General features: G+C 37.0%; 1 protein-coding gene across 2 annotated transcripts; it reads right to left on the bottom strand.

The window, feature by feature from the left end:
• Positions 1 to 15,002: 15,002 nt before the first annotated feature.
• On the bottom strand, positions 15,003 to 28,747 carry LOC106026829 (zinc finger protein OZF-like). 2 transcript variants are annotated; one of them, XM_063233798.1, is made up of 4 exons: positions 28,389 to 28,747; positions 21,554 to 21,680; positions 21,298 to 21,358; positions 15,003 to 19,770 (listed from the first exon to the last, which is right to left on the bottom strand). In XM_063233798.1, the coding sequence occupies exons 2-4, from the start codon at positions 21,585 to 21,587 to the stop codon at positions 18,282 to 18,284; spliced, it is 1,584 nt and encodes a 527-aa protein (XP_063089868.1). In that variant the 5' UTR covers positions 21,588 to 21,680; positions 28,389 to 28,747; the 3' UTR covers positions 15,003 to 18,281. The 2 variants fall into 2 exon arrangements, with proteins under 2 accessions (XP_063089868.1, XP_063089867.1); XM_063233797.1 differs by having other exon boundaries at positions 28,613 to 28,744.
• Between the last annotated feature and the right edge of the window lie 43,342 nt (positions 28,748 to 72,089).

A 72,089-nucleotide genomic window follows, 5' to 3' on the forward strand; every position in this document is an offset into this window, starting at 1 on the left:
TATATTTAAATGACAGTAATAGTCCATAAGAGAGTAAACATGAAAGAAATGCAAACATCAATTCTCCAAGACAAGCTTGCTACTCATTCAGACTCATAAAAATTCTGAATTCTGAAATTGATCATATTGCCAAGCATGGGGGGCACAATTATTGCTGAAATGGAGTCAAATTCCTCATCCAATTAAACATTTCCTTCTGATGATGTAGGGACACCTGAGAACATCAAACTCTAAGTTCCCCTTGCCCTATAGATCCCTTGTCAAAAAGTATCACTCTGTTCCTCAGGATTTTAATATGCCTAGAGGGCATATATTCCCTAAAGCCATGTGATCCACTTGTTAACAACTTGTTTGGCGTCAGAGATGTGTAGGAGATTTGTATAATCACTTCTATCTGTATATATTGCAGCCATGTCATTTGGAACCCATGAACCAAATCTGGTCCCTGGATCCTTCCTCTCCGGCTCCTTCACTCTTCTCTGGCTCCTTGACTTGTAAAAAAATAGTTATCTTTTTCTTTTCACTTCTATTTTCCAAGATATTTCTGTATTGGAAACAGTCAAGAGCAAACTTCGTCACAGAAACAATGACATAAATGAATATATTTTAAAAAATTTTTTAGGTCAGATATTTTGTACCTGAATAAAAGTAAAGAAATAATTATCTAATCTAATTCATCTCAGTGTATGTCCTAAATAAATCTTCCAAATGGATCAACTTATTCAACTAATTATGTAAATCAATTTTTAATCTATGAATACCCTGACAGGTTTTTAGCATGTACCTATTTCAGTTTGACTCCAGCATTTCTTTGCAGATGAAAACCACTAATTTCCTGTAGAAACCATTCTCTGCTAAGCAGGCAGAACAGGCCTCTGATGATGCAGTCATGGTTGAAACAAATCAACTGCTAGTAACACCTAGACTCATGTTACATACTACTTAACAAATTAATGGATTCCTACTTTATCATTTACCAATTTCACTTGTAATAACTGACTTAGAAAAATTTTTGCAGAATACTCACAATGATGTGAACAGTTGTACGATCATGCCCTCTGAGAAATCAATATAATACTCCTCAATATTTTAATAAGAGAATATATGTTGATATGGTAGCAATATATTGATAAGGTAGAAATATATTTTGTTGTTAGGTAGCATAACACTTCCATCTACAGGTACAGAAAAGTTTACATACAGTAATCTTTTCAGGAAACTTACAGCTATCCTATCTGAAAGTTAATTTTCTGTTGGGGCCGATGTCTAAATCTTGAGTACCCAAAAAAGTGCACAGCAAAGGACCAAAGGAATGACACAAGTGACATTCTCTTGAGGGTAGCAAGAAGAGTGAAATCCTCTTCAGAGCTCATAACGCTGCTACCCAGCCAGCCAACTAACACCAGGCAGCATGTATTTAATCAGAACAAGCAAGGAATTGAGTGGACAATAGAGGAAACCTGAACGGGCTCCTGGGAGAAGATCCAGGGACCCTCAGAACAAGAGATGATGCTAATTAAGGAAAACTATATAGGAAGTCTCCAGGTGGTCTCAGCAGTGGCCTATCTTATTCCTTGAGATGTCTCCTCATTCTCAATTCAATCAAGCCAAAGCCACACCACAGCCCTGCACATGTATTCAGCTTCAACCCTTTCCAACATCTCTTTATTTGTTTTGTTGTCTCCCAGGATGGGTGGCCAGCTCAAGGTGGGAAAGCTTTGAGGAGAACTCCAACATAAACTCATCTTAGTTGATCAGTTCATAATAGTATTCAGTTACCAGCATAGACAGCAATTGTCAGAGGATGTTAGTGATCTGAGATTCTCCCACAACCAACATTTTACATTGCACTGTATCTCCAAAGGCCAGCCTTTTCTGCAAGAGGTTCAAGACCAAGCTAACATGAGACCTGCATTAACTACAATCAGTTCCTTAGTTCCTATAAAGTAACGTAGTTCTTCTCAGGAGTTATCTTAGAACTATGCATAGCACCTCACGGCTCTTCTGTCAGTGTCAGCACCCAAAAGTGTCACAGCCATTGCTTGACCACGTTGCTCTCTGTGAAAGCTTGGGTGATTTTTCTCCTGGTCAATCTCCATAGGCACACCTTGCACTGAAGATGAATTTCCTCTGTGGTCTCATCATCTTCTTAATGATACAACCAGGGACACACATAGTATTCTAGGATGATGAAACCAGTGGTTTTTTATATCCTGGGTCTACACCAACCTTGAAGTGCTAGGGCCAAAATATTGGCTATCGGTTTAGTCCATCTGTTCCTCTAAGTTTTGGCTTCTAAACCTTAGCTGTTGAACATCCAGAAGTTTTTGCTAACAATAGAGTATATTAGAGGCAGTAAGGTTAACATTACCATTTTATCTAAACATGAAGCAACTTCAAACACTAAAGGAACCCTATTTCCTTCTATCCATGGACATTTTAGGATTTGAATACCTACAGTGTTATACTATTTTACATAGTATATCAGGAATCAGAACCATACATAGTATTGCATCATGACAATGATGAAATTCTTGCAATAATCTAAATTCCTGTTTTGACATAAAATATTGCTTTAGTCAATCACCCTTATCTAATACACAAGAAGTTTTTTGTGTATTATTGACCAACTTATTAATCTTTAGCTGAATGTGAATCTCACAAGTCTTTGGTATCAGCAGACGTGTGCACGTGACACAAAAATCTGTTACCACAAGTAATCCCCATTTTACAATCACGGAGTCTTATGCATAGAGAAATATGAACATATGCAATTCATCATGAAGTTGATTACAGTCAACTGTCATAACCATGAGAAAGTACAGGCATCTTCAAACCAAAAATATGTATTACTTTTTTTCATAATTTGAACACTTAGGAATACATTTCATAAATTTATTTGAGGTGTCTCCTATAATACTCTGGAGATCATTGAGGTCTCTACTCAATGAACAAGTACTGGTTAAAAATGTTACCAGGCAGCTGTTTTCTTATTTATCAACAGAGCTTGGTACAGCAATCTCATTGCTAAGGGAGTTTGTTTATTTGTTTATGTTTTTAAATTTATTTTTATTTAAAGAAAGACAAAACAAAACAGAAAACAGGTAGAAAGAGTACATACTTTCAAAGAACATGTTAAACAGTAATAAGTCACTCATTTGTGTTTACATATTGTCCTCTTACAAGTAATTGTTCAAGATACAAAAGTGGAACATATAAATGAGAATTCAAACAGGGAGTCTGCACACAGTTCTGTTCACCTGTCTAATAAAAACTAAGTAATGTGGCTATCAATTCTACACACTTAAACATGTCCGCATTTATCCATATCTTCATTTATGTTGAGTTTAACAAACCAAGCAGATTAAAATCACTCTGATTGAAGATTAATAGTATTTTTGGATTTCACATCATGACACTATGGAATCTGCACTGGGTACTGTAGTCCTTTTTTCCCTTCAAAGTATTTGTTCATTTCATCATGTGTCATAAGGTCAGTTCTTGTAAACTGTTGATAGGTTTTATGGAACCATGTGTCTTAACATGTATTTCTATCTTTTCTATATTAGAATGAGAAACAGAACAAAGCAGGACAGAGCAAAACATAATCCTAGAAATACATAAAACTAAAAAGAAATATAAAAGTGCTGTACAAGGAGTTGTACCATGGTTACTGTGTTGTCTCTTGTTATCATCAATAGAAATGGCTATATCATCAGATACAATATAATTGAATATATCAGTGCATAACAGTATTAACAGAAATACAACTTTGTAGATAGTGTAGAGCTACAAAAATAGGTATTAATCAAATCAGAATGGGTATTGTGTGAATCACTGTTATTTTCAGTATACTTGTCTATACTCTCTGATGATACAATCAACCTAACTGTTTTGAATAAAATCTATCAATAACAAGAAGAAATAAAACAAATCAGATTTAAGTAATATTGGTCGTAATATAACAGTGTAAGTTATAGAGGGATTTGGTTTAAGTTAACAGGAAATTAAAGATGATTACTGTGATATCCCGGTATATTTGGGATATCTGTCTGTGCCCTCAGATCTAGTGCTTGTATAAAAACTGGGATGGAATAACTTCTATCTAAGCAGAGTGGTGCAAATAATATACATTTTAATTCCTGATACACTAATAGCAATATCTTCTTTTGTCTTTTTAAAGACTATTCTTCCCCTTTCACTGCCCCCGGATGTACTGTTTATATTTGGGTCTCCCCAGCACCCTTGGTTTTATATTGCTGGGTTAGCCTGCTATTTACCTTTTCTCAACCTTTTCACTCCTGGACTTGATCTCTAGTTGTATTTCTTTAAAGTCTGTCTTTTGAACCTATCCATAAATACTGGTCCAGTTGTCCCTATTACTCTCTCATCCGCTATCACATCGAGTTCTATTTTCTCATATTTGATTTTGTTCCAAATACCTTCTTCAGGTTTTTTATAGTTCCTATAAAGAGCATCTCGGTGGGCCCTACTTTTTTATCGACTCTGCCTGAGATTATCTCTTTTTCCTTAATTTAGTGTATATAGGCCATCTATATTAGAAATTATATCTAACCATCTCTGCCTCATTTCTGTTGTGCTCTTTTTCTGTCATTAGTTGTCTGCTTGTCTTTTTCATTTCACTTTTTGCTCCATTCATTGTGGCCTCTCTTGCAGTGTTCCTGTAATCTTGGTGCTTTTCTCTCTCTTTAGAATGTCCTGTAGTATTCTCTATAGGGTTGGATTGGTGATTGTGAGTTCCCCCAGTTCCTCTTTATCTTGGAAGCATCTTGTTTCTCCATTAATTTCTAGGGAAATTTTTCAGTATACATCAATCTGGGTTGGACATGATTTTCTTTCAGGACTTGGAATGATTTGCTCCATTCTCTTCTTGATCTGATGGTTTGTGCTGAGAAGTATGATGTAATTCTGATGGGATTTCCCTTACAAACAATCTGTTTCTTTGACAGCTATTAATGTTCTGTTCTTATATTGGATTTCTGGGATCTTGATTATTATATGCCTATATGTAGTTCTGTTCTGGTTTAGGCAGTTGTAGTTCTGTGTGCCTCATACACCTGAGAATCTTTTCCTTTTCCTATGCTTGGGAAGTTTTCCTTAATTATTTTTGTGAATAGCCTTTGCAGTTCCTTTGTTTGTAGACCTGCTTCTACATTCATTTTCATTTTTCTTAAGTTATACATTCTATTGTCATCTTCTAGCCATTGTATTTTATTGCTTGTTTTCTAGTTATTTTAAAGAAATTTTTCCTTTCATGACCCCACGGTGCAAACCAGTCCTCTGGTTTGGATAACCTATCCTTAGGTCCTGTCAAGCATTTTTACCAACTTTCAATGGAATTTTAAAATTCCTCTTTGAACCAGCTCCCTTTATTCTATCTTTTCTCTATTTTCCTCATGAAACAATTCTCCCCTTTTTGTGTTTTTCTCTTCTTCCATGTTTTTTCTTGAGAGGTGCTTAGCATTTTTTAAATATTCTATTTATATCTTGCTTTACTTTGTTAAATACTTCACCTTTGAAATTTTTTATGAGTTCCTGAAGATATTGCTTTATGTCTACTGGTGCCATGTCTGATATTGCACATTTGCTGTCCTCATTGTCCTTTGTATTTACCTTTCCTGGTTCAATTTTCTCAGGATTGGGGCATGGGAACCATTTCTTTTTGCTTCCTCTTTTCATATTTTTGTTCCTTCCATACAGGTGTATATAGGAGGCCCATTCTTTCTTTGTTGGTTACAGTTTGTCTGAAGTGCTGACTACATGTTCTTGCCCAGTGCAGTGTACTATGGAAATACAGACCAGGGCAGCCTATGCTGGGCCTGTCCGTCTGGGTTAGTCAACCTGCTGAAGGCTTCACTGCATTAGGGTGTACTTACAGGCATCAGAACTGGTATGGGCTAGCCTATTGCTCTCAGTCTGAGGTGTGACCCAGGTCAGTTGCTCTCCACCAATCCCACTTGAGAAGGGAGAAACTGACAGAAGTCACTGCAGCCTCTTTTTCTGGTCAATTTGCCTTGTCCCAGAATGTCATCTGTTGGAGCTCCTTTTTCTCTATGGAAGGGTTTGAATTCCCGTCACTCACTGCTGGACGATGCAGGGTTCCCTTCCAGCTCAGCTCTCGGTCAGATCACCGACTCCCATCCTCAGTGCGAATGCATCTCCAGTGAGTTGAAAGTGGTGAGCTTTGGTGTAGTTCCATAAATGCTGGTGCATGAGATCAACTGTAGCAGTGGCAGCATGTTCTTATGGCAGCACTGAGACTGTAGCTTTTCCAATTGTAGCACTGAGCCTGTTTTTTTATGGGTTTTTCTCAGTGTAGTTTGTGCCAGGGTTGGGAGGGTCTATCTCCCATTGTTTGGGACTCATTATGCTATATTATTTTTGGAATTTAAGTTCACTATCTCAGAGAGTCTCTGTAGCCTGTTGTTATCTATCCACCACCATCTTTTCTCCCCTGGGACTTTGTTTATTCATTCTAATAATATAATTTCTAAATAATGAGACTGTAAACTCAGTGATGAGTAGCAACATATTACATTTATATACCCAGTCTTTGTGACATTTTGAGCAGCTGTCAACCAATGTGAAACCATGCATTGTAAATTCACAACCACAACACATCTTTGATCAAACAATGCAAACATGGAAAAAGAGAAAAGTTACTGAGCTTAAAATTAAAGGAACAGCTGTTCACAGAGTGGACAAATGGACAGACAGATGATCTGTGTGGATTCAAACAAACACAGAAATCATCACACAACTTGTCTGGGGTCTGTGAAAACATTTAAGTTCCCCAAGGTCATTGATGTAGTTGTACCATGCCCCTTTGTTAAACTAGCTGCCCTTTTATACCCCTAGCCCACAGTGCTGGGACACCTCTTCATTTCAAGCCCTCCATACCTTAGGGTGTGTCCCAGATGTTCTGTGCCACTTGATCACTGCTGTGTGGCCATTTTTGCTTTCTGCTTTACAGGTATGAACAATCTCTAGCCCAGCAACTCCCAGCAACTGCTTAACAACAGACTGGACAAAGAGGTAACTGATATATGGATAGACTGACAAACATCTTACAAAATCAGAGTGCATATCAAGCATATTCTTAATCAAGCCAAATTACAGTACCTTCTTACAAATTTAAAATCTACAACTATAAATCAAACAGTTGGATTTGTTTTAGACCAGCTAGCAGAGATCTTGTATAAAAGGATCCAAGGCTTGATTCAGGGATAGGTGAAATGTTGGAATTACTTTGTTTGGCCAGTGATACCAACTCATTCCATGCAGGGCAAACACAATGAGCAGGAATCCACACAAGGCCTTAGCAAAAACACAGAGGATCCCCCTTCCCCAGATGAGCAGAGGCATCAGCCCCAGGCCACATGGGTCTTGGGGAGTTTTCAATAATAGAAAAGGGTTTGTCAGAGGTATATATTAGTAAGAATGTGTTTGAATCACGGAAAAAGACAGCCTCATTGGGACAGACTACTGACTTAAAGTACATAGCACCATAAAGAGAATAGTAAAAACCTGTGCAGGAAGCACATTTTTCTTTAATTGTTTAAAGAGAAGAGATATTCTTTTCTTATTTTTAAATTAAAACGGACTACACAAAACAAAAAACAGGTAGAAAAGATATATGCTTTCAAAAAAAACCTAAACTGTTAGAAATCACTGGTTGATGTTTACATATTGTCCTCTTACAAATAAGTGTTCAAGATACAAGAATGGATTATATGAAGTGGAGATTCAAAGAGCAATGGATCAAAATTATGACTATGCACTCATAATGCAGGCATTTATGCCACTGAGCTAAATCCACACCACTATGTTTGCAGAGGAACACCCGAGGACGGTCAAAAAGGAAAAATGAGCCTTGGTAAGTGGTAAGATAGTATTGATTAAATAAATTCTAAGGACTACAGGTGTTCCAGTACATCTCAAGAGATTAGAGGGATTAGCATTGACAATGGCAAATAAAGTATCATCATGTGAGTGAAGTAAAAGAGAAACTTCAGCTCCAGTGTGTAGCAAACCTGAAAAGGAAAGGTTGTCAACAGTAAAAGAGAGGCTTTGGCATGCATCTCCTAGGAGAATAGCAGTAGACGCCACAGTGCAGCCAAAGCCTTGATTTTCACAAATAACATGACAAGCTTTAGACAACACATAAGGCAAGACACTTAATTGAGCTACAGTTTCAAAAACATTTAGTTGAATGGGTAAGAGATCACAAGTGAATCAACAATATGCCCATTTAATCAGCATCAATGACACCAGGAATCACAAAAGTGCCTGTTTTTGATGCATGTGAACAGGAAAGTACCAGGCCAGCTGTCCCAGGATGTAAAGTATCATGAAAAGTAGTAGGGACCTTATAAAACTTACCAGGGATTTCCAAGGTAGTTTCAGGTTTCATAGATACATCTTTTAAAGCATTTTACTAGTCTACAATACTGTAGCATGGTTTGCATTTTGTATATTAATTGCTTTAACAAGATAGACGCTGCTGCCATGTTGTCCATATGGCATTCACTAGCTTAATTTATCATTCTATATCGGTAAGGCATGCTTCAGTGGCTTCCTTATTATTTTATTTTTATTTTTTTGTCTGTTTCTTTTTTAATGATACCAGGGATCGAACTAATGACTGCCTGTTTGCAAGGCAGGTGCTTATGATGCTGAGCCAAATCCCCAGCCCCATGGCTTCCTTTTTAATAGTGCTAAAGGTACCCTGGGTTTGCACAGCTTCATGGATTCTTTTTCAAGCTTTTAAAGCAATATAATCCATTTGAGGGTAATAGCCTGAGGGTGGCAATGAATTTGTTGGCAAATTTCTGTAAAAGCTCTCTCTCCCCATAATTCAGTAGCTCCTATACTAGTATTACAATCTAACTTATTTATAGCTTGCTTGTCCACAGCATCAGTATATTCTTAGAGCCACTCTTGATGTTGGGTTTGAGTGACAATAGTATGCACTAAGGCTTTCCAATCCAAAGGGGTCATTTCATAACCATGACTGCCACCCTCTATAATGCCAATTAGAAAAGTACTTCTAAGTCCATATTCATGGACATCCTTTTTATTTATTTGTTTTTTGACATCCTTTTTAAAATTATATATATATATATATATTTTGTTTTTATCTTTTGGAAGAGGGGATTGAATTTATAATCTTGCAAATGACAGGCAGGTGTTTATGCCACTGGTCTTAATCCCCATCCCCTTTAAAGTCTATAAACAGTTTACTGGAAACATTCAAAGTGTGGCTCTTGTCACTGATGCAAAATAAGACAAGCAGTTAATTCCCCATGTTGTTTAGCTTCTTGAGTCACATTTTGCATGGGAGTTATAACAGGTAAAGTTTTGCCCAGAGGTTTTTCAAGGTTTGCATCTTGTGGAGACACTGGCAAGAGGAGGTGGTGAAGCACCAGAAGTGGTCAACCCATGAAAACTGGAAATCCAACTATGGAATGTTCCATGTGCCTGCCTGCCAAATGTCACCTCAGCAAAGATATCATTTGCACAAGACACAGATTGTAGTTCGAGGCTCCTCAATGCAGCAGTTTACCTACTTTTTCCCAGCCTCTCACAATGACCACACCCAACTGAAGGGCAATGATCATGAATTTCCCACAAGAGCTGCCCCAAAATATCGTTGGAGGTAACAGGGCTCACCTTCCTAAAGAAAATAAATTCTGTGTTATTTTTCTGTTGCATTTCAGATATAGGATTCATCATGACTTTACTGATGATGGGATTTTTTTTCTTTTTTCTTTTTTTCTTTTTACCAGTACCGGGATCTAACTCATGACCCCCTGCTTACAAGGCAGGTGCTTATGCCGCGGAGCTTAATCCCCAGCCCCAAGGGATTTTTTTTAAATAAACTGAAGAGATTTTCCAAACAAAATGAAATAGACATGCTTTTGGGGCCATTTTCTATCCCAGGAACACAACAAAGGAAAGTCACCATCCACAGCAGCCATCTTCACTTTAGATTTTCTGTTTAGGTATGAAGCTGTTGGGATGCATGCCTAGATCTTCAACCCCTCAAGTAGGTGAAAGGTGAAGCCCCAAAAGAATGAAAGAAGTGACACAATCTTTAGGGATGCAGGAGGATTAAATCCTTGGCAGAGGTCATAACTTTTCTAGCCCACTGGCTGACTGATGCTGAGCAGCACATATTTAATCAGAACAAGCAAAGAGCTGAGTGCACAATGGAGGAAACCTGAGCAGGCTCTTGGGGGGATTTCAAGGAACTTTCAGAGCAACAAATGACTCAAATTAAGGAACATAATCCAGAAAGTCTCCAGGTGGCCTCAGCTATGACCTATCATGCACACTGAGTGTCTCCTCATTCTCAGATCAATGGTGCTCAGGCTATGCCAGAACCCTGCATGTGTACTCAGCTTGAATGGCTCCAACAAGTTTCCAAATAACTTTAATGAATCACAAGTGCACACCACTCAAGTCTCATTCAAAAACTGTCACTTTGTCTCAATCCCAGACACAGCCTTTCTATTTTACTGAATAGTGATAGACATTTGCCTTGTCTCATCATATTCATGCTTAGTCACCATGCTCAATGGTAGAGAATATATCAGTCTCAGCCATGAAATGCTGAAGCCACAGTAAAACTTTGTTTTTGGTCAATAATCTTTCTCAGCATGCATAATATTTTGACACCAAATGAGTATGAAACTCACCATGGTGATAACAACTAAAAATTAAAAGTACAAGATGATGTAAGACAATGAGAAAAGGCAATGTGAAACTCTTTAGCTTAATTGAAGAGATGACATTTTACCTAGAGTTGTTTGAATAACATAAGGCGGTTAGTCCCACAATGCTAAAATTGCACTGATGGAAGAAGTAGTAGTTTGAAGCAAAGACATGAGGCTCTACTGAGCACACAGACAGGCCATTGTTATACATTGTCTAAATATGAACCCAAAAGGAGGATTGAGGCCTTGAGAAACTTGTCCCTCTTGTGCTTGTAGAACTCTAGTAAAGTGTGGCAAAACCACTTAGGTTCAAGGCAAATTCTCGATGGAATAAGGGCAGCCAATAGCTGCATTTTCATGAGTTTGGATAGGTGTATACTGCTATCCTAATTATTTTTGGGAATTCAGGTTGTGCATCCTACATTTTTCTTCACATCAGAACATCAGTAAAAGACCTGAGAGACTTGCAAATTATTTGTCAATATAAAATGCCTGCATCTGTGTGTGCATCATTTAGTGACAATTTAGGTAGACAGAGGCCAGACAACATAGGCTGCAAAGGCTCATGTTCAGGTGACTGGCAGCACCACGCAGGTTCCTAACACACCTACTCCTTGCCCATGCAACACACAATGTAATGACTTGATTGTGGTCAAGAATCTATCAACAGTCTTCTAAACCAAGCTATTGATATAGCCGGGCTTTGTTCCAAGAGAAAAATGACATATAACATTACGTAACTAAAGAACTTTATCATGTCTCAAAAATGTCACATCTTATCCTTTCCAATCTGTTGTAGTCAGGGTTTGCAAAGAAAGAGACTTAATATGGAACTTATAATTGATAAGATAATTTTAAAATATTTACCCCAAAAAGTTAGATTTAGAGAGATGTAGAGCTATTCAGATTCTAAAGACCAAAAAATCTAGCTGAGTACTTGAACGCTATGACAATATACAGCACAAGTACAGCTGAAGAATCAGAGTCCATGGCAAGGGCCATCAAAAGTTTACCTGGAGACCTAGAGTCACTTACAATGGCTCATGCAAATCTCTTAAAGTTGTACACTAGGAAGGCTCCAAGCTCAGTGTTGGAAGCTAGAAACTCTGTTCCCTTGGTCATAGGATCTGTGCCACCAGGTTGAGTGATCAGTACTGGAGCCAAGACATAAAGCTCATGCTAAGGGCCAGAGATCTGCAAATGAGAACAGTAGCCATGCACAGCAATAATGAGGACCTGAGTTCCTCTAATGATGATGATGGCTGAGTTCATATCTGGAAAACCAGTGCTACCGACTTCTCCTTGAGAATCAACAACCCAGCTCCCTTCCCTACAGTTCTGCTTTAATGCTGTTTTAAAAAATGCTTCAATGGGTGTTCTGCCCCAAAACCATGATGACTTCATTCACTGGGTGATCCAAGTTGACCATTACTAATAGGGCCACACCACCAGAGCAGTTCTTTAGATACTTAAAATCAAAACCAGACTTTATATCACTTCATGTATTAAAGTTGTCATCTGGTCTGCTTCACATAAACAACAGTGACAAAACCTGAGGCTCATTTTAATGAAATAATCAGGAACATAAAACCTCACAAAGTAGTCTTCACATCTGCTTTAAGAAATCTCTCACAGGAACAATGTGATAGGTTTCTATGTGTGTGTCCTACCTAACTGTGGGCACTTGAATGAAACTACAGAAAGTGTTATTGACCCTCTGATTATCCCAGGAAATTTAAAAAATCTTTTCTAAGAAAAGTAGAAAAAGAAACAGTTATGTACACCTGTGTTTCACTGCACTACTCTGACAGCACTGAACCCAGGAGAGAATGTCACGAGCCTGGTGTTATGCACATTACCACCTCAACAAGGCCAAGGTTTCTACAGATGCTGGAGGTAAAAAGTGGAAATACTTTAGCAACTAAAATAGTTTAAATAAAATATACTGAATATGCACTTAATATACCAAATGTAAACTAGGCCTGGGGGCTCTTGCATGGAGCCTGGTATTTTAGACACTAAGGAAGGAGAATTGTTTGAGACCACTCTGGGTTTTAAAGCGATCTGAAAGCCAGGCTGAACTTCATAGCAACATGCTTCCTCATAAAAATAAATATATCAAATCTAATGAACCTAATAGTGTACTAGTGATGGCCTTATGACATTACCATGACTATCATGCTTATACTGACCTGTAGTCTACTAGGAAAACCTAACTTACAGCCCATTTCACAATAAAATATCACACCATTTGACAAATGGAGTACACTGGTGAGTTTTTATTGTTCATCATTGACATTTGGTGGTGATGGAGCAGTGCTTGCTACTGCTCTCCACAGAAAAATGACTATTGCTGCAGTAACAGGAATCTGCATGAATCACGGCAATATGTCCTTAACTCTGTGGAAGAGACACCCTAAAGGAAGCACTGCACTAATGAGAATTACTAATTTTACTCTTTTGAATACTTTACAAACTGATGTCTGTAGTAGTTGAACTACTTACTTACATTTCCACCAACAAGGTTAAATAGTTGCTTTTCTCCTGTAGTCTCATGAACGTTCCTTAGATCTTGTGGTGATTTGTTCTCTCTGCAATGAAATGATGTCCCTATTGGCATTTCTCTATTGTGCAAAAATGCTCAATAATTCTTCAGGTATTTCTTGGCAAGTTGTACATATTCTGAAAAATGTGTTTTCCTTTCATGTTCCTATTGGTTTTCCATGTTAGCTGTCAGGTAGTAACATGCAAAATTTCTCATTCTGTAGTTTATTTCTTCATCCTTTTGGTTTGACTTTTTTGTGGCTTCTATGTTTATGCACATGGATTAAAATCTTACAAAGCCCTTTTTGCTTGTGTTGTTACTCTGTCTTATTTTCTACACAAAACAGCAGCAATGCCATTAAAAATGTTTTTTAATACCTCTACTTTCAGAACATGGAATGCCTGGCTCTTTCATGTTTCACTATGTTTTACTCTAATAGAGTCACATTTGAAAGTGCTGCACAAATTACCATAAAAAGTACATTTCCTGAGTGAAAGTAAAATCAGAATTTGCAGTACTGATTCTTTTGTCCTATCGTACATTTGTATTCTTGACCTCAATTTACCTGTTTCTTTTAACTTTAAACTCAGGGGTAAATACAACTGCTTCACATTCTGCTAACTCATCTAGCAGTTGCCTCCTAAAGTCAGCTTCAAAACCATTATCCTCTCATCTCATTTTCTCCTCATGCTGGGACTAAAGAAATCACCTTTATCCTAATCTTTACAGGTAACTCCTTACCAATGCAATTATTTAAATACATAAAATGAACAAAAATTGCATACTTTTTGTTAGGTTTTATAAAATAAAAAGGAACATAAAAGTGACAATTCTACTGTATTCAATACAAGAATGAATGGGTTAAATTGACAATGGCCCAAAGATGCTCAGGATGGTCACTGCATAAACAAATCTGTTTCCCAACTGATGCTCGGGGATAACTGTTGGTGGCCAAGTGATAAAAGGACAACTACAGATGTGTAATTGTGAGTATTAAAAAATGTTGACGCGGGGAACGAAAGGGAGGAGTACTAAACCATTAAGCTACATTTGCAGAACTTGAAGATATATTTGAGACAGGGTCACCCTAATTGTGTAGATTGGACTCAACTTCCTCTTCCATCATTTTAAGCCCACTGATGTGCTAGGATTATAAGCATGCATCAACAGGACCAGCAATATTTACTTTTATGGTAAAATGAGAAAGTGCATGTACTCAGGATATATGTCTTGTAGATTCAGTATTGTATTATTAGCTCTAACACAAATTCAAAATTTTCCTGTTGATGGTAAGCAGAAATGTGCTGCAGGGAATCTGGCCACATGCTATAGTGCATAGAGCCTGCCAATGTACTTCACAGCATCTTTTACTTTGTGAAGTATATCAGGTACTTAAGGTACAAAATAGATATAGTTTGATTGGTGATTACACAACAGGTAAGTAATTTGTTTTTCCAAGGATAATTGAGACTTGGGCAAGCTATCTTCAGTGGATTAGGGGTATTTAATGCGATGCTCACTTGTGTTTTCATGACACCACAGTTTATAATAACAGAATTCCATTGGAACCTAAGCAGATTTTGTATTCAACAACACTGCATTAAACACTTTACAAATTTAATCAATGTTAAAATGGAAGTGTCAACCATAGGCCACAGGAAACCAACTGGCACTCATGGCCCAGTGTATGTATTTAAAGATAATCATCACACACCACATACATCAGCCACAAGTTTTTATAAACGAAGAGATATGATATTGTATAAACTCACAATTCAGTAAAACAGAACACAATCTGAATCTTAATTTAGCAAATTTACTTCTTATTGTGTTGACAGCTCAAAATTTAGGTTTCCCTTCATGCCATTACTTCAGTGTCTGAGGAAAAAGCAGTAATAATTACAAAATATATAGTTCATTCACAGCATGAAGGAATAAGATAAAGGCATTTGCATGATATATCCAATAACAATCTTTTCCCCCCAAACAACTCCACATTTACGGAAAATTCATTTCAAAGTGGTTACCCATAAATCATGCCAAATTTTATAATTTCTGGAGACATTAACATATTTTGTGATGTGCTATTGGAAACATGTTATGGTGCTGCCAGAATGGGGCAACCAGAAATTCACAGTACTATGGTTTACTATTGGTACATGTGGGGAAACCCTACTAGCAAAGTAAAGATGCAATATAAACATGACAGGTCAAATTGTGATGATTAGAAAAACAAAGGTTTACATAAATGACAAATATTGGTACCCCTGAGAAAGAAAATCAGGCAACATAATGAACATGGTGTGATATCCAGTGATGTTAGCAGATCAGCAGGTTTTGTATCTCTTCACAACGTAGAAAACATAACATTCATTAATGTACAAGTTATGTGAAAAGAACACATCTTTGTCAAAAACACATGCTCCAAGCCTCTATAAATGTATATCTTAATGCCAAATATTGCATCAACTTCAGAAACATGAATTATGACACAGAAAATGAAGCATGTGTATCAAAAGACTAAAGCAGATGCTGTGTTAACATTACAATTCACTAAAAATTAAGAGACTAGACTAATATCACTCTGAAGAGTGAATAATAGTATTGCTAGAGTTTATATCATAATGCTACAGAATTAGCATTGGGTTTCTTAGTGTCTCTTCTTCTTCAGAATATCTGTTCATTACCTCATGTATTATATAATTTGTTCCTATAAATATGTTAGAAAGTCTTCTCCTGTGTCAATCTCTATGTAAATATCTATCCTTTATGTATTATGGGGATAAACAAATCAAAACAAGACAACGAAACAAATTCCGAGAAAACCATGATATGAAAAAGACAGATAGGTGATGTGCAGTACTTACTATGCTTTCTCTTATTATTTTCAACAGAATTGTCTGCATCATCAGGCATTTTATAGTTAAGCATAACATTACATAGCCATTTTTATAAAAACACAACATTGAAACATTATAGGACGTGAAAGCAGTTAATAATCAAACCTGGAATGGATACCTATTATTTATTTATTTTTTTGGTACTGGGGATCAACCTCACGATCTCACACTTGTCAGGCAGGTTCTTAAGCCACTGATCTAAATCCCCAGCCCCCCAATGGATATCTTTTACATCTTGTCATCTTCAGAGTTGTTGCCTCTACTCTTAGACTTGATACCAGCAAGCATGTGGATGCGAATAAAATCAGTCAAGGCCAAATAGCATTCAAACAAACCAGCTTCAAATAAGATTTCATAGTAAGACAATGTAAGTAATATAGTCTTTTGTTTTAAGTTAATAGGAAATTAAGAATAGTTGCCATGGTATAACCTGCTATTTTTGGGTTATCAGTCTATGCTCTCAAATCTAATATGAGTAGACAGACTGGAACAAAATGTTATCAAACTAAACAGAGCAACAAGGCAACTGTAGATTTTAAATCCTGATACACTTTTAACAATGTCCTCTGCCTTCTTTTTTTAGGCAATTCCTCACCTTTCTCCTTCTCAGGATACTATTATTCACTGTTCAGAGTGATATTTGTCTGGTCTCTTATGTTCAATTTCAGCATATGTAAAGATAAAGACAGCTACCACAATTAGAATGAGAGACATTATTGTAGTCATTATTGACTTCCCCAAAATCAGGTTTTGAAGACATAAAAAGCCTTCATCATCCTGTAATTATTTGATTAGTTCTATAATGTTCAGTATATATTCAATGCACGAGAAGATGAGAACAACTATTTGGAAGGATAGGCAGTGAACATCTCCAGTGGACTTGCTTTGAAATGTGTGTTTCCTTATCTTGTTTTCTTATGAACTGTTCTGTTCTGTTTTGTCATATTTAATCTTACCCTCTTTAAGATAAAAAATAAGTGTGTAGGACAGATAAGCATATTATTAACTTTTTATTGGATCATTTAGGTGAACTGTTCACAGTGTCATTATTTGAATGTCACTTTGTGCGCTTTAATTTTGTAACTTGAACAACTACTACGATAACAATATGTAACTTATGAACTAGTGATTTCTTATTATTTTTCTGAAATTTTGCATTATTTCTACAAATTTTAGTTTTTTTCTCTTTAAATAAACATTACAATTCACCAAAAAATATAAAAATAAATTTTTAAAGACAAAACATTGAGTACATAGACACTATCCATACTTCAAAGTGAAAAGCACATTTCCATTTACCATGTTTAATTACAGGATTGCATGTTGAAGAACAAAGACACTATTAAAAATCTAGAGAGGTACAAGTGATTAACTGAAAACCATAAAACATGTGCATTTGAGGAAATCTCCACCTCAGATTTGTCATTTCTGGAAAATTTGTGAAGAAATATAGACATCAAATTTCTGTACTGATGATTTCTTCAGGTCTCCTTGGAATTTTAAAGTAGACTTAGGTCTAAACAGTCTGACCAGTAGGGCTTTTTCTGTGTTTTTAACAACAAATATGGAATGCCATATTTCTCACATTGCAAAACCACATAGGATGTCTGCCCAGTGAGCTCTTTCAGATATGTAACAATCATCATGTGTGCTGAGAATAATCCCGTAACACATAGGTTTTATTGAAAGTGTGAGTTTCTTCATGTATTTCACTTTCACTCTGGCTGCTGAAAGTTTCTATATTGCTTACATAGCCAATGGTTCTTCCCAGTGGGAGTTCATTCATGTGTTTTGCAATGAATGTACGCAGTAAATGCTTTGCCACATTGTTATATACATAGGGTTTCTCACCAGTGTGAAGTCATTAATGTATTTTACAATATCCATGTGTGGTGAAAGCTTTCCCACATCCTTCACATACATTAGGGTTTCTTAACAGTGTGAATTATTTCATGTATTGGACAATGAGCATTTCTGCTGAAACCTTTCCCACATTCCTTACATATATAAGTTTTCTGCTCAGTGTGAAGGTTTTCATGCATTATGCAAAATGTACATGTGCTGAAATGATTCTCATGATGCTTATATATACTGGTTTTATCTTGAGTGTGAACTTTCATGTTTCTTACAATTTCCATGTTGGGTAAAACCTTTCCCACACTGCATACATACATAGGGTTTCTCTCCAGTGTGAATTATTTCATGTCGCTTACAATCTCCATGTGTGTTAAAAGCTTTTTCACATTGTTTGCATACATAGGGTTTCTCTCCAGTGTGAATTCTTTCATGTTGCTTGAAATGAGCATGTTGGCTAAAAGCTTTCCCACATTGCTTACATATATAGGGTTTCTCTCCAGTGTGAATTCTTTCATGTTGCTTACAATATCCATATCTGTTAAAAGCTTTCCCACATTGCTTACATACATAGCGTTTCTCTCCAGTGTGAATTATTTCATGTTGCTTGCAAAGAGAATGTTGGCTAAAAGCTTTCCCACATTGCTTACATACATATGGTTTTTCTCCATTGTGAATTCTTTCATGATTCTTACAATTTAGTGACTGGGTGAAACATTTTCCACAGTGCTTACATACATAGGGTTTCACTCCAGTGTGAATTCTTTCATGTTTTTTACAATCTGCACGTGTGGTAAAAGATTTTCCACAGTCCTTACATACATAGGGTTTCTCTCCAGTGTGAATTCTTTCATGTCGATTAGAACCTCCACGAGTGGCAAAAGCTTTCCCACATTGCTTACACACATAGGGTTTCTCTCTAGTGTGAATTCTTTCATGATTCTTACAGTTTACACTTTGGGTGAAACCTTTTCCACAGTGCTTACATACATAGGGTTTCTCTCCAGTGTGAATTCTTTCATGTTTTTTACAATCTCCACTTTTCCTAAAGGATTTCCCACAGGCCTTACATACATAGGGTTTCTCTCCAGTGTGAATTCTTTCATGTTGCTTACACTGTCCAGATGTGGTAAAAGCTTTCTCACATTCCTTACATACATAGGGTTTCCCTCCAGTGTGAATTCTTTCATGTTTCTTACAATTTCCTCGTTGGGTGAAACCTTTTCCACATTGCTTACATACATAGGGTTTCTCTCCAGTGTGAAGATTTTTATGTATTTGACAATGAATGTTATTGCTAAAAGCTTTCCCACATTTCTTACATATATACAATTTCTTCCCAGTGTGAATCTTTTCATGGATTACACAATAAGTACCTGTACTGAATGCTTTCTCATAGTGCTTACATAAATAATGTTTTTCTCCAGAGTGAAGACTTTCATATACTGGACAATATGTATGAGTTGTAAAAGCTTTCCCACATTGCTTACATGTGTAGGGTTGCTCTTCTCTGTGAATTCTTTCATGTTTCTTACAAATTCCAAGTGTGATAAAACCTTTCCCGCATTGGTTAAATAAATTGTGTTGCCCTCCATTGCAATATTTTTCATGGATCTGAACATCGTGTTGTGTTTCTGTTTCTTTCACACCCACATTACCTTCTGAAGTAAAAAGAAATTCTTTACACTGATTCCAAGATGTTTGTCCATAGAATTTTCCTAGCTTGTCATTTCTGTAAGGAAAAAAATCACATTTAGGATTGATAACCCTACTACTAACTTTTTGTTGGAGAGTTAAACAAAACTGTTTGTAATCTCGCCGTTCGAATCCCCACTTCATATGTTTCACTTTTGTATCTTGATTATCTCTTTCTATGAGCACTATATGTAATCATCAACTTGTGATTACTCACTGTTTATTTTCACTTTGAAAGTAGTATTATTTCAACTGATTTTGTTTTCTTTCATCTTCCTTTAAATAAAATTTAGAAAAACAAAAAAATCACAGTGAATTGGGTCTGTGTTAATGACTACATTGATGTCAAGTTCTGTTTTTAATGCCTGCTAGGAAATTCTGACAATCAAGCAACAGAATGCCTTGTAAGATATCTTGAAAACAACCATTCCAAAAAGACTGGTACACATTTGGGAATCTTAAAAGTTGGTACCTTTTGAAATGCAGAATATTTAGCTTCACTTTGGGCATGGGTACATATGTGTATGACATGCAGATCATTCTGATATGTTTCCCCATCACATTCTCCCTTCTGTCCTTAATCTGCCATTCCCTTCTCCTAATTGTGAAACTTACCTTTGTTTATCAACTCTCTGTTTTTTCATTGTATGATTTATATTTTGGTTTCACATCTAAAATAAACCCTCTGACCTTTTAGGTTTTATAGCTGAGCTATTTCAATGAATTGATGGGATAAAGGCCCACCTAATTCTTGTGGCAAATGACAGTATGTTATTTATTTTTTTGACATTATATAACACATTTTTTTTCTTTTCCATGCTGGGAATCAACAACAGGTATTGGCACAAAATCTTTAGCTTTTTTATTTTAAGAGATATGCACTCATCATTAAGCTTTGAAGTTTGAACTTGAATTTGGCATTCTGCAAAATCTGATTCCTAGGGTGCTGGGTTTATAAGAATGCAGAATCACACAGAGTCTATTAAAATTTTACTTCACAAATCCAGTGATAGATAGCTAAGCAGTTTCAAGCCCTGATCTATTATAACATGATCTGCTTTGTATATGAGAAATTATCTATCTGCATTTAATGTGGATTTTGAGTTTTTAAAAATATATCAAGGAGAAGTATGAGGGAATCACCGTCTAGAGACAACTGCATACTGATATTTAGAATGAGTGCACTTACGATTTCACAAGCCTACTAAGAATTATAATCAGAACAGCTGATTCTCTAGAGCATGGCTTGGAAACCCGAGCACTCAGTTTTATTTCATATTCTACTGCAACCTTAGCAATTTTTAGATAATGAATGAGTTTCATTAACATGTATGTATAGGTATGTATACTGAAGGCAGGATGTCATCATAACTCAAAGTGTATCCCTTTCATACACATCTATATGCAATGTCATCATTTTCCCTCATTATACATGCCCAGCTTATACATCTTTCAAGAATATTACTGACATTAAATTGAATGGTGCCTCATTTCTTTGGCAGTAATTTTTCTGCTGACTCACTAATTACTCAGAAGAATCCTTCTCCTTGTGAGTGTGAATTACCTTAAGTATCTCCAGTAAATTTTGTATTCTTTTTCAGCTTGCTGTTTATCCCCAAGTCCTCCTGAATTATAGAAATAGAAATACCAGGCTCATTAGAGTAATATATACAAATTAATAGATTTTGATTAGATTTATAATATAATATGACCAGGTCTGAGCTATTTTTCAATCTTTCACATTCCTATTAATGAAACAGCACTGATGAGAAACAAACAATATTCTGATAGCATGAGTGACAATAAGAAGTCATCCTTACCTATTTCAGCCACGTTCCTAAAGGTTTCCCCCATCACATCTCTGTAGAGGTTCTTTTGGGATGGACTCAGCAAAGTCCACTCCTCATTGCTGAAATTCACAGCCACATCCTCAAAGGTCACCGCCTCCTAAAGGATCATACATATATTTCTCAAAGAAGGTTGAGACCCCAGGTCTGGGATATCATGAAATCTCTCACACAAATCTGAATGAAAAGCAAAGTGTGGTGGTGCATAGCTATAATCCCAGCACTCAAAAGGCTGAGACAGGCGGGTTTCTGTGAGGTCAGGGTAATTCTAGCCTCCATAGGGCATTCAAATCTGGCTGATATACAGACAGAAAACTTGTCTCAATAAAACAAAACTAAACTAAATGAACAAAACCAAACAAAACAGCTGAATGGAGACTGATTTCTTCAAATCTTAAATCCATGTCTTGGTCATTAATTTTATGTATATACACATTTTTGGATACAGCAAATTTGATGCTGTATTGCAACTCACTGCTAATGTAACAGCCAAACTGGAGCACTGATTCTTGTGTTGAATGATGGCAAGAGTCCCTGTGTACTGTTTCTAAAGCAGTGCTCACAGTGAGAAGCCTGCAGGACCTGCATCCATAAAGCACAAAGGCAGATAGATATATCATCAATCCCTTTGATAGACTACAGATGATGTCTCTTCAAATCTCATTTAGGCCACTGAGTCCTTTGTTCTCAATATACTTAAGCAGCATTTTGAAATATGAATGTGGTTTCATAGAACAAAACATAAATAACATCAAATATGGTACATAAATAATAACTGTAATGTTGGTGGAAAACAGATTTATTTTTAAAAAAATGTATATAAAATGAAACCAGGCCCAAGCTGCAAATTATAGTTCAGTGTCACCAAGAGATCACTTTCCATTCAGATATAAGAAATATATCTTGGGAGGCTGGTGCAGGACTACTTCCTTGTATTTGGGGCCATCCTAAGTTACAGAGCTGTTTAAAATAGAGAAACCCTGACTGAGACAAACCACAGAGAAAGTCAAACTTGAAAAGGACTGCAAGAGACATCTTTTGTTTGTTTTAAAAAATTGTACCCATACTATATAGAAAAATTCCAACAATATTAAACACTTTCTGAGGAACAATGTTGATATCTTCCATACTATACACAAAACATTTTCACATTTGGGCATTAAGCTCAGCGGCATGAATGCCTGCGTGGCAAGCATAGGTCATGAGTTCGACCTCTAGTACAAAAAAATTTTCAAATTTTACCTTCATGATACTGGGGCATAATTAGAGATAATCAAAATTACATCTCAAGTATGGAACATTAAATTTGGGGGTTGACCGGGATGTGGAATACTGACTGTTACCAAAGCTGGTGTTATTCACCTCAAGGAAGCAATCAGAACCCAATTTTAACTTCATACCTACTGTAAGAACTACCTGACTTTCAGTGAAGAACCTCTGATTTACAAATGCTGCTATTGGCACCCTGCATCATGCCAATCACTTCCACATCCTTTCCACACTCCTCTGATCCATCCTAAGCACCAAACCCTTCATGCCTAACTATTGATATCCCAGCACAATTTCTATTTAGGTCTTTTCCTTTACACCACTTAGTAAAGTCCACTGCAGAACATTTCCTTATTTAAACTGTCTATGATAAACCAAGCTATTAAATTAGCTCTTAATTCTGAGAAGTCAGCTCTATTTCTTTCCATTCTGCAGGATGTCACATGTATATTTCCATGTAAAGGCCTAAATTTAGGCATTTTCCAATGAGGATTTAACAGGTAGCCCTTACAGGAATTTGTCCTTAGCAAATGTTTACCCTGTTCTTGCTAACACTTTCATACTTGCTTCATTTTTCTCAGAATTCAAAACTCTATGGATGTTCTCACAAACATAGTCTGTGAGCAGGGGTGCCACCTAAATAATTAAATATGTTCAGAAATTATTTTGCATTGTTCTGTATAATTACAGGAGTTCACCAGGTGTTTGGGAAGCCTTTCTCCATTGAGGCACATCACTACACATCTCTGAATTCTCAGGACCTTTGCCAAAACCTGTCATGAGGATGGAAATATGAGCACATACTACAAATCTAGGTGATCACTATAAATACAAAAAAGCCCAAGTTTAAAGAGAGCTGTTGTGGCTATGAGGCCCTGCATTACAGACATTCATAAACTTAGACATACCCAATCTGCCACTGTGAGGAATGAGAGCAGAGACCTAGCTCATTAGTGCTCTACCAGCTATAAAAAGCATCAGAGTAAGTGTCTACCCAATCTCCTTCCATGCCTAAGATGGTGGAGTTACCAGGGCAGCAGTGAATTTCAAAGATGATACTCAAAGGTGATACTGCTGCTGTCATAGTGAAGCCAGGGTTCTGAGGGAATCAAAATCACCCTTGCCAACAGCAAGAGGCAAAAGGGACAGTGCATGACCCACGGCCAATGTTGGAGGACCTCAGGAGATGAAGCTAATTAAATACCCGAGGCTCCAGACACTGGAACTCCTCCTAAACATCTGTAACTGGTTTTACCCAATCCACCCTATTTCTGGGCTGCCATCCACAACCTCACCATTCCATGGCTCCAGTGTCTCTCAGATTCTTTGCTAATCAGGCCACAGGACTTTGAAACCACTAAATGAGATCCAGTAAGTGTTTTGCTACCAGTATTGTACTCAGAACGGGTAAATCATGCTGAGACACTGGAAGAGACAGAAGTCACAGGCAGCAATGGCCTGCCTGATCGGACAGTTCATATAGCCCGCCTCTTCCTCACTGATTGACTCCTGCACTATTGCACTCCTTCTGAGGCAAGAATAAAGAAGCAAAGGAACCCCTCCCTGCAAGAGAGGATCCCAAATGATAGACTGCAGTGCAGAGACTTATGGAGCTGCCATTCTTTTACAACAGTGAACCCAGGTCAACAGAGGAGTGTTTGTACTGAAGAGCTTCACCTCAGACTTGTTAATAGAACTAATTCTTGTGTACCTATGAATCTAATTTACCTCCTCAGTAACCTCAGTAAGCTAACTCACCTTAAACCCATCTCACACCATGATTTTATTCTATAAAGTCCCTAGAAAAGACAGAGTCCTTTACAACAGGCTCAGAACCCTTCCTGTTTCTCTCAGACAGAAGCTTTTTGAAAGGATTTTTGGTGTAGTAAAGAAGAGAATATGAAGTCAAAATAGCCTTTATTGTAAGACCATGGAGAGAAGCCCACGACCACTGGGGGTCTGGCTTTTTCTGGTGGAAATGTGTGGGGGCATACATTTAGATTTTGACTTGAGTGGTGCTTAAATGTGGCATTGATGATATGCCAGTAGCTGGTTGAGACTCTTTTCTGGCCAAGGTAAGCTGCATAGGGGAGGGGATAGTGACCTCCAGGTAAAAGTTCCCTGGTTCCAATTTCCACTGCAAAAGTATCTTATTTAGGGCAAAATACTTTAACTTTCTTTCTCTGAATAAATATATTCTGCTCTTATACTGTTGCTCCTAAAATTCAATCTTCCTTTTTACAAAACACAAACTCATATCAGACATAGAAGGTCAGGAGTTTCATTCCACTATATCACTGTGTGGTTGCCTGTATTTCTAACTAAACTCATCTGCCTGTAATATTAAGAACTGTTTATCAATTTCACTTGGCATAATTGTAGCACAATAATATGTTCTTAATGGATATAGGGAAATATGCCATTAAATTGAAAAAATGGTTATCACAGTTTTCTACCTAGCTTCAGCCAACATTTTCACCTTCAAGTTATTTGGGAAAAGAAAAAGTAAAAACTTAGAAAACAGCAACCATATAGGGGAGAGTATATCATTCACTGTAATAGCCATGTTATCTGTAGGTGTTTCATAGACCACAAAAGAAACATTGAGCCCTATAATTAACAAGTATCAATTTCAATAATTGTGCCCATAGCACTGCAACGTTGACAGCTGTCGATTTTTTTCTATGAGGGATTGAAGTCATGACCTGGTGCTTGACAGACAGCTCCTTATTCCATGGAGCTCAATCCCCAGCCCCAACAAATTTAGATAATAAATATGACAATTACTAATGCTTAATTTTCCATTGACATAGTTATAAATCTTGTCAACCTACATTTTCACAAATGAAACTACTTTCTTTCCTTGCAGTTGAAATTACTTTTATTTTTTGCCTGGCTACCTAGCACTTGCCAGGCTGGTGATTCTGCCTGCTGAACTACATCCCTGTCCTTTATTAAAGAATATTTTTAAATGTATAAGTATCACTTTATCCATTGAAACAGTATTTTGATTTTAGCAAAGAGGTCAATGTAGAAAGAAATAGATATACAATCAGAGGGGAACTGCAACCTGAAAGAGTAAATGCAAAAACTAAGTACAACAATCACCACTAGAGGCACAGCTGAAGAAAGCCAGACGTGAAGAAGATGAAGTGACCATGTCTACATGCCTCCTGAAGAGAAAAATGATAGCTTGAAATGTACTACAGTTACCACCACCTCCTCCAGGAAGTACAGATAGGCATCAGTTACCATACTCAATGACCAGAACAACTGGACTATTGTTCCCACAAAATGCCTTGGCTTTTTCCACATACCTTTTTTGGCTGACTTGTTCCCCTGCTGAATAATATTAGTTAAGCATCTATAACCTTATAGGTTGATTGTAGTTTGATACCCACACTGTACCCACATTGGGACTTTGCTGTATAAATGACCCCTGAAAATAGGTCTGTGGCCAAAACACTGAAGACCACTCCTGAAAATTCAGGGCTATTCGTCTCTCTTTTTTCTAAGAAAATTTTTGACCTTTTTTTGGTTTGTGACTTCATTCCTCAATGTCGTGAGGCAACGAACAACAGCAAACAGGGCAGGATTATATTTCTCCTATTTCAAATTGAATATGAAATGTCTGCTAAAGGCCAAGTTTCAAAGCCTGGATTTCAAGCTGCTTGTTTGCCATGAGATTAACATTTCCATGAGCTTTTAGAAGTCCTCAGTCTAGTGAATTGTAGATGTCTTGGAGGAAGGAGGTCACTGTTGTGCTTTAGCACAAGAGGTGCCATTCCTAAGTCTGTTTTTGTCACTGCCTCCTGGATGCCACTACAAGGCCTTGTTTCCTCGGCAGCATCATTCAATAATTCCCATTTTAGATAAGTCAACTTTCACTCAGCTCTATGATTGTTTTTTTTTAAAATAGTCTTTCTCTCTCATTGGTTGTTTATTTTTTTCATTTTAGGTTTTTGATTTAAAGACATAGTTTCACTTTGGTGTTCTGGCCAGCCTTGCACTCACTGTGTACGTTAGGCTGTCCTTGAGTATATGGCTATTTTCCTGTTTCAGCCTCTTCATTGATGGGGAAAAGAGGTGGGCATTATAACCCATGGTGTTTTGTCTTTTTTCTCCTCTCCTTTTCACTATTATTCTTTCATTTCAGTGGCACTGGCATTTTATCCTGGTGTTTGCTTGTGTCAGTAAAGGTTTCTGCAGCTTGAGTTGAGTTTGTGAACAACAATATAGGAATCCAAGCAACCCAATTGAGAAATGTGGAATTTCATTAGCTGGCCTCAGGACCACATGTATACAGAACCCCAACCCCCATTTCAGGATCTAAATGAGAGGCTCTGAACTGGAAAGTTACAGATGTTTTATAAGATACAATCACAAAAAGATCCTGTTGGAAATCATGTAGCTAGTGTCTTATAATAACTTTTGGATGACAACTGTATTCTGCTCCTTTTGTTGAGCAGGTTAATTTTTTCTTTGGGTACAGCTCATTTTGCTTTTCTTGTGGTACTTCAACCCAGAGTGATTTTTCCATTTTTCTGGGTGAAATACAGGGCATGAGTTAAATGCAAAGCTGAAGATGGAATCTGTTATGCCAAGCTACAGTACAGTTAAGTTACAGTGCCAAGCCTCAATATTTTGTAGGGTTAAAAAACACATATCTATAACCCCCGCACTCAAGAGGCTGAGACAGGAGGGATGCTGTGAAGTCAGGGCAATTGTAGGCTCCATAAGGGGTTCAAAACCAGCTGATATACATAAAAAAAAGGCTGTCTCAATAAAACTAACCTAAACTAATTCAAAACAGATGAATGGAGACAGAATTCTTCAAATTTTAATTCCATGTCTTGGTCATTAATTTTGTGAATATACACATTTTTGGAGACAGCAATTTTGATGCTATATTGCAACTCACTGCTAATGTAACAGACAAACAGGAGCACTGATTCTTGTACTGAGTCACTGCAAGAGTCTATGTGCACTGTGTCTAAAGCAGCACTTATAGTAGGAGTCTACAGGACCAGCATCCACAAAGCACACGGGCAGACAAATATCTCATCAATCACTTTGATAGACTACATATGATATCTCTTAAAATCTCATTTAGGCCACTGAGTCCTTTGTTCTTCAATATTAGGCAGCATTTTGATGTTTGAATTTGGTCTCAGGGAACAAAACATAAATAACATCAAATTGATACATAAATAATGACTCAAATATTACTGAAAAACATTTTATGTAAAAATGTATAAACAATGAAACCAGGTCCAATCAGCAAATTATAGCTCAGGGTCACAAAGTGATCACTTTCCATTCAGATATAAGAAATATATCTTGGGAGGCTGTTGCAGGAGAACTGCCTCGAGTTTGGGGCTAGCTTAAGTTACAGAGCTGTCTGAAATACTGAAACCCTGACTGAGACACCCCTCAGACAAAGTGAAACTTGAAAAGTCACTGCATAAGACACCTTTGGTTTGTTTTACAATTTATAGGCATACAATACAGAAAAACTGCAACAATATTCAACACTTACTAAGGAACAATGTTACTGTCTTCCATACTACACAGAAAACACGTTCAGTGCTCTGTATTTAGCTCAGCAGCATGAATGCCTGCCTGGCAAGCATGAGGCCTTGGAGGACCTCAGGGTCTGAAGCTAAGCAAGCAGGCTCTAGACAGCACAGCTCCTTCTCACCACTTCTAACTGGTCTCAACCTGCTTCCACCCCATTTCACTGCTGCCATCCCATAACGTCACCATTTCAGAGCTCGGAGGTCTCCCAGGTTCTTTCTAAGCAGTACACAGCAAATTAAAGCCACGAATCGCAGTCTAGCAAGAATCTAGATCTCCGCGTTTTGCTCGGGACACGCAACAGATACCATGACACCGGAAGAGACCGCCTACCTAGGCCCGCCTGATTGGACAGTTCATACAGCCCGCCTCTTCAGCACTGATTGGCTCTTGCTCTCCTGCCCGCCTTCCCCACCAAGAATAATTACAGGAAAAAAAAACCCCAGCCTGTAACTGTGGATCCCTATTGAAAGATTGTGGAACTTCTAAATCTGGCTGTCTTCTGCAGTGTTGATGTCAGCTCCTCCGATGGGTATTTGCACTAAAGGACTTTACCTCAGCCCTTGTTTTTTCCCCCCAAAAGGATTTTATTTCAAAGATAAAAAGTAAAAAATGTGGATAAGGTTTTTAGCTCAGCAGCATAAGCCCCTGACTGGGAAGCTAGAGGTCATGCATTGGATCCAAGATCTGGCTACCGCAAACTGTGCTGCTATAAACATGGGTGCACATACATCACTGTGATATGATGTTTTTAAATCTTTGGGGCAGATATCCAGAAGGGGCAGTGCTGATTTGGTGGGACCTGTAGACCTAGTTTGTGTGGAATCTCCACACTGATTTCCACAGTGGTTGCATTACCACCAGCAATGGAGAAGTGATCCTCCCCACCCCCTCCACGCTTCCAGCATTCCTTATTGATTCATTTCTTGTCAGTAGGCATGTTTTCTGAGGCAAGGTGAAATCTCAGTGTTGTTTTACTTGCATCTGTGGAATGACCAGTGAAGTAGAACATTTTGTCACATTTTAATTGGTTGTTTCCTTTTCTTCATCTGAGAACTGTGTATTTCTTCTCAGATGCACATTTTTGGATTGGGTCTTTAAATCTGGGAAGACTGAATTTTTTGAGTTTTCCTATGCTCTCAATAGTAATCCTTTGTCTGAGGAACAGCTGACAAACATTTTCTCCCCCTTGTGGTTTGTCTCTTCACTCTGCCAGTGGTTTCTCTTGCTGTTAAAAAGCTTTTCAGTAGGGTGACATCTCAGTTGATTCTGGGTGATTGTTCCTGTTTAATCCATGTTATCTTCATATAGTTTTTACTTTCATTAATGTCTTCTAGAGTTTTACTTACTCTATCTACCAGCAGACTTAATATTTCTGTTGTAATATACGATCTTTGATCTATTCTGATCTTAGCTTAATACACGTTGAAAGATATGGGTCCAATTTTAATGTTCAGCATGTGTAGAGCCAGTTTTTCCAGCACCATTTATTAAACAGGCTGTCTTTCCTCCAGTGAATGTGTTTGGCATGTTTGTCAAAGATAAGATGGTTTAGTGTGTCTGGGGCTGTTTCTCCATCTTCTAATCTATTCTTTGATCTTTTGTCTGGTTTTGTTTTGTTTTGTTTATTGTCAGTACCACAGCTTTTTAAAAAAATCACAGTAGCTTTATAGTATAATTCCAAGTCTGGGATTGTGATGAACCCTGTCTTTTCTTTGTTGCCTATGAGCACATTTGCTATTCTAGGTCTCTTCTGGTTCCAGATGAATTTTAGGATTTATTTTGTGTAATTCTGTGAGATATGCTATTGGGGTTTTGACTGGGATTGCACTGAATCTGTACCATAGTTTTGGAAGTATGGCCATTTTCACTATATTGAATTTTCCTAGGCAAGTGTACGAGATATCTCTCCATTTTATAATGTCTTCTTCAATCTCCTTTTTGAGAGTACTGGAGTTTTCATTGTAGAGGTTGTTTACATCATTTGTTAGATTGATTCCTAAATATTTCATTTTTTGGCTGTCAGTATAAAAGGTATTGTTTCCTTGATTTCTCTTTCCAGGAGTTTGCTATTTGTGTATAAGAAGACCATTGATTTTTGAGTGTTGACCTTGTAAAAAGCTATGTTATTGAATTTGCTAATTAAACTAGAAATCTTTGGTTGGAATATTTAGGGTCTTCTAAGTAGAGTGTTCTGTCTTCTGCAAATAATGATAGTTTAACATTTTCCTTTCATATCTTTATTTCTTTTATTTCTTTCTCTTGTCTAATGGCTCCAGCTAGTTTCCAGGACTATATTAAATAAGGGTGGAGACAGTGGATATCTTTGTTTTATTCCTGATTTTAGAGTGAAAGCTTTCAGTTTTTGTCCACTTAGTATGAGTTTGACTGTTGGTTTGTCATAAAAGGCTTTTGTCAGATTGAGATAAAGATCATCTCTCCCAATTTTTGTATGGTTTTTATTATGAATAGGTGCTGGACATTGTCAAAATCTTTTTTCTGCATCTATTGAAGTGATCAAATGATTTTTGCCTCTGGATTTGTCAGTACGGTGTTTTATATGTATGGATTTATGTATGTTGAACCACCTCTGCATCCCAGGGAAGAATTCCACTTAATCATGGAGTACAATCTTCTTGATGATATTCTGCAGTCTATTTGCCAGTATCTTATTGAGCATTTTTGCTTCAATGTTCATTAGGCAGATTGGCACATAATTCTGTTTCTTATTTGGGTTCTTCTTTGGTTTTGGTATCAGGGTAATACTTGCTTCCAGGAATGAATTTGGAAGTACCACTTCCCATTCAATTTCATTAAAATGTTTGAGAAGTAGTGGTGTTAGGTTTTCTACAAATGTCATGTTTAACCTCGCCATTTCATGGCTACATTTGATTTCTTTCAGTGACTTAGTGCAGCCTTTCCATAATTGGCTGCAAATGTTTTCAGGATTCAGGTTCAATCCTCCAGGGATGAATAATTCCCCTGATGTTAGAAAATATTCTGTGCCCAGGCCAAGGTGCCACACAACAGGATAGAGTGGGAAGGTTGTTTGAGACACAGCAGACTTCATTTTCAACTATTGTCTGTATTAATTTTCCACCTAGAAACCCAGTATGTGAACACAAAATGAGCTGTTACTGTGTAAAGTGAAAACATTATATTTAAATGATAGTAATAGTCTGCAAGAGAGTAAACATGAAAGAAATGCAAACATCAATTCTCCAGGACAAGCTTGCTACTCATTCAGACTCATAAAAATCCTGAATTCTAAAAGCGATCATATTGCCAAGCATGGGGGGCACAATTATTGCTGAAATGGAATGAAATTCCTAATCCAATTAAACGTTTACTTCTGATGCAGCAGGGACACTTAAGAACTTCAAACTCTAAGTTCCTCTTTCCCTATAGTTTCCTTGTTACAAATTGTCACTCTGGTCTTCAGGATTTTAATATCCCTAGAGGCCATATATTCCCTAAAGCCATGTGATCCATTTGTTAACAACTTGTTTGGCATCAGAGAAGTGTAGGAGATTAGTATAATCACTTCTATGTGTATATATTGCAGCCATGTGAATTGGAACCCATGAACCAAATCTAGTCCCTGGATCCTTCCTCTCAGGCTCTCTCACTCTTCTCTGGCTCCTTGCCCTCATAAAAAAGTTACCTTTTTCTTTTCACTTCTATTTTCCAAGATATTTCTATATTGAAATCAGTCAAAACCAAACCTCCCTCATAGAAACAATCACATAAAAGTATATATTTTTATTAAATTCTGTAGGTCAGATATTTTCTTCCTGTATAAAATAAAGAAATAAATATCTAATATAATTCAGCTAGATGTGTGTCTTAAATAATCTTCCAAATGTATCAACTCATTCAACTATTTATGTAATTAGTTTTTAATCTGTGAAACCTTGACAGTTTTTTATCATGTACGTATTTCAGTTTGACTCCAGCAATTTGCAGATGAAAACCACTAATCTCCTATACAACCCATTCTCTGACAAGCTGGCAGAACAGGGATCTGGTGATGCATTCATGGTTGAAACAAATGAACTGCTAGAAACACCTAGACTCATGTTACATAGTACTTAACAAATTCATGGATGCCTGCTTCATCATCTACCAATTTCACTTGTAAGTACTGACTTGGAAAAATTTATGTAGAGCACTCACAATGATGTGAAGCATTGTATGATCATGCCATCTAAGAAATCAGGATAATACCCCTCAATATGTTAATAAGAGAATATATGTTGAAATGGTAGCAATATGTTGATAAGATATTAATATGTTTTGTTGATAGGTAGCATAACACTTCTATCTACAGGTACAGAAAATTTTACATGCAGTAATCTTTTCAGGAAACTTACAGTTATCCTATTTGAAAGTTATTTTTTTCTGTTGGGGCCTATGCCTAAATCTCGAGTCCCCAAAAAAGTGCGCAGCAAAGGACCAAAAGCATGAGACAAGTGGCATTCTCTTGAGGGCAGCAGGAAAAGTGAAATCCTCTTCAGAGCTCATAATGCTGCTAGTGGGCCAGCCAATTATCAAGAGGGAGCATGTATTTAATCAAAACAAGAAAGGAATTGAGTGGACAATGGAGGAGACCTGAGCAGGCTCCTGGGAGAGTATCAAGGAAGCCTCATTACAACAGATGATGCTAATTAAGGAAAACTATCTAGGAAGTCTGCAGGTGGCCTCAGCAGTAACCTATCTTATGCTTTGAGATGTATCCTCTTTCTCAATTCAGTCATGCCCAGGCCATACCACGGTCCTGAACACGTATTCAGCTTCAAAGCTTTCCAACGTCTATATCTTTTTTTGTTTTTTGGCTCCCAGGATAGGTGGCCAGCTCAAGGTGGGGAAGATTTGAGGAGAACACCAATTGAAACTCATTATAATCCATCAGTTCATAACAGCAGTCAGTTACCAGCATAGACAGCAGTTGTCAGAGGATGTTAGTGATCCGAGATTCCCCACAGCCAATATTTTGTATTGCACTGTATCTCCAGAGGCCAGACATTTTGCAGGAGGTTCAAGACCAAACTGACATGAGATCTGCATTGACTACAATCAGTTCCTTAGTTCCTATAGAGGTCACTTAGGTCTTCTCAGGAGTTATCTTAGAACTATGCATAGCACCTCATGGCTCTTCTGTCAGCGTCACCTAACCACAAGTGTCACAGCCATTGCTTGACCACATTGCTCTCTTGAAAACTTGGGAGATTTTTCTCTTGGTCACTCGCCCTAGGCACACCTTGCACTGAAGATGACTATCTTCTGTGGTCTCATCATGTTCTTAATGATGCAACAAGGGACACCCGGAGTATCTTAGGCTGATCCAATCAGAGGTTATTTTATATCCTGTGTCTCCACTAACCTTGAAGCGCTGGGTCCAAAATATTGGCTATCTGTTTAGTACATCTGTCTCTCTAAATTTTGTCTTCTAAACATTAGCAGTGGAACAACCAGAAGTTTTTGGTAACAATATAGTATATTATAGGCAATAAGCTTAACATTACTATTTTATCTAAACATGAAGCAACTTAGAACATTAAATTAACCCTGTTTTCTTCTATCCGTGGACATTTTAGGATTTGAATACCTACAGTGTTAACATTTGCATGTTTTCATAGTATATCAGGAATCAGAACCATACATAGTATTGCATCATGACAATCATGAGATTCTTGCAATAATCTAAATTCTTCTTTCGACATGAAATATTTCTTAGTCAATCACCCTTATCTAATACACAAGAAGTTTTTTTGTGTATTATTGACCAATTTATTGATCTTTAGTTGAATGTGAATTTCACTAGCCTTTGGTATCAGCAGAGGTGTGAACATGACACAAAAATCTGTTACCCCAATAATCCTTATTTCACAATCACGGAGTCTTATGCATCCAGAAATATGAATATATGCAATACATCATGAAGCTGATTGCAATCAGCTGTCATAACCATGTGAAACTTTATATAGGCATCTTCAAACCAAAATACATATTACTTCTTTTCATAATAACCAATGTGTGCATTTAGGAATACATTTCATAAATTTGTTTGAGGTGTCTCCTATAATGCTCTGGAGATCACTGAGGTCTCTAATCAATGAATAAGAACTGGTTAAAAATGTTACCAGGCAGCTGCTTTCTTATTTATCAATCAGAGCTCGGTCCAGCAATCTCATTGCTAAGTGAGTTTGTTAATTTATTTATCTTTTAAAATTTATTTTTATTTAAAGAAAAACAAAACAAAACAGAAAACAGGTAGAAATAATACATACTTTCAAAGTAAATATTAAACAGTAATAAATCACTAGTTTGTGTTTACATATTCTCCTCTTACAAATAATTGCTCAAGATACAAAAGTGGAACATATAAATGGGAATTCAAACAGGGAGACTGCAAATAGTTCTGTTCAACTATCTGATAAAAACTAAGTAATATGGCTATCAATCCTATACACTTAAACTTGTATGCATTTATCCATATGTTCATTTATGTTGAGTTTAAACAAACCAAAGCAGATTAAAATCACTCTGATCAAAGATTAATTGTATTGCTGGATTTCACATCATGACACTATGGAATCAGCCCTGAGTACTTTAGTGCCTTTTTCCCCTTCAAAGTATTTGTTCATTTCATCATGTGTCATAAGACCAGTTCTCGTACACTGTTGATAGGTTTTATGAAAGCATGTATCTTAACATGTATGTCTATCCTTTCTATATTAGAGGGAGAAACAGAACAAAGCAGGACAGAGCAAAAAATAATCCTAGAGACACATAAGACTAAAAAGGCATATAAAAGTGCTGTACAAGGAGTTCTACCATAGTTACTATGTTATCTCTTGTTATCTTCAATAGAAGTGGCTGTATCATCAGAGAAAATGTAATTGAATATATCAGTGCATAACAGTATTAATAGAAATACAACTTTGTAGATAGTGTAGAGCTACAAAAACAGGTATTAATCAAATCAGAATGGGTATTGTAGTGAATCATTGTTATTTTCAGTATACTTGTATATATAAGCTCTAACGATACTATCAACCTAACAGTTTTGAATAAAATCTATCAATAACAAGTAGCAATCAAACAAATCAGATTTAAGTAAGATCACTCATGATATAACAGTATAAGTTATAGATGGATCTGGTTTAAGTTAGCAGGAAATTAAAGATGATTACTGTGCTATATCCTAATATTTTTGGGATAGTTGTCTGTGCCCTCAGACCTAGTTCTTGTATAAAAACTGGGATGGAATAACTTCTATTTAAGCAGAGTGGTGCAAATAATATATGTTTTAATTCCTGATACACTAATAGCAATATCTTCTTCTGTCTTTTTAAAGACTATTCTTCCCCTTTCACTCCCCCAGGGTGTACTGTGAATTTTTGGGTCTCCCCAACACCTTTGGTTTTATATGGCAGGTTCAACCTGCTATATAACTAACTGTTTCTGAACTTTCTCACTCCTGGACTTGATCTCTACTTGAATTTCTTTAAAGCCTGTCTTTCCAACATATCCATAAATACTGGTCCAGTTGCCCCTATTACTTTCTGGTTCCCTATCACATGGAGTTCTATTTTCTCATATTCAATTTTGGTCCAAATACCCCTCTTCAGGTTAATTATAGTTCCTAGAAAGAGCATCTTAGTGGGCCCTACTTTTTGATCGACTGTGCTTGTGGTTATCTCTTTTTTTCCTTAATTTAGTGTATATAGGCCATACATATTAGAAATTATATCCAACCTTCTCTGTCTCCTTTCTGTTGTTCTCATTTTCTGCCATTAGTTGTCTATTTGTCTTCTTCATTTCACTCTTCGCTCCATTCATTGTGGCCTCTGTACCATTGTTCTTGAAATCCTGGTGCTTTTCTCTCTCTTTAGAATGTCCTGTAGTATTCTCTGTAGGGTTGGATTGGTGGTTGTTAATTCCAACGAATTCATCTTTATCTTGGAAGCATCTTGTTCTCTATTAAGTTCTAGGGAAATTTTTCAGTATACATCAATCTGGGTTGGAGTTTATTTTCTTTCAGGACTTGGAATGATTGAAATCCATTCTCTTCTGATTTGATGGTTTGTGCTGAGAAGTCTGATGCAATTCGGATGGGCTTTCTCTTATAAATGATCTGTATCTTGTCTCTGAAAGGTTTTGATATTCTATTCTTATATTGAATTTCTGGGATCTTGATTATTATATGCTTATATGTAGTTTTGTTATGGTTTAGGTGGCTGGAGTTCTGTATGCCTCATACACCTGAGTATCTTTTCCTTTTCCTATGCTTGGGAAGTTTTCCTTAATTATTTTTGTGAATAGCCTTTGTAGTTCCTTTGTTTGTACCCTGCTTCTTCATTCACATTCATTATTCTTAAGTTATACATCCTATTGTCATCGTCTAGCCTTTGTATTATTTCTGTTGTTTTCTTGTTATTTTTTAAGAAATTTTTCCTTTCATGATCCCACAGTGCAAAGCTGCCCTCTAATTTGGATAACCTATGCTTAGGTTCTTTCCAGCAGTTCTGCCAACTTTCAATGGGGTTTTAAAATTCCTGGTGTCTCTTTGAGCCAGCTTCCTTTATTCTATCTTTTTTCTATTTTCCTCATGAAACAATTCTCCCCTTTTTGTGTTCTTCCCTCCTTCCATGTTTTTTCTTAATAGGTGCTTAGCATTTCTTTAATTATTCTATTTATATCTTGCTTTACTTTTTAAAATACTTCATCTTTGAAATTGTCTATGATTTCCTGAAGATATTGCTTTATGTCTGCTGGTGCCATGTCTGATATTGCATGTTTGCTGTCCTCATTCTCCTTTGCATTTACCTTTCCTGGATTAATGTTCTTAGGATTGAGGAGTGGGAACCCTTTTTTGTTGCCTCCTCTTTTCATAGTTTTTGTTCCTTCCATACAGGTGTATATAGGAGGCCCATCTTCTTTCTTTGTTGGTTACACTATGTCTGAAATGCTGACTTCATGTTCTTGCCCAGTGCAGTGTACTATGGAGATACAGACCAGGGCAGCCAATGCTGGGCCTGCCCTTCTGGATTAGTCAACCTGCTGAAGGCTTCACTGCATTAGGGTGCACCTACTGGCATCACGACAGGTATGGGCTAGCCTATTGCTCTCAGTCAGAGGTGTGAGCCAGGTCAGGTGCTCTCCACCAATCCTACTTGAGAAGGGAGAAACTGACTGCAGTCACAGCAGCCCCTTGTTCTGGCTCTCATTCTGTAGTTTATTTCTTCATCATTTTGGTTTGAATTTTTTTGTGGCTTCTATGTTTATGCATGAGGATTAAAATCTTATGAAGTCCTTTTTGCTTATTTTGTCACCCTATCTTATTTTTTACACAAAACAGCAGCAATAGCATTAAGAAAAAAATATTTTTTAATACCTCTAGGTTGAGAACATGAAATGCCTGGCTCTTTCATGTTTCACTGTGTTTTACTCTAATAGAGTGATATTTGAAAGTGCTGCACAAATTACTATAAAAGTATATTTCCTAAGTGAAAGAAAAATCACAATGTATAGTAGTGATTATTTCATACTATCATACATTTATATTCTTGACCTTAACTTACTTCTTTCCTTAAACTTCAAATGCGGGTATAAAAACAACTGGTATACACTCTGCTAAGTCACCCAACTGTTGTCTTCCAAAGTCAGATTTAAAGCCATGATTGCCCCATCTCATCCTTTCCTGATGCTGGGTCTAAAGAAATCACATTTACCCTCCTCTTTATAGGTAGCTCCTTACCAATGCAATTATTTAAATACAAGCTGATCAAAGATTGCATGCTTTTTCATAGTTTTTATATAATAACAAGGAATATCAAAATGAAAATTCTACTGTATTCAATACAAGAATGAATGGATTAAAATGACACCTGCCCCAGTGATGCTCAGGATGGTCCTTTCATAAACAAATATGCTCCCCAATGATGCTTAGGAATAACTGCTAGGTAGCCAATTGATAAAGGACAAATACTGATGTATAATTGTGACTATTAAGAAATGTTGACGCTGGGGAGGAAAGGGAGGATTAAACTACATCTGCAGAACTGGAAGATAACATTTTGATACAGCATCACACTAATTGTGTAGGTTGGACACAACTTCCTCTTCCACTAATTTAAGCCCGCTGAGGTGCTAGAATTACAAGCATGCATCAATACGACCATCGAGATTTACTTTCATAGTAAAATGAGAATGTGCATGTACTCAGGATATGTGTCTTATAGATTCAGTATTCTATTATTATCTGTAATACAAACTCCAAATTTATCCATTGATGGTAAGCAGAAATGTGCTGCAGGGAATCTGGCCACATGCTGTAGTGCACTCAGGCTGACAATGTACTTCACAGTGTCTTTTACTTTGTGAAGTATATCAGGTACTTAAAGTACAAAATAGGTATAGCTTTAGTGGTGATTATACAACAGGTGAGTAATTTATTTTCCCAAGGATAATTGAGACATGGGCAAGCTATCTTCACTGGATTAGGGGTATTTAATGCAATGCTCACTTTTGTTTTCATGATACCACAGTTTTTAACAACATAATTCCAACATAACAACATAAGTAGATTTTGTATTCAACAACACTGCATTAAACACTTTACAAACTAAATGAATGTTAAAATGGAAGTGAAAACCACAAGCCATAGAAAACAAACTGGGACTCACGGCCCAGTGTATGTGTTTAAAGATAATCGGCACACACCACAAACATCAGGCACTGGTCCTTATAAAGAGATATGCATTGTATAAGTTCATAATTCAGTAAAACAGAACACAATCTGAATCTTAATTTAGCAAATTTACTTTTTACTGTGCTGACAGCTCAATATTTAAGTTTACCTTCATGCCATAATTTCAGTGTTTTATGAAAAATATATAATGTGGTTGTAGCATCAAGGAATAAAGACAGTTGTACGATACATTTAATAACAACATTTTTTCCTCAAAACAACTACACATTTAAGAAAAATGCCTTTCAAAATATGGTTACTCATAAATAATATGACATTTTATAATTTCTGGAGATATTAATATATTTTCTGATATGCTTTTGGAGACAAGTTATGGTTCTGTCAGTATGGGGCATTCAGAAATTCACAGTGGCATGATTTATGTTTGGTACATGTGGGGAAAATTTAATAGCAAAGTAAAGATGTGATATAAACATAATAGGTAAAATTCTGCTGGTTAGAAAAACAAAGATTTACTTAAATGACAAATGTTGGCTCCAGTGAGAAAGAATATCAGACAACATAATATACATGGTATAATATCCAGTGATGTTAGGAAATTGTCAGGTATCTCATCACAACATGCAAAACATAACATTCATTAATGTACTAGTTATATGAAAAGAACACAACTTTGTCAAAAACACATGCTCCAAGCCTCTATACATGTATATCAATGCCAAATATTGCATCAACTTCAGAAACATCATATATGAAAGAGAAAATAAAGCATGTGCATCAAAAGATTAAAGCAAATGCAGTGGTAAAATTTCAGTTCACCAAAAAATAAGAGACTAGACTAATATCACTTTGAGTAGTGCATAATATTATTGCTAGATTTTACAATATAATGCTACAGAATTACCATTGGGTTTCTAAGTATCTCTTCTTCAGAGTATCTGTTCATTACACCGTGTATTACAAAATTCGTTCCCGGGGCGGGGGATTTAGCTCAGCAGCATAAGTACCTGCTTGCAAGCAGGCGGTCATGAGTTCTATCTCCAGTAACGATAAAAATGAAAAAGACAAAACAAAACAAAACAAAACAAAGAACAGCAACAACAAAAAAAAAAACCAAAATCCGTTCCCATAAATAGGTTAGAAATTCTTCCCATATGTGAATCTCTACGTGTATATCTATCCTTTCAGTATTATGAGGAAAAACAGATCAAAACAAGACAACAAAACAAATTCTTAGAAAATTGATATGAAAAAGTAATATAAGACCACAATATTAGGTGATGTGAAGTACTTACTATGTTTTCTCTTGTTATTTTCAATAGAATCTTTCACATTATCAGGCATTATATAGTTAAGCATAACGTTACATAGCTATTTTTATAAAAACACAACTTTGAAGACATTGTAGGACGTGAAAGCAGTTAATCAAACCTGGAATGGATATCTTTTATTTATTTATTTATTTATTTATTTATTTGGTCCTTGCGATCAAACTCATGACCTCACACTTACCAGGCAGGTGCTTAAGACACTGAGCTAAATCGCCAGCCCCCCAATGGATATATTTTACATCTTGTCATCTTCGGAGTTGTTGCCTCTACTCTTAGACTTGACACCAGCAAGCATACCAAATGTGAATAACATCAGTCAAGGCAAAATAGCATTCAAACAAAACAGCTTCAAATAAGATCAGACATAGTAAGACAATGTAAGTAATATAGGGTTTCAATTTAAGTTAATAGGAAATTAAGGGTAGTTACCATGGTGTAACCTGCTCTTTTGTGGTTATATGTATGTGCCCTCAAATCTAATATGAGTAGACAGACCAGAACAAAATATAACCAAACTAAAAAGAGCAATAAGACTACTGTAACTTTTAAATACTGATGCACTTTTAACAATGTCTTCTGCCTTCTTATTTTAGGCAATTCCTCACCATTCTTCTCAGGATACTATTATTCAGAGTGATATTAGTCTAATCTCTTATGTTCAGTTTCAGCATACGTAAAGATAAAGACAGCTACTACAAAGAGAATGAGAGACCTTATGGTAGTCATCATTGACTTCCCCAAAATCAGGTCTTGAAGCCCGAAAAATCCTTCACCATTCTGTAATTATTTGATTAGTTCTATAATGTTTAGTATATATATTCAATGCATATGAAGATGGGAACAACTATTTGGAAGAAAACTATAGACAGTAAGATAGACAGTGAACATCTCCAGTGGACTTGCTTTGAAATCTGTGTTTCCTTATCTTGTTTTCTTATGAACTGTTCTGTTCTGTTTTCTCATGTTTAATCTTACCTGCTTTAAGATAAAAAATAGTGTGTAGGACAGCATATTACTAAGTTTTTGTTAGATGATTGAGCAGAAATTTTCACAGTGTCATTATTTGAATGTCACTTTGTATGCTCTAATTTTATAACTAAAACAACTACTTCTATGATGACAATATGTAACTTATCAACTAGTGATTTCCTATTGTTTATTTTTCTGAAATTCTGTACTACCTATACCCTTTTTTCTGTTTTTTTCTCCTTAAATAAACAAGAGTACAATTCCCCAAAAAATGACAAAAAAAACTTCATTTGAGCTGGGGATTTAGCTGAGCAGCATAAGCGGCTGCCTTGCAAGCAGGCAATCATGAGTTCGATCCCCGGTACTGATAAAAAGCATACAAACAAACAAAAAAAAAAAAAAGGCAAAAAAATTCCCCCAAAAATATTAAATTAAATTTTAAAGATAAAACATTAAGTACATAGACATTATCCATACTTGAAATTGAAAAGCACATTTCAGTTTACCATCTTTACTTACAAGATGCCATGTTGAAGCACAAAGGCACTTTAAAAAATCTAGAGAGTTACAAGCGATTAACTGAAAACATATAACATGTGCACTTGAGGAGCGCTCCACCTCAGATTTGTCATTTCTGGAAAATTTGTGAGGAAATATTGACATCAAACTTCTGTACTTATTATTTCTTCAGGTCTTCTTGGGATTTTTAAAGTAAACTTAGATCTAAACTGTCTGAACAGTTATGATTTTTCTGTGTATTTAACAACAAACATGGATTGCCGTATTTCTCACATTGTTAATCCACATAGGATCTCTGTCCGGTGAGCTCTTTCATATATGTAACCATCATCATGTGTGCTGAGAGTATTGCCATAACACATAAGATTTATCTCTCGTGTGAGTTTCTTCATGTATTTCACTTACAATCTGGCTGCTGGAAGTGTCTCCACTTGCTTACATAGCCAGTGATTCTTCCCAGTGTGAATTATTCCATGTGTTTTGGAATGACTGTATATGGTAAAAGATTTGCCACATAGTTATATACATAGTTTTCACACCAGTGTGAAGTCATTAATGTATTTTACAATATCCATGTGTGGTGAAAGATTTCCATATTCTTCACATACAGAGGGATTCTCAACAGTGTGAATTTTTTCATGTATTGGACAATGAGCATTTCTGCTGAAACCTTTCCCACATTCCTTACATATATAAGTTTTCTGCCCAGTTTGAAGTTTTTCATGCATTATGCAATATGTACATGTGCTGAAACCATTCTCATGATGCTTACATACACTGGTTTTGTGTTGAGTGTGAACTTCCATATTTCTTACAATGTCCATGTTGGATAAAAACTTTCCCACATTGCTTACATACCTAGGGTTTCTCTCCAGTGTGAATTCTTTCATATTTTTTACACTCTCAACGTCTGGTAAAAGATTTCCCACATTGCTTACATACATAGTGTTTCTCTCCAGTGTGAATTCTTTCATGTTGCATATAATTACCAGGGTGGGGGAAACCTTTTCCACAGTGCTTACATACATAAGGTTTCACTCCAGTGTGAATTCTTTCATGATTTTTACACTCTCCACGTTCAGTAAAAGATTTCCCACGTTTCTTACATACATAGGGTTTCTCTCCAGTGTGAATTATTTCATGTTGCTTGCAATGAACACGTTGACTAAACGCTTTCCCATATTGCTTACATACATAGGGTTTCTCTCCAGTATGAATTCTTTCATGTTGCTTACAATTACAAGGGTGGATGAAACCTTTTCCACAGTGCTTACATACATAGGGTTTCTCTCCAGTGTGAAAATTTTCATGTATTTGATAATGAATGTTACTGCTAAAAGTTTTCCCACATTTCTTACATTTATACGATTTCTGGGTGAATTTTTTCATGGATTATACAATAAGTACCTGTGCTGAATCCTTTCTCACAGTTTTTACATTTATAATGTTTTTCTACAGAGAGAAGACTTTCATGTACTTCACAAAATTTATGTGCTGTAAAAGCTTTCCCACATTGCTTACATATGTCGCGTCTCTCTCCTCTGTGAATTCTTTCATTTTTCTTACAAATTTCATGTGTGGTAAAACCTTTCCCGCATTGTTTAAATAAATCGTGTTGCCCTCCATTGCAATATTTTTCATGGATCTGAACATTGTGTTGTGTTTCTGTTTCTTTCTCACCCACATTACCTTCTGCAGTAAAAAGAAATACTTCTCTACACTGATTCCAAGATGTATGTCCATAGGATTTCCCTAGCTTGTCATTTCTGTAAATTAAAAAATTACATTAAGTATTGATAATCCTATTACAAACTTTTTGTTGGTGAGCTAAACAAAACTGTTTGAAGTCTCGCTGTCTGAATCCCCACTTCATATGTTTCACTTTTGTATTTTGATTATATCTTTCTATGAGCACTGTATGTAATCATCAACTTGTGATTTCTTTCTGTTTATTTTCACTTTGAAAGTAGTATTATTTCAACTGATTTTGTTTTGTTCAGTCTTTATATAAAATTTAAAAAAAGAAAAAATCACAGTGAAATGGGACTCTGTTAATGACTGCATTAATGTCAAGTTCTGTTTTTAATGCCTGCTAGGAAATTCTACCAATGAAGCAACAGAATGCCTTGTAAGATATGTTGAAACCACCATTCCAAAAACACTGGTACACATTTGGGAATCTTAAAAGTTGGTACCTTTTGAAATGCAGAATATTTAGCTTCACTTTGGGCATGGGTACCTGTGTGTATCACATAGTGATCATTCTGATATGTTTCCCCATCACTTTCTTCCTTCTGTCCTTAACCTGGAATTCCCTTCTCCAAATTCTCTGTCTTACCTTTCTCTATCAACTCTCTTTTATTTTATTCCAAAATTTGTATTTTGGTTTCTCATCTAAAATAAACCCTCTGACCTTTTAGGTTTTATAGCTGAGCTATTTCACTGAATTGATGGAAGAAAGACATAACCTATTTCTTATGGCAAATGACATTATATTATTTATTTTTTGACATTATATAACACAATTTTTTTCTTTTCCATGCTGGGAATCAACAACAGATATTAGCACAAAATCTTTAGCTTTTTTATTTATTTTAAGAGATTTTCAATGATCATTAAGCTGTGAAGTTTGAACTTGAATTTGGCATTCTGCAAAATCTGATTCCTAGGGTGTTGGCATTACAAGAATGCACAATAACACAGAGTCTATTAAAGTTTTACTTCTCCACAAATCCAGTGATAGCAAGCTAAGCTGCATCAAGGCCTGATCTATTATAACATGATCTGCTTTGTATATGAGAAAGCATGTATCTGTATTTTGTGCAGATTTTGAAAATATGTCAAGGAGAAGTGTGAGGGAATCACCTTCTAGAGACAACTGCAAACTGATATTCAGAATGAGTGCACTTAAGATTCCACCAGCCTACTAAGAATTTTAATCAGAATGGCTGATTCTCTAGAAAATGGCTTGGAAACATGAGCACTCAGTTTTATTTCAAATTCTACTGCAATCTTAGCAATTTTTAGATAATGAATGTTTTATATTTACATGTATGTATTGGTAGGTAAACTGAAGGCAGGATGTCATCATAACACAAAGTGTATGCCTTTCATACACATCTATATGCAATGTCATATATTTTCATGATTTAATTACCTCATTATACATGCTCCAGCTTATACATCTTTGGAGAATATTACTGACATTAAATGGAATGGTGCCTCATTTCTTTGGCAGTCATTTTTCTCCTGACTCACTAATTAGTCAGGAAGATTCCTTCTCCTTGTGTGTGTGAATTACTTTCTCCAGTAAATTTTATGTTCTTTTTCAGCTTCCTGGTTATCCTCAAGTCTTCCTGAATTATAGAAATAGAAATACCAGGCTCATTAGAGTAATACGTACAAATTAATAGATTTTGATTAGATTTATAATATAATGTGACCAGGTCTGAGTTATTTTTCAAAATATTTTCACATTCTTTTTAATGAAACAGCACTGATGAGAAACAAACAATATTCTGATAGCATGAGTGACAGAAAGATTCCATCCTTATTTATAGCAGGCATGTTCCTAAAGGTTTCCCCCATCACATCTCTGTAGAGGTTCTTTTGGGATGGACTCAGCAAAGTCCACTCCTCATTGCTGAAATTCACAGCCACATCCTCAAAGGTCACCACCTCCTAAAGGTTCATAGATATATTTCTCTAAGGAAAGTTGACACTCCAGGTCTGGGACATCTTAAATTCTCTCCTACAAATCTGAATCAAAAGCAAAGTGTGGTGGTGTATATCTATAATCCCAGCACCAAAAGACTGAGACAGGATGGCTTCCATGAGATCAGAGCAATTCTAGGCTCCATAGGGTGTTCAAATCCATCTGATATACACATAGAAAGCTTGTCTCAATAAAACAAAACTAAACTACACAAATAAAACCAAACAAAACAGCTGAATGGAGACTGATTTCTTCAAATCTTAAACCCATGTCTTGGTCATTAATTTTGTGTATATACACATTTTTGGAGACCACAAATTTGATGCTATATTGCAACTCACAGCTAATGTAACAGCCAAATAGGAGCACTGATTCTTGTGCTGAGTCACTGCAAGATTCCCTGTGTACTGTCTCTAAAGCAGAGCTCACAGTGAGAAGCCTGTAGAACTAGCATCCACAAAGCACAGAGGCAGATAAATATCTAATCAATCGACTGGGAAGCTAAGCAAGCACATCCCCTCCCTGGTAAGTGGTGGCATTCTGGCAGACTGTGGCCCTTTCAGTGGGGGAACCAGCAGCAGCTACTGAGATTTGCACCATGTCAGAACTTAGGACACTAGGAAGCCAAGCAAGCACCACCTCTCTCTGGTAAGTGGTGGCAGTGTGGCAGACTGCGGTCATTCAAAGGGGAGAACCAGCAGCAGCTCTTGAGATCTGTGCCATGTTGGAAATTGGGACACTGGGAAGCCAAGCAAGCACCTCCCTTCATTGGTAAGCAGTGGCAGTGTGGCAGACTGCGGCCCATCCAGGGGGAGAACCAGCAGCAGCTCCTGCGATCCATGCCATGTTGGGACTTAGGACACTGCTAAGCGAAGCAAGTATATCCCTTTCTTGGTATGTGGTGGCAGTGAGGTAGATTGTGGTGCTTCCAGGAGGAGAACCAGCAGCAGCTCCTGAGATCTGCGCCATGTTTGGAATTAGGAGACTGTGAAACCAAACAACCAGCCTGCCTCCCTGCTAAGCAATAGTAAACCTACTAGTGCACAGTCTAGAATCAAACATCCCACTTCCCATACCCCTTTTCTTCTGTCCCCCCCCCCATTATTAGCAAATGGGGACCAGAAATCTGAGTGTCTCCTGGGAAAGTGACCATAGCAAATAAGGGGGACTTTCTTCTACTTTCTCTTTGATTTTCTTTTTTTTTTTAATATTATTTTTTTTAAGGAAAAAGAGAAAAAACAAAACAAAATAAAGCAGTGTAAGGGTACAATTAATACAGAGCTACAAAAAAGTAAGGAATCACCAGTTAATAGATTACAATTATTATCATAGAGACAGTTGCTCAAGTCACAGTACCAAAACATACAAAGTGGACATTCAAGCAGTGAGACTGCAAACAGTTGTGTTCAATTATCCAACCAAAAACATTAATGTGGTCATTTACTTAACACCTCTAAACACACTTGCAATTGTATACTTTAGAGCACTTTTGTTCCTCTCTTTTTTACAACAAAATTTACACATTTTGCATTTTATTATTCCTTAGTTCTTATTACTTTTTTTTTGGAAGATAATAAAGTCAAATACGGCAAAACACAGCTGACAGTCAAAACCAAGGATAGACATAGCACATGATGTAAAAACAGAGTACAAGTTTCAACAATGGTTACCATAATGCCTCTCGCTTCCTTAAAAAGAATTGTCTATCTCATAAAATATTATAAAGTTGAACAAAACAGAGAACAAGACCAATAAAACCTAAACCTTGTAAACACTACTGGACTTCCAAAGAAGATAATAGTCAAACCAGAATGGGAATCATAGTGGATCTTATTGCCTACAAAGTAGTTGCCTATACCCTCAAACTTGATACTATCATATAGGACAGAACAGCATCTAATCAGTTAAAACAAGATAGTGGGAGCATTACAGGACTTCAAATCAAGTTAATAGGAAATCAAATAAGTTACTATAATATATCCTGCTAATGTTTTTGATTTTTCCCCTTAATTAAAAAATCATGAAAAGAATATTTAAATATAACTTCATATACTATTGCTTCAAACAAATCAAGTCAGTGTGAAACCATTCTAGTGGATGAGAGCATTGTAGGGATTTTAGAACCAACCAACAGAAAATGAACAATGGCTTCTATATTATCTCTTTGCCTATAACAATTTTTGTTTATGCTATCACATATAATAAAATCCAGAAAGACTCATCATGATAAAACCAATGGAGACAGAAGAGCCATAGTTTTGTGGGGCTTCAAAATAAGATTATAATAAAGCAGCACTAGCTATTATGATGACTTATTTTCTTCAAAATAGCTGTTCATTTCATCACAGACAATATCAAGCAGTCCAGAATAAAGCCATTCAAATTAATAGGTGAAACCTTTATAAGGCTTCAAGGCCACATAATGGGGAATCATGATTACCACATATTTTTATATATTTGAATCATTATTCATATTAGGGAAACTATTCAGTATTCACACAGGCAAATAAATCAAGATTGATTTATTTCACTTATGAGTATGGTCTCAAGCTGCACCCATTTATTGATAAATATCTCAATCTGATTTTTCTTTATAGCTGAGTAATACTCCATTGTATAGAAATACCACAACTTTTTTATCCATTCCTCAGTTGATGGACACTTGGGTTGTTTCCAAAATCAGGTGATTACAAATTGTGCTGCTATAAACATAGGTGCACATATATCACTGTGGTATGATGCTTTCAGATCTTCTAGGAATATACCTAGAAGTGGAAAACCTGGAACAAATGGGACTTCCAATCCCAGCTTTTTGAGAATTCTCCAGACTGACTTCCACAAAGGTTGTACCAGTCTACACTCCCACCAACAGTGCAGGAGAGTTCCTTTTTCCCCACAGCCTCTCCAGCATTTGTTGTTGTTGGTTTTCTTGATCCTGGCCATTTTTTTCAGGAGTGACATGCTATCTCAGTGTGGTTTTAATTTGCATTTCTCTAATGACCAATGATGATGAACATTTTTTCATGTATTTATTTGCCATTTGTATTTCTTCATCTGAGAAGTGCATATTTATCTCAGATGCACATTTTTGGATTCGATCTTTCAATTTTGGGGGTCTGAGTTTTTTAAATTCTTTATATATTTTAGACAAAAATCCCTTGTCTGTGGGGGAGTTCACTAAGATCTTTTCCCAGTTTGTGGGTTTTCTTTTCACTATGCTGGAGATTTCTTTTGACATGCAGAAACTTTTTAATAAGAAGTGGTCCCAGTTATTGATTCTGGGAATTATTTCCCGTGTGGTTTGAGTCCTGTTCATGAATTCTCTACGTACTCCTATGTCTTCCAGGTTTCTACCAATTTGTCTTCCAATAGATTTAGTGTTTCTGTTTTAGTATTCAGATCTGTGATCCATTTAGATTTTAATTTAGTACATGGTGATAGGCATGGGTCTAGCTTTAGTTTTTGGTAATTGGAGAGCCAGTTTTTCCAACACCATTTGTTAAAGACACTATCATTCTTCCAGTGAACCTGCTTGGCTCCTTTATCAAAGATAAGGTGGTTGAGTGTGTTTGTAGTTGTGGTTTTATCTTCTAATCTATTCCATTGACCTTTGGCTCTGTTTTGATTCCAATACCATGTTAATTTTACTACTGTTGCTTTGTAGTATAACTTCAAGTCAGGGATTGTGATGTCTCCTGCCTTGCCTTTGCAGCATAGAATTGCCTTTGCTATTCTACGTTTCTTCTGGTTCCAGATGAATTTTAGGAGTGATTTCTCTAGATTTATAATGTATGTTGATGGTATTTTTATTGGGATTGCATTGAATCTGTATAACAGTTTTGGGAGAATGGCCATTTTCACAATGTTTGTCCTTCCTATCCATGAGCAAGGGATGTCTTTCCATTTTCTGAGATCGTCTTCTATTTCTTTTTTCAGTATATTATAATTTTCCCTGTTTAGGTCCTTCACTTCTTTCATAAGAGTAATTCCTAAATATTTCATTTTTTGCTTACTAGTGTTAAGAGTGTGGTTTCTCTTATTTCCCTCTCTGTGATTTTGTTGTTAGAGTATAGGAATGCTTTTGATTTCTGAGTATTGATTTTGTATCCAGCTACATTACTGAATTTATTTATTATATCTAAGAATCTTTCAATGGAGCTTAGGGGGTCTTCTATGTAGAGTATCACATCATCTGCAAACAATGATAATTTAACTTCTTCTTTTCCTATCTTTACCCCTTTCATTTCTCTCTCTTGTCTAATTGCTCTGGATAGTACTTCTAGTACTATATTAAATAGGAGTGGTGATAAAGGACATCCTTGTCTTGTGCCTGATTTCAAAGTAAAGGCTTTCAATTTTTGGCCATTTAGTATGATGCTGGCTGTTGCTTTGTCATAAATGGCCTTTATTACATTGAGGTAAAGACCATCTATTCCAATTTTCTGTAAAGTTCTTATCATGAATGAATGTTGGACCTTATCAAAGGCTTTTTCTGCATCTATAGAAATGATCATGTGATTCTTATTTTTGGCTTTATTGATATGGTGGATTACATTTATTGATTTACCTATGTTGAACCATCCCTGCATTCCTGGGATGAATCCCACTTGGTCATGGTGTATAATCTTCTTGATGATTTGCTGCATCCTATTTGCCAATATTTTATTGAGGATTTTTGCATCTGTGTTCATTAGGGAGATCGGTCTATAGTTCTCTTTTTTAGTTGGGTCTTTCTCAGGTTTTGGTACTAGAGTAATATTTGCTTCCAGGAATGACTTAGGAAGGATTGCTTCCCTTTCAATTTCATTGAATAGTTTGAGGAGAGTCAGTATTAGGTCTTCTTTGTATTTCTTGTAGAATTCTGCAGTGAATCCATCTGGGCCTGGGCTCTTCTTTGTAGGTAAGGACTTAATTACCTTTTCAATTTCATTAATAGAGATTGGGTTATTCAGAAGTTTTACATCCTCTTGATCAAGCTTTGGCACTTCATATGTTTCTAGGAATTTGTCTATTTCTTCTGTGTTATCAAACTTTTGAGAGTAGAGGTTTTCAAAATAGGTGTTGATGATCTTCTGTATTTCTGTAGAGTGTGTAGTGATTTCACTTGTTTTATTTCTTATTGTGTGAATTTGAGCTTTTTCTTCCTTATTTTTAATAAGGTGGGTGTCTTAGTTACTTTATGCTTGTCACTGAGACAAAATACCTGATGCCCAGGTTGGGAAAGGAAAGGTTTATTTCTTACAGTTTTTGGAGGTTTCAGTCCACACTCAGTTGGCTCCAAGACAGGTGGGCATGGCTGGACCACCGTTCATGGTGGCTACAAACAGCAAGCTCGAACCAGCAAAGAGAAAGACACACCTTCTTTCTGCCATTACATCACATCCTGGCTCCACCCCTATGTGGGTGGAGCACTGACACCATCAATCCAAGCACTATACAATGAACCATCACAAATGAACCATGCAAACTCATAGGCCTGGGGGACACAAACGTAAACCATGAGAGTTGGCTAAGGGTTTATTGATTTTATTTATTCTTTCAAAGAACCAACTCTTTGATTCGTTGGTTCTTTGGATTGTTTTGTTAGTCTCTATTGCATTGATTTCTGCTCTAATTTTTATAATTTCCTCCCTTCTTTTGGCTTTGGGCTTGACTTGCTGTTCTTTTTCTAGCTGTTTGAGGTGTAGCATCAGGTTATTTATTTGTATTCATTCTGTTTTCCTGATGTGGGAACTCAGTGCAATAAATTTTCCTCTGAGGACGGCTTTCATTGCATCCCACAAATTCCAGTAAGTTGTATCTGCATTTTCATTTTCTTATAGGTATTGTTTAATTGCTTCTTTAATTTCTTCTGTGACCCACTGATTACTCAAGAGTGTGTTATTCAGTTTCCATGTGTTTGCGGGATTTTTGCAGTATCTTTTATCATTAATTTCTAATTTCAGAGCGCTATGATCCGATAATATGCAAGGGATGATTTCAACTCTTCTGCATTTGTTTAAATATGTTCTGTGAGCTAATATATGGTCTATTCTAGAGAATGATCCATGTACTGCTGAGAAGAATGTGTATTCTGATGTTCTTGGGTGGAACATTCTGTTTATGTCTATCAAACCCATTTGTTCACAGGTGTGATTCAGTTCTGTTATTTCTTTGCTCATTTTCTGTCTGGTTGATCTGTCCCTTGGTGTCAATGGCGTATTAAGGTCTCCTGTTACAATTGTGTTACTGATAATTTGAGTTTTCATTTCTGTTAATAATTGTTTTATATAACTGGGTGCTCTGGAGTTTGGTGCATATATATTTAAGATAGTTATCTCTTCCTCTTGGAGTTTTCCCCTTACGAGTATGTAGTGACCTTCTTTGTCCTTTATGGTCATTGTTGGTTTAAAGTTCACGTTGTCTGCAAACAGAATGGCTACTCCTGCCTTTTTTTGGATTCCTGCTGCATGAAGAATAGTTTTCCATCCTTTGACTTTCAGTATGTGAGTATCCTTCTGGGTTAGATGGGTTTCCTGTAAACAGCATATGTTTGGATTTTGTTTCTTGATCCATTCTGCTAGTCTGTTTCTTTTGATTGGTGCATTGAGACCATTTACATTAATGGTTATTGCTGTTAAATGCTGGTTTATTGTTGACATGTTATCTCTCTGCTGTTGCATCTTTATCTTTCTGTTCTGTTTAATTATTTGCTTTGCTTAGTGTTTTTTTCCTTTGTATATCTAAACTGTCTTTCAATATTTTTTGCAGGGTTGGTTTGGTGTTCATGAAGTTCTTCAGCTGTTCTTTGTCATGGAAGTAACGTATTTCCCCTTCAATTTTGAATGATAGTTTTGCAGGATACATCAATCTGGGTTAGAAATCATTTTGCTTAAGGATCTGGAATACTTCACTCCATGCTCTTCTTGACTTTATCGTTTGTGCTGAGAAGTCTGCTGTGATTCTGATAGGTTTTCCTTTATAAGTGATCTGTCTTTTCTCTCTGACAGCTTTTAATAATCTATTCTTGTGTTGGATTTCTGGGATGGTGATTATTATATGTCTGGGTGTAGTTTTATTTTGGTTATGACTATTTGAAGTTCTATGTGCTTCACTGATCCTGATGTCAGTTTCTGATCTCATGCTTGGGAAATTTTCAGCTATTACTTCTCTAAATATCCTCTTGACATCCTTTATGTTGTCTCCTTCTTTTTCATTAATCCCTATCATTCATATGTTATTTTTCTTTGCATCATCTTGCAGTTGTTGAATTGTTGTTTCCTGATTCCTTGTTATTTTTAAAAGATCTTTCCTTTCCTCTTCAGTAGCTGCAATCCTGTCTTCAAGGTCTGAAATTCTATCTGCACTTTCATTGAGGCAGTTTTTACAGCTTTCAGTGGAGTTTTTTATTTCCTGTATATCTTCGTGCATCTGCTTTATGTATTCTATTTTTTTTATATTGCTCATCCAGGCATTCTATCTTTTTGTTTATTTCTTCCAATTTTTAGCTGTGTTTTCTTTCGATATATTCAGAATCTCTTTCATTTCTTTTATCATTTCTTTTTGTACCTGGGAGATTATTTCAAGTTTGAAGTCCATTAAAACTTCCTGGAGTTGCTTGTTTATTTCAGTAGCTATTATGTCTGATATTTGAGGTGTATGGAGTACATTTTCTTCTATATACATCACTCCTAGGTTTTCTTGAGATGGGCTAGAGGTTTGAGGTTGTAATTTGGTCTTTCATTTTGTCATTTGCCTGTATTTCGGTGTTTCAAGTGTTATTTGAAAGCCTCTGCAGGGTCTGTTGGAAATCCACTTCTATGTTCACAGCTCCTGGAACTCTGGCACCCAGTTTCCCCAGGCTGCTGGGCCTCTGGAACCAGTGGCCCTCTTCTTCCTGTTTAGAACTCCATAGTTCCAGATAAGCTGGGCTCCAAGGACACTGTGCCCTGGCATGCTTGCTCGAAACTCCACAGTACTCTGAGTGCAGCCGGAATGGGGAGGTGGATGTTGGTGCCTCAGACCCACTTAGGCACTTCACTGCACCCAGAGGGTCCCGAACAGTCTGGGCTTCGGGCAGAGTGCACTGAGCACTTACCACAAGCCATAGGCCTCTGGAACTGGTGATGCTCGCCTGCTTGCTGAGAAATCCACAGTCCTACAGACACCCGGGGAGGCAGATGCAGGCACCCCAGACTCACCCAGACCTTACTCTGCACCCAGATGGTGCAAGGGTCCAAAATAGGCTGGGCTTTGGAGATAGTGTGTGCCCGCCTGTTTGCTGGAAACTCCACATTTCTCCGAGTGCAGCCACAATGGGGAGCTCTACTTTCTCTTTGAAAGCAAATATTTTTATTATTTTTTTGCTTCATTCTAATTAATGGTACTGGTCTATTCAATATTCTGTTTTGATAAATTCTACAGTGTTTTCTATTTCATCTCATTTTGATATATGGGATTGAAAGAACAACTATTATAAAGATAACAAATATACTGTGATACCTATCACTGTTATTCCAGTAACCTGCTGTGAAGTTGTATACCAATTTCACTGTACAATCTTAGTTGGCCTTATTCTGTCTTGTACTGTTGTATTGCACCACTTTCAAAATTAAAAATAGGAAAAAATCTTATCAACCACTTTGATAGACTATAGATGATGTCTCTTCAAGTCTGACTTAGGCCACTGAGTCCTTAGTTCTCAATAAACTTAAGCAGCATTTTGAAATATGAAATTGGTTACATAGAACAAAACATAAATAACATCAAATATGGTACATAAATCATAACTCAAGTGTTAGTGGAAAAAAGATGTATTTTTAAAAAATGTATATAAAATGAAACCAGGCCCAAGCTGTAAATTATAGCTCAATGTCACCAAGTGATTACTTTCCATTCATTATAAGAAATATATCTTGGGAGGCTGGTGAAGGAATTCTTCCTTGAATTGGGGTTATCCTAAGTTACAGAGCTGTCTAAAATAGAGAAAACTTGACTGAGACACCCCACAGACAATGTGAAACTTGAAAAGAGACTGCATAAGACACCTTTGGTTTGCTTTAAAAATTATAGCCATACAATACAGAAAAATTCCAACAGTATTCAAAGCTTTCTGGGCAACAAGGTGGATATCTTCCATACTATACAGAAAACACTTTCATAGCTGGGTATTTAGCTCAGTGGAATGAACACCTCCCTGGCAAGCATAGGTCATGAGTTTGATCCTTGGTACAAAAAAATTCAAATTTCACCTTCAAGACAGTGGGGCATAATTAGAGATAATCAAAATTAGATCTCAAGTATGGAACAAAAAGTTCCTGCATTGACAGGAATGTGGAATACTGATTGTTGCCAGAGCTGGTGTTATTCTCCTCAAGGAAGCAATCAGAACCCAACTTTAACTTCATACCTACTCTAAGATCTACCTGATTTTCAGCAAAAGACCCTCTCTGTTGTATGTCCTGCTCTTGGCACCCTGCATCCTGTTAGTCACTTCCACATTTTTTCCATGCTCCTCTGATCTACCCTGAGTATCAAACCCTTCATGTCTAACTATTCATATCCCAGCACAATTTCATTTTAGGGCTTCTCCTTTACACCACTTAGTAAAGTCCATTGCAGAGCATTTCCATATTTAAACTCTCTATGATCAATCAAGCTACTAAATCAACTCTTAATTCAGAGATGACACACCTATTCCTTTCCATTTAGAAGGATATCACGTGTATATGTCGAGGCAAAAGCCTAAATTTTGGCATTTTTCAATGAGGATTTAACAGGTAACCCTTTCTGGAATTTGTCCTTCGTAAATTTTTTTCCTGTCCTTGATAACACTTTCATATTTTCTTCATTTTTCTCAGACTTCAAAACTCTATGGCTGGTCTCACAAACCTAGTCTGTGACAAGGGGTGCCACCTAAATAATTAAGTATGTTCAGAAATTATTTTGCACTGTTCTTTGTAATACGCAAGAGTTCACTGGGTGTTTGGAAAGCCTTTCTCCACTGAGGCACATCACTACACATCTCTGAATTCTCAGGGCCTTTGCTGCTACCTGTCATGAGGATGGAAATATGAGAACGTACTATAAATTTAGGCAATCACTATAAATACAAAATGCACAAGTTTAAGTTGAGCCATTGTGACTATGAGGTCCTGCATTACAGACATTCATAAACTTTGAACATTCTAGATCGGCTACTCAGAGGAAAGAGAGCAGAGACCTAGATCATTACTGCTCTACAAGCTACAAAATGCATCAGAGTCAGGATCTTCCCAAGCTCCTTCCAATGTCTAAGATTGTGGAGTTACCAGGCCAGCAGTGAATTTCAAAGATGTTACTCGAGTCTGCTGCTGTCATTGTGAAGCCAGGGTTCTTGGGACCCAAAATGACCCTTGCCAACAGCAAGAGGCAAATGGACAGTGAGTCACCCATGGCCAATGCTGGAAGAACTCAGGAGGGGAAACTAATTACCTGAAGCTCCAGGCATGGGAACTACTCCTAAACACTTGTAACTGGTTTCACCCAATCCACCCTATTTCTGGGCTCCCATCACAACCTTAGCATTCCATGGCTCCATGGTCTCTTAGGTTTTTTGCTAATCAGGCCACAGGAGATCAAAAGTACTAAGTGAGATCCAGCAAGCGTTTTTCTACCAGTATTGCACTCAGAACAGGTAAATCATGCTGAGACACCAGAAGAGACAGAAGTCACAATAAGCAATGGCTCGGCTGATTTGACAGTTCATATAACCCGCCTCTTCATCACTGATTGACTCCTGCTCTACTACCCTCCTTCTGAGTCAAGAATAAACAGGGAAAGAATCCCTCACTGCAAGAGAGTATCCCAAATGATAGACTGCAGTGCAGAGACTTCTGGAGCTGCCATTCCCTCTACAGTGGTGAACTTAGCTCGATAGAGCAGTTTTGTACTGAAGAGCTTTACCTCATGCTTTTATTTTCCAAATCCATTTTATTTCAAGGAAAAAAATAATTCAACTAAAATGATATACAGAAAGGTCAATCAGGGGGCAACACTGGTATATACATTGCACATTGTCATCCCCAGAGCATTCACCCAGAGCAAGTCATCTGTAAACAAATTTCCAAATAATACTGTTACAGACACCTGAGTTACTTAAATAGTATTGGCATTGAGACAGGGCTAGGTCTTCGAAAGAGCTCATGCAGGAGCCCAGATACCTTGTAAATATAGGGAAGACAGACATCTCATGCTACGCACCAAGGCTCAAGACAAATGATAAGCAAATTCATCCATATCCTAAGGATTGATATTCTAAATAGGTCCACAGTAGTCTGAGGAAGTCAGGAGTCACCATTTAAAGGAATGTATCCTTATCCTAAACACTGACATTCTAAATAGTTCCTATCATCCTGATGAACTCAGGAGTCACCCTCCCAAACCCCTAAGGGAAGGGTCACAGCTGCCTAAGAATGCTTGCTTTCTATGTGACTCCATTCCCCCTTTGTTCCCAATTTAATCAACTTTACCTGAACTTATAATCTTGTTGGTTACCATAGCTCTGTCCCATCTTATGCCCATCTGCATTTTGAATTCCTAGTTTTCCCCACCTTAAACTCATCTCACCACATGATTTTATTCTACAAAGGTACCTAGGAATGACAGTGTTTGGCAATGCACTCAGGACCCCTTCTCTCTCTCAGGAAGTTTTCTTTCTCTCCATAAGTATATTCTTCTCTTAATCTCTGTTGTTCCTAAAATTCATTCTTTGACTCAGAGAATACAAACTCATATCAGACATAGTATACTGGGAGATTTATTCCCCTATAGCAATATCAGTATAAATTTTTGTCTTTCTTGAAGTCAGAGAAATCAGTAGTAGTTTGTATTCTACAATGGTGATCTCACCTCTCCAGGGATACTTGCATTGAAGTGCTTTATCCCTGCCTTTAAATGGTGCTTCTGTTTTCTGAAAGTGAACTGATCTGTAATTTTGGTTATGGTATCTAAAATGCATTAATGAAATGACTCAAAATATTTCTTATGAATGGTTTGCCACCAGCCATGGAGGAAGACTGATACCAAAAATTCTTTGTTTTGATTTCTTCATTCAAACCAAATGATGTACTTGAAAGAGTTTTGCCCTAGAAACAATTACAGTATCTCATGATGGTAGTTCAAGGAGGAAGAAGGTAAAATCAGGGATGCTTATCCATGTGGCCACTTCCAGGTTTTTCCTTGATTACAACTTCCTCTTTCTTACTGAGGGGCCTAAAGAAAATTCCCATCACCCTCATGCATGACATCAGTGTCCCCTCCAAACACCACATGCAGTCAAAATTCACATATACACCAGAACCCCATAGTCAGAAAAAAGAAAAGAAAAACCCTTGGTGTCTGTGTGCTCCTCTCCACATTCTTTAAATAAAAGGCCACTTTTACATTTCTTATATTATGCTTCTCTATTGTACTAATTTACGTCCTCACTAACCTCAGTAATCTTACACACTTTAAACATATCTCACATGATTTTATTCTTTAAAATCCCTAGAAAATTCATATCCTTTGCTACTGGCTCAGAACTCCTCCTGTTTCTCTCAGACAGAAACTTTCTGTTAGAATTTTTGGTGTAGTATACAAGAGAATATAAAGTAAAAATTGCCTTTATTCTAAGACCATGGAGAGAATCCCATGAGCACTGGGAGTCTGGCTTTTTCTTCTGGAAATGTGTGGGGGGCATACATATAGTTTTTGACTTGGGTGATGCTTAAAGGTGGCATTGCTGATATGCAAGTAGCTGAGTGAGACTCTTTTCAGGCCACAGGTAAGTTGCATAAGGGAGGGAAAGTGACCTCAAGATAAAAGTCCCCTGGTTCCACATCCCACTGCCAAAATATCCTATTTAGGGCAAAATACTTTCACTTTCTTTCTCTCAGTATCTCAATAAATACATTCTGCTTTCACCTCTGTTGTTCCTAAAATTTATTCTTCCATTTTAGAGAACACAAACTCATACCAGACATAGACGTTCAGGAATTTCATTCCACTATATCACAGTATGGCTGCCTGTATTTCTAACTAACTCAGCTGCCTGTAACTTTAAGAATTGTTTATCAGTTTCACTTGAAATAATTGCAGCAAATAAAATGTTCTTAATGGATATAGGGAAATATATCAAGTTGAAAAATGATTATCACAGATTTTCTACCTAGCATTAGCCAACATTTTCAACTTTCAAGTATGTGGGAAAAGAAAAAATAAACACAACTCAGTGTTACAACTCAGGCCCCAGAATAAAATCCAAGGAAGCAAGAGACCAAAAAATTAGGTAGCAAAGGCTTTATTGAGCCAGTCCTGGAGGCACAGTCTCTCACAGATCAACCCAGAGACTACGCGCCCCAAGACTGGGAAAAGGGGTTTTTAAAAGTAAGGAAAAGTGTGTGTGTGTGTGTGTGTGTGTGTGTGTGTGTGTGTGTGGAGGAAACCAAAGGCCATTAAACCTGTTGACCTGCATCTGGAAACTGTATTGCTGTCCACTTAGCTCTGACAATCTCAGGAGTTCTTGGTGTTTCTCAAATTACTCCCATCCTACAGACTGACATTATCTCAGAGTGGCACATCTGCAGCACTATTTGGAGAAGAAAGTGGAGAGTTAATTATCCCAGGACAGCTCATTTTCGCTAGTGGGTGCGAAGGGGTCAAGAGTTACAAGAAGCTGAATCTTAAGTTTTTACAAAGATCTGATATCTAACTCATTCGATGCATACAGAACAAAAGGAGAGCACCGATTGGGGTTTGGGCCATAGTATTTCCCAGTAATTTCTTTGAAGCTAAACAGTTCTTAAAATTGGAGCAGGCTCATTTTATGACAGATCATCACCAGGTTGGGAAGTGGTCACCAGAAACCGAAATTCTTTATGGCCTAGATAGATAGGTGAGGGGAGGCAATAAGGCATGCTATAGAACAGGAAATGGCAGTTATGTTTATCTATCTTTCTGGGGAGGGGAATCAAGGTCAGGTAAAGGGTTAAACTAATATGCAAATCTCCCTGCACACAAGCAAGTTACTTCAAACAAGTGTAAATTAGTGGGCCATCCTAGTTTTCTTTAGCTCTTTAGTGGAGACTAGAGGCACCTAACCGTGATTATCAACCCTTGTTAGCTTGTTTTAGCACCACTCTTCTTGTTTGTAGAGGGCAGCTCTGGTTAACATATCAATTAGGTGAGATTCTTGCAATTCTTTACAGAGGAGAGTATTGCTCAACATATCAATTAGGTCACTTAACATATCAGTTAGGGAAAAAGGATTTAAAAAAAACCACATTTAGTAAGCCACTTTGCAGGTTTGCTATAATACACAAAATAATGAAGCTATTTTCTTAGAGTACAACACTCAGAAAATAGCAATCCTATAGGGGACAGTATATCATTTACTGTAATTGCCATGTTATCTGTAGGTATTTCATAGACCACAAAAGAAACATTGAGCTTATTAATTAACAAGTATCAGTTTCAATAAATGTGCTCATAGTGCTGCATCATTGACAACTGTGAATTTTTTTTTTTGTATGACAGAGTGACCTCAAGACCTTGTGCTTTCCAGGCAGTTCCTTGTACCACTGAGCTCAATCCCAGCCCCAACAACTTTAGATACTAAATATAACAATGTTTAATTTGTCATTGACATATTTAGTTGTAAATTTTGTAAACCTACATTTTCACAAATGAAATTGTTTTCTTTCCTTGAAGTTTAAATTACTTTTTTTGTTTTTTAGGTACCAGGGATCAAAGTTACAACCTAACACTTTCCAGGCAGGTGTTTCTGCCTGCTAAGCTAAATCCCTGGCCTCTATTAATGAATATTTTTGATTGTATAAGCATCACTTTATCCATTCAAATAGTATTGTGATTTTAGCAAAGGATGTCAATGTAGACAGAAAGTAATATACAATCAGAGAGGAACTGGAAACTCAGAGTCAATGCAAAAAAATAAATACAACAATCACTGCTACAGGCACAGGTGAAGAAAGCCAGACCTGAAGGTGAAGATGCAGTGACCATGTCTACATGTTCCTGAACAGAAAAGGAACAGCTTGGTATGTACTACAGTTACCACCACCTCCTCCAGGAAGTCCTGATAGGCATCAATTACCATACTCAATGACCAGAACAACTGGACTATTGCTCCCACAAAATGCCTTGGCTCTTTCAACATACCTTTTCTAGCTGACTTGTTCCCCTGCTGAATAATATTAGTTAAGTAGCTATAAGCTTATAAGTTGATTGTAGTTTGAGACCCACTCTGTACCCACATTGTGACTTTCCTGTATAAGTGACCCCTCACAATAGGTCTGTGTCCAAAACACTGAAGACCACTCTTGAAAATTCAGGGTATTCTTCTCTCTTTTTTTTTTTCTAAGAAAATTTTTTGACTTTTGTTTTGTGACTTCATTTCTCAAAGTTGTGAGGCAACAAAGGACTTCAAACAGGGCAGGACTATATTTCTCCTATTTCAAATTGAATATGAAATGTCTGCTAAAGGCCAAGTTCCAAAGTCTGGATTTCAAGCTGCTTGTTTGCCATGAGTTTAACATTTCCATGGGCTTTTAGAAGTCCTCAGTCTAGTGAATTGCAGATGTCTTGAAAGAAGGTCACTGTTGTGCTTTAGCACAAGAGGTGTCATTCCTAAATCTGTATTTGTCACTGCATCCTAGATGCCACTACGTGGCCTTCTTTCCTCTGCAGCATCATTCAATAATTCTTATTTTAGATAAGTCAACTTTCACTCAGCTGTATTATTGTTTTTTTTTTTTTAAATAGTCTTTCTCTCTCCTTGGTTGTTTATTTTTTTATTTTAGTTTTTTGATTTAAAGGCATAGTCTCATTTTGGAGTTCTGGCTGGCCTTGCACTCACTGTGTAGGTTGGGCTGTCCTTGAATACATGGCCATACTCCTGTTTCAGCCACTTTAATGCTGGGGAAAGGAAGTGGGCTTTGTCACCCATGGGGTTTGTCTTTTTTCTCCCCACATTTTCACTACTATGCTTTCATTTCAGTGGCACTGGCATTTTATCCAGGTATTTGCTTGTGTCAGTAAAGGTTTCTGCAGCTTAAGTTGAGTTTGTGAGCAACAACATAGGAATTGAAGCAGCCAAATTGAGAAATGTGGAATTTCATTAGCTGGTCTCAGGACCACTTGTATACAGAACCCCCACACCCATTTCAGGATCTAAACAAGAGGCTCTGAACTAGAAAGTTACAGACATTTTAAAAGATAGAATCACAAAAAGATCCTGTTGGAAACCATTTAGCTAGAATCTTAAAATAACATTTGGATGACACCTGTAGTCTGCTTCTTTTGTTGAGAAGTTTCATTTTTTTCTTTGGGTACAGCTCATTTTGCTTCTCTCCTGGGACTTCTACCCTGAGTGATTTTCCATTTTTCTGGGTGAAATACAGGGCACTGTTTAAATGCAAAGCTCAAAATGGCATCTATTATGCCAGGCTACAACACAGCTGAGTTACAAGCCTCAGTATTTTATAGGATAAAAAAACACATATCTATAATCACAGCATTCAAGAGACTGAGACAGGAGTGCTGCTTTGAGGTTACAGCAATTCTGCACTCCATAAGGGGGGTCAAATATGGCTGATATACATAGAGAAAAACTGTCTCAATAAAACAAAATTAACTAAACAAATAAAACCAAACAAAACAACTGAATATAGACTGATTTCTTCAAATCTTAATTCCATTTCTTGTAGGTTAATTTTTTTGTATATACATATTTTTTGAGACAGCAAATTTGATGCTAAATTGCAACTCACTGCTAATGGAACAGCCAAATAGGAGCACTGATTCTTGTGCTGAGTCACTGCAAGAGTCCCTGTTCATGGTCTCTAAAGCAGAGCTCATAGTGGGAGTTTGCAGGACCAGCATTCATAAAGCACAGAGGCAGACAAAAATCTCATCAATCACTTTGATATACTACAAATGATATCTCTTCAAATCTCATTTAGGCCACTGAGTCCTTTGTTCTTAATATACTTAAGCAGGTTTTGATACTTGAATTTGGTTTCAAAGAACAAAAAATAAATAATGTCAAGTATGGTATGTAAATAATAACTCTAATATTCATGGAAAAATGATGTATGTAAAAAATGTATAAACAATGAAACCAGGCCCAAGCTACAAACTATAGCTCAGTGTCACCAAATGATCACTATCCACTCAGATATAAGAAATATATCGGGGAGCTCTCTGAAAGGCTCGGCTCAGAGACCAGGAATGATGCGGACTAAGGAGACACGGACTGGTAGAGATATGCTCTGCTGACTCAGGAATGAACTGGGCTGAGAGAAACCAACTTAGAATACAGTCCTGGTGCTAAAATAGGAACAGAAAAGTCTCAGTGTGGAGGCTCGACCCCGCACCATTGGAAGCCGCAGTTTGGATTTCCTGCCACCCGGCAGCTGGCTGCCTCTGCAAGCGGCTCGGCAAGGAGAGATGCGCAGAAGCTCTGGGAACGGGAGTCTGCGAACGGAGTCGAAAACAGGACGGACAAGGAGGCGTACACGAAAACAGACTTGTGGTGAGGTGAGTGAGAAACTGACCCCCTACCACAGTTTGACTCCAGCGGAGGACTTTCTGGGCTCTGGCAGTCCTGTAAGAGCAGGGCGCGGTGGCGAATCCAGCCACACATTCCCCTCTCGGACGGGATTGGTAAAAAGTGCCTGGCCTGCGTGACACTGCTGCCAGACTCCCTAGGCTGGCCTAACCCAGATCCCAGAGCTTGACGGTGGCCCGGAGGAGCGACTGACTCCCGCATAGGCTGCCTCCTCCGCAACTCCTTGGTGCGCAGCGATGGGCAGGAACAACTAGCCAGCGCAATTTGATCAGGCTGTGGCTGACAGGCAGGGAAGCCGGGCCTCCTATGTAAGCTTGCATTTTATAAGGAACAGAAAATATGGGGAAGGGAAGCAACAAAAAAGGCTCCTCGGCCCCCAATCCTGAGAAACAGGCAATAGTGGACACCGCACCAATATACATTAAGCGCCATATAGAGAGCCTCATAGACCAATTCAGGAATGAAGTTATCAACGACCTGAAGCTAGAAGTATGCAGAATAGTTAGATAAATGCTAAGCACCACCCAGGAAAAAACAGATAGTGGAATGGAAGAACAGAAAAAGAGGGGAGAATTGCTTGATGGAGAAAACGGAGAAAGCATTGAGTATGTGAAGCAGGTTCAAAGGGACTATCAAGAAATTAAGAAATCTATCCAAGACTGGCATAACAGCTTGAAAGAAACTAAGGACAGACTATCTGAACTGGAGGGCAGACTTGTAATATGGGAGAAGGAAATGAAAAACTTCTTAAAAATAACAAAGAAACAAACAGCAATAATACAAAGACAAGAAGATGATAAGAGGAGCCATAACTTAAGGATTAAGAACATAAAAGAAGAAGTAGGGACACAAACAAGTGAACTACAAAAGCTACTCACAGAAATAATCCAGGAGAATTTTCCTAATTTAGCAAAAGGTAAAGTTACTCACATGTATGAGGCATACAGGACCCCAGCTCCCTACAACCCTAACAGAGAAACACCCAGGCATATAATAATAAAAATTCCAGAAATTCAATACAAGAACAGAATATTAAAAGCTGTAAGAGACAAGAAACAGACTGCTTACAAGGGAACACCCATCAGAATTACAGCAGATTTCTCTTCACAAACCATCAAATCACGAAGAGCATGGGGGGAAATAATTCAAGCTTTGAAAGATAATAATCTCCAGCCAAGATTGAGATATCCTGCACAACTGTCCCTGGAAATTGATGGACAAACGAGGTGCTTCCAGGATAAAGAGGAACTGGGGGAATTTGCAACCACCAATTCAACCCTACAGAGAGTATTGCAGGATATTCTAAAAAAAGAAAAATACAAAGAACCCAGAAATAGTGGTGGGGAGGCCACAATGAATGGAGCAGAGAACAAAATGAAGAAGACAAACCAACAGCTACTGACAGAAAAAGAGCTCAACAGAAATGAGGCAGAGAAGATTGGATGATAGGAACAGCTATTTTGGAGAAAATGACATCTTAATAGGTAATACTGATTTAATACCATCTTGTTTTGAAGTCTCATCTAGCCTTTGTTCTTCTGTCTCCAATGGTCTAAACAGGTTGTATCTTATTGGATTTTATTATGTACAATAGTATAAGCAAAAACCTTTTAAAGACAAGGAGATTATACAGAAACCATTGTTCATTTTCTGTTAGTCGATTCTAAATACTCTATAATGCTGTCATTCTCTTAAATGCTTTTACATTGTTTTGATATACTTAATGCTACAGTATACGAAGTTGTACTCAAGGACTTCAAGGAAAGAGTCAATATGGTAACTACTTTTTTTTATTACTTCTTAGTGCTTATTACTTTTTGGGGGGGGGAAGAATACAGTCAAATATGGCAAAACAAAGCTGTCAGTCAATACCAAGGATAGACATAGCACATGGTGTAGAACAGAGTACAAGTTTATCAACGATGGTTATCAACGTTGTACCTTGTTTCCTTAAAAAGAATTGTCTATCTCATTAGATATTATAAAGTTGGACAAAACAGTAGAGAACAAGACCAATAAAACTTAGGCATTGTAAACATTACAGGATTTCCAAAGAAGACAATAGTCAAACCAGAATGGGTATCTTAGTGAATCTTATTGTTTTCAAAGTAGTTGCCTATGTCTTCAAACTTGATACTATCATATAGAATGGAACAGAGTCTAATCAGTCAAAACAAGATCGTGGGAGTACCACAGTACTTCAAAACAAGTTAATAGGAAATCAAAAAGAGTTACTATTTATATATCCTAATTTTTTGAATTTTTTCTTTAATTAAGACAAACATAAGAAATGACTAAATAATTTTTTTAAAACAATAAGGGGGAGATTGTGATAAAACAGGACATAACAATATAACAATAGAGGTCACAGCATGACTGTTTCAACAACCTAGTACTTCACCACCATATAACCAGACTTAATAGTAGTTAGCATAGTGTCTTTTTCCTTGAAATATTTGGATAAAACTTCATATACTCTAGCTTCAAATATTTTCATATCAAGAAGCCCAGAATAAAGCCTTTCTAATTAATGAGTGAAAACTTTATAAGGCTGCAAGGCCACATAATGGGGAATCATGATTACCACATATTTTTATATATTTGAATCATTACTTACATTAGGGAAACTATTCGGTATTCACACATGCGAGATTGATTTATTTCCCTTATGAGTATGGTCTCAAGCTGCGCCCATTTATTGATAAATATCTCGATGTGATCCTTCTTTATAGCTGAATAATACTCCATTGTATAGAAATACCACAACTTTTTTATCCATTCCTCAGTTGATGGACACTTGGGTTGTTTCCAAGATCTGGCGATTACAAATTGTGCTGCTATAAACATAGGTGCACATATATCACTGTGGTATGATGCTTTCAGTTCTTCTGGGAATATGCCTAGAAATGGAATAGCTGGAATAAATGGGATTTCCAGTCCCAACTTTTTGAGAAATCTCCAGACAGATCTACACAAAGGCTGTACCAGTCTACACTCCCACCAGCAGTGCAGGAGAGTTCCTTTTTCCCCACAGCCTCTCCAGCATTTGTTGTCGGTTTTCTTGATCCTGGCCATTCTTTCAGGAGTGAGATGGTATCTCAGCGTGGTTTTAATTTGCATTTCTCTAATGACCAATGATGATGAGCATTTTTTCATGTATTTATTTTCCATTTGCATTTCTTCATCTGAGAATTGCGTATTCATCTCAGATGCCCATTTTTGGATTGGATCTTTGAATTTTGGAGGTCTGAGTTTCTTTAATTCTTTATATGTTTTAGACAAGAGGCCCTTGTCTGAGAGAGAGTTCACTAAAATCTTTTCCCAGTTTGTGGGTTTTCTTTTCACTATGCTGGAGATTTCTTTTGACATGCAGAAACTTTTTAATAAGAAGTGGTCCCAGTTATTGATTCTGGGAAGTATTTCCCGTGCGGTTTGAGTCCTATTCATGAATTCTTTACCTACTCCTATGTCTCCAAGGTTTCTACCCAATTTGTCTTCCAATAGATTTAGTGTTTCTGTTTTAATATTCAGATCTTTGACCCATTTAGATTTTAATTTAGTACATGGTGATAGACATGGGTCTAGCTTTAGTTTTTGGCAAATGGAGAGCCAGTTTTTCCAGCACCATTTATTAAAGAGACTGTCGTTCTTCCAGTGAACCTGCTTGGCTCCTTTATCAAAGATAAGGTGGTTGAGTGTGTTCGTAGTTGTGGTTGTATCTTCTAATCTATTCCACTGATCTTCGGCTCTGTTTTGATTCCAATACCATGTTGATTTTACTACTGTTGCTTTGTAGTATAACTTCAAGTCAGGGATTGTGATGCCTCCTGCTTTGTCTTTGCTGCTTAGAATTGCCTTTGCGATTCTAGGTCTCTTCTGGTTCCAGATGAAATTTAGGAGTGATTTCTCTAGATCTATAAGGTATGTTGATGGTATTTCTATTGGGATTGCATTGAATCTGTATAACAGTTTTGGGAGAATGGCCATTTTCACAATGTTTGTTCTTCCTATCCATGAGCAAGGGATATCTTTCCGTTTTCTGAGATCATCTTCAATTTCCTTTTTCAGTGTATTATAATTTTCACTGTATAAGTCTTTCACTTCTTTCGTAAGAGTAATTCATAAATATTTCATTTTTTTGCTTGCTAATGTGAATAGTCCAGTTTCTCTTATTTCCCTCTCTGTAATTTTGTTGTTCGTGTATAGGAATGCTATTGATTTCTGAGTATTGATTTTGTATCCAGCCACATTACTGAATTTATTTATTGTATCTAAGAGTCTTTCAATGGAGTTTAGGGGGTCTTCTATGTAGAGTATCATGTCATCTGCAAACAATGATAATTTAACTTCTTCTTTTCCTATCTTTACCCCTTTTATTTCTCTTTCTTGCCTAATTGCTCTGGCTAGTACTTCCAGTACTATATTAAATAGGAGTGGTGATAAAGGACATCCATGTCTTGTGCCCGATTTTAAAGTAAAGGCTTTCAATTTTTGGCCATTTAGTATGATGCTGGCTGTTGGTTTGTCATAAATGGCCTTTATTATATTGAGGTAAAGACCATTTATTCCAATTTTCTGTAAAGTTCTTAACATGAATAAGTGTTGGACCTTATCGAAGGCTTTTTCTGCATCTATAGAAATGATCATGTGATTCTTATTTTTGGCTTTATTGATATGGTGGATTACATTTATTGATTTGCGTATGTTGAACCATCCTTGCATTCCTGGGATGAATCCCACTTGGTCATGGTGTATAATCTTCTTGATGATTTGCTGCATCCTATTTGCCAATATTTTATTGAGGATTTTTGCATCTGTGTTCATTAGGGAGATCGGTCTATAGTTCTCTTTTATAGTTGGGTCTTTCTCAGGTTTTGGTACTAGAGTAATATTTGCTTCCAGGAATGACTTAGGAAGGATTGCTTCCCTTTCAATTTCATTGAATAGTTTGAGGAGTGTCGGCATTAGGTGTTCTTTATATTTGTTGTAGAATTCTGCAGTGAATCCATCTGGGCCTGGGCTCTTCTTGGTGGGTAAGGACTTAATTACATTTTCAATTTCATTAGCAGAGATTGGGTTATGCAACAGTTTTATATCCTCTTGATCTAGCTTTGGTACTTCATATGCTTCTAAGAATCTGTCTATTTCTTCTGTGTTATCAAACTTTTGAGAGTAGAGGTTTTCGAAATAGGTGTTGATGATCCTCTGTATTTCTATTGGGTCTGTAGTGATTTCTCCTTTTTCATTTCTTATTGCATGAATTTGAGCTTTTTCTTCCCTTTTTAAAATAAAGTTGGCTAGGGGCTTATCAATTTTATTTATTCTTTCAAAGAACCAACTCTTTGATTCGTTGATTCTTTGGATTGTTTTCTTAGTCTCTATTGCATTGATTTCTGCTTTGATTTTTATAATTTCCTCTCTTCTTTTGGCTTTGGGCTTGACTTGCTCTTCTTTTTCTAGCTGTTTGAGGTGTAGCATCAAGTTATTTATTTGTATTCATTCTGTTTTCCTGATGTGGGAACTCAGTGCAATACATTTTCCTCTCAGAACGGCTTTCATTGCATCCCACAGATTCCGGTAAGTTGTATCTGCATTTTCATTTTCTTTTAGGTATTGTTTAATTTCTTCTTTAATTTCTTCTGTGACCCACTGATTACTCAAGAGTGTGTTATTTAGTTTCCATGTGTTTGCGGAATTTTTGCAGTATCTTTTGTCATTAATTTCTAATTTCAGAGCGCTATGATCCGATAATATGCAAGGGATGATTTCAACTCTTTTCCATTTGCTTAAATATGTACTGTGAGCTAATATATGGTCTATTTTAGAAAATGATCCATGTACTGCTGAGAAGAATGTGTATTCTGATGTTGTTGGGTGGAACATTCTGTATATGTCTATCAAACCCATTTGTTCACAGGTGTGATTCAGTTCTGTTATTTCTTTGCTCATTTTCTGTCTGGTTGATCTGTCCCTTGGTGTCAGTGGTGTATTAAGGTCTCCTGTTACAATTGTGTTATTGGTAATTTGAGTTTTCATTTCTGTTAATAATTGTTTTATATAACTGGGTGCTCTGGAGTTTGGTGCGTATATATTTAAGATAGTTATCTCTTCCTCTTGGAGTTTTCCCCTTACGAGTATGTAGTGACCTTCTTTGTCCTTTATGGTCATTGTTGTTTTAAAGTTCACGTTGTCTGCAAACAGAATGGCTACTCCTGCCTTTTTTTTGGATTCCTGCTGCATGAAAAATTCTTTTCCTTCCTTTGACTTTCAGTCTGTGAGTATCCTTCTGGGTTAGATGGGTTTCCTGTAAACAGCATAGGGTTGGATTTTGTTTCTTGATCCATTCTGCTAGTCTGTTTCTTTTGATTGGTGCATTGAGACCATTTACATTAATGGTTATTGCTGTTAAATGCTGGTTAATTGTAGGAATGTTATCTCTCTGCTGTTGCATCTTTATCTTTCTGTTCTGTTTAATTATTTGCTTTGCTTAGTGGTTTTTTCCTTTGTGTATCTAAACTGTCTTTCAATATTTTTTGCAGGGTTGGTTTGGTGTTCATGAAGTTCTTCAGCTGTTCTTTGTCATGGAAGTATCGTATTGCACCATCTATTTTGAATGATAGTTTTGCAGGATATATCAGTCTTGGTTGGAAATCATTTTGCTTTAGGATCTGGAATACTTCACTCCATGCTCTTCTTGACTTTATCGTTTGTGCTGAGAAGTCTGCTGTGATTCTGATAGGTTTTCCTTTATAAGTGATCTGTCTTTTCTCTCTGACAGCTTTTAATAATCTATTCTTGTGTTGGATTTCTGGGATGGTGATTATTATATGTCTGGGTGTAGTTTTATTTTAGTTATGACTGTTTGGAGTTCTATATGCTTCACTGATCCTGATGTCAGTTTCTGATCTCATGCTTGGGAAATTTTCAGCTATTACTTCTCTAAATATCCTCCTGACATCCTTCATGTTGTCTCCCTCTCTTTCATTAATCCCTATCATTCTTATGTTATTCTTCTTTGCATCGTCTTGCAGTTGTTGAATTGTTGTTTCCTGATTCCTTGTTATTTTCAAAAGATCTTTCCTTTCCTGTTCACTAGCTGCAATCCTGTCTTCAAGGTCTGAAATTCTATCTTCACTTTCATTAAGGCGGTTTTTACAACTTTCAGTGGAATTTTTTTATTTCTTGTATATCTCTGTGCATCCGCATTATGTATTTTGTTTGTTTCTTATATTGCTCGTCTAGGGATTCTATCTTTTTGTTTAGTTCCTCCAATTTTTTATCTGTGTTTTCTTTAGATATATTTAGAATATCTTTCATTTCTTGTATCATTTCTTCTTTTATCTGGGAGATTATTTCGAGTTTGAATTTCTTTAAAGCTTCCTGGAGTTGCTTGTCAATTTCAGTGGCTATTGTGTCCAATATATGAGGTGGATGGGATATATTTTCTTCTATATACATCGCTCCTAGGGTTTCTTGAGATGGGCTGGAGGTTTGAGGTTGTAATTTGGTCTTTTGTTTTGTCATTTTCCTATATTTCTGCGTTTCAAGTGTTATTTGAAAGCTTCCTCAGGATCTTTTGATAATCCCCTTCTATGTTTGGAGCTACTGAGACTCTGGCACCACGCTACCCCAAGCCATTGGGCCTACAGAACCAGTGTCCCTCCTCTGCCTGCTCAGAACTCCACAGTTCCAGACAAGCTGAGCCTCAAGGATACTGTGCGCCCACCTGCCCCTTGGAAGCTCCACAGTTCTTCAATTGTAGCCGGGTTAGGGTACTCACCACAGGCCGCAGTGCTTCAGGAACCTGTGGACCCTCCCTGGTTGCAGAGATATCCACAGTCCTCCAGACACATGGAGAGGCCGATGCAGGAACCCCAAATCTTCCCACCTCCTCCTCTGCAGACCAATGGCCAGGCACGGCAGCTAAACAGGCTGGGCTAGGCTGATAGTGTGGGCCCGCCCACCCCTCGGCAGCTCAGCAATTCTCCAAGTGTAACCAGAATGGGGAGGCTGATGTGGAAGCCTCAAACCCACCTCTCACCTTCACTGCACCTGGAAGCCTGGGGTTACTCCAGCAGTCTGGGTGGAGATATCCAGAGTCCTCCAGACACGTAGAGAGGCTGGTGAGGGCACCCCAGATCTGCCCAGCTCCTCCTCTGCCAGCAAAAATTCTTTATTTTCATTTCTTCATTCAAACTGAAGGGTGTTTTTGAAAGAGTTTTTCCCTAAAAACAATTAAAGGACCTCATGGTGGTAGTTCAAAAAGGTGGAAGGCCAAACCAGGGATGCTTACCCATATGGTCACTTCCTCTTTTTTCCATGATTACACCTTCCTCATTCATTTCCCAATTTCCCAGGGACCTAAAGAAAATTCCCATCAGCTCCCTGCATGACATCAATGTCCCATCCAAGCACCACATCCAGTCAAAAGTCACGTATACCCCATAGTCAGTCAGAAAAAAAAAGGCAAACCCTTGGTGGCTATGGGCTCCTCTCCATATTCTTTAAATAAAAAGGCCAGTTTTATTTTTTCTTATATTCCACTTCTCTATTACACAAGAAATTGCTAATAGAACTCATTCTTGTGTACCTATGAAACTAATTTACTTCCTCAGTAACCTCACTAACCTAACCCATCTTAAACATATCTCACCACATAATTTTATTCTATAAAGTCCCTAGAAAAGACAGAGTCCCTTGCAACTAGCTCAGAACCCCTCCACTTTCACTCAGACAGAAGCTTCCAATAAGATTGTTGGTGTAGTAAAGAAGAGAATATAAAGTCAAAATGGCCTTTATTCTAAGACCATGGAGAGAACCCCATG

Source organism: Cavia porcellus, unplaced genomic scaffold (assembly GCF_034190915.1).
Source record: "Cavia porcellus strain 051 isolate PalLab524CR breed Dunkin Hartley unplaced genomic scaffold, mCavPor4.1 scaffold_23, whole genome shotgun sequence".
Lineage (NCBI taxonomy): Eukaryota > Metazoa > Chordata > Mammalia > Rodentia > Caviidae > Cavia > Cavia porcellus.

What these genes read in the sequence shown, in the direction of transcription:
- LOC106026829 (XM_063233797.1), bottom strand. An exon ending in TAGGAACGTGGCTGAAATAG is followed by an intron (nt 21,359 to 21,553) that starts GTAAGGATGACT and finishes TCTATAATTCAG; the next exon opens with GAGGACTTGGGGATAAACAG. An exon ending in ATTTACTGGAGATACTTAAG is followed by an intron (nt 19,771 to 21,297) that starts GTAATTCACACT and finishes TTTTCCTTACAG; the next exon opens with AAATGACAAGCTAGGAAAAT.